Here is a 72,089-nt window from a genome sequence, read left to right on the forward strand (position 1 = left end):
GGAGAGAGAGAATAACTTCCATCTGCTAGTTCACTCCCCAGATTGTGACAATGGCTCTGGCTGGGCCAGGCTGAAGCCAGGAGTTTCCTCTCAATCTCCCATGTGGGTTCAGGGGCTCAAGCACTTGGGACATCTTCTACTGCTTTCCCAGGTCACTAGCAAGGAACTGGATCAGCAGTCGAGTAGCCCTAACATGAACAGGCTCCCATATGGAATGTTGGTTTGCATGTGGTAGCTTTACCTTCTATGCCACATGCTGGCCCCCAATCTTATATTCTTTGAAAAAGTGTTTTCTATAAAAAAATGGGTAGATAGTGGATAGTTCAGAAAAGGCGAGAGAGAATTAAATGAGAATTAGACAGACAACAATCCTAATGTTATATAACTGGTAATGATCACAAAAGCTTTTTAGGACCTTGAAAAAAAAATTTTAAAGGTTGTTTAAAAATATGAAAAGAAAAAAATCCCAGCCAATTGGAAAATTACATTACTATATAATTTTTATTTTCTCCATATCTCCTGAGTACATTACCTTAATGACAGAGTAGAGAGGCATTAAACTGCCCTTCACCTCAATTGGGACCATATTTGAATGAGTTGTTTTTGTGCCTTTCTGATACATTATAATTATGTGTAAAGGTTGTTTTCATACTTTTAAATATAGAGAAATAGTCTATGTTGTTGTCTAATTCATACTTCAACCTGTTTGTTGCTGTTGTTTGCCCTTTGGAGTATCTGGAAGCTTGTTGTTCCGTGAAGTCTCTATTTTAGGCTGTCAATTTCAGTGTGAGTCATCCCAATGGTTTTAGCTGCCATGAATCATTGTTTGCCAAACTTGCCTGTTACCACCACCCAACCATTAAAGAGCTACCATACCCACCTATGAACCCTCATGCTTGCAAATGCAATGTACTAAGTGATCGCCATGACTTCATAACATGACCCTCATGTTCAGGTCTACGAATAAGCAAAACATCAGAGGATGAGATCATCCTTTCTCAATTCTCTCAGCTTTTTCAGCTCCCTTTTCCTCCCTCTCATCTCAGAGGATTTGTTTCCATGGTTAAATATTTAATTTGTTCATATGATAAAATGCTTGCCTACTCACTCTAGGGTTTTACTCCATAAATAGTTTCATTTTCTCAATTGTATCTCCAATTGATTTTGCTTTTCTAGATATCTTCCTTCATCTGTAAACATATTCAAGCTGCCACATCCAAGGAAAAAAAAAACTTTATTTTCTACCAGTTACTATTATAAATTTTGACTATTCTAGTACAATAGCCTCCAATTTGATTTCTCTCCTTCCAGTCTTACACCCTACAGTATAGTCTCCACAAAACTGTCACAAGGATGCTTTCAAACTATAAATGAGATATTAGCTGCTAGGCCACAAGTCCTCCAGATAATCTTCTGTGATTTACTCTCATCCTGCAGGCTGGGTAAGGTACCCCAGTTTGTGCTTTTATAATACTCACATATATCTCTATTACAGCAATGATTTTACATGTCTCTCTCTCCACCGAACTCCTTGAATTCAATGCACTGTGCTGTGTTTCTGTACCTACAATATCTATCACAGATGCTTAATGCACATTTCCTGCATGAATGCATCAATGTATTCTGAATCTGTAAAACTCATGCTTCCCTCATTACACCTACAGTTTTTGTCCTTGGTATTCTCACTCCATGTTAACCTTTTAATTTTTTTTCACATTTCATGCTGTCATAAGCAACTGATAATCTCTGAAGATAATTGTCTAGGGGCCAGCATTGTGACATAGCAGGTTAAGCTGCTGCCTGCAATGCTGACACTTTCATCCTGTATCAGAGCACCAGTTCAAGTCCTGGCTGCCCTGCTTCTCATCCAGATTCCTGCTAATGCACTTGAGAAGGCAGAGGAAGATGGCCCAAGAACTTGGGCCCTGCCTCCCTTGTGGGAGGCCTAGATGTGGTTCCAGGTCACTGGCTTCTACCTGGCTCACCTGAGACTATTTTGGCCATTTGGGGAGTGAACAGCAGATAACAATCTCTCTCTCTCTTTCTCCCCCCCCCCCGGCACCTTTCAAATAAAATCAATCAATCTTTAAAAAATTAATTGTTGATGGGGGAAAAAAAAGAACTTGGGCTGAAAAAGTACACCTCTACCAAGCCTTCCATAATTTGCTTATTAAGTGCCTTTGGCCAAGATTTACTTTCTTCATTTTTGCCTTCATCTTTGAAAAGATTTATGAATTTGTAAAGAGAAAGCAAAGGGAAGCACTTTGCAAAGTGCCTTCTTTAACATGCAAATTTAGATATATATATAAAACCAACGTGGTAACAACTATGGCAGATACTGTCTTAAATAGCATCAACTACTTAAATTTATTTAATCCTCACAACAGCTTTAACTGATGATATCAATCAATATCCTAAGCATACAATGAGTAAATAAAGGCTCAGAAATATTAAATAAGTTGCAAAAAGAAGCAAAATAAATAAATAGAAGAGGCAAGGTTTGATCCCAGACAAGATGGCTCCAGATTTTGCATTCCCAATCTTTCCATTTTATGGCAACGATTTCAAGCTTCTCTGCCAGGTCTCCTGAGAAGGTCTTTCTGCTGCTGGCGTGGTAGAATTTCTCAGTAAACGTCCTGCTGTCTTTGTTGTATCTTTATATAAAGTAATTTGGACAAGTCAGATGAAAAAAAAAAAAAGAAAAAGAAAAAAAAAGTAGGTATCAAATCCAAAACTCAAAGCAAGAAAATAGACAAAATGTTCGAGAGAAAGAAAGACACTCGCACACTAAGACATAAATGTCATCTAACTCACTCTCCAGTAGGTATAGAATCATTGAAAAAAATTCCAAGGCAGAATATGGCAGATTTAGCTCCCTTTTCTCACACTTCACATTGTCTTCCTCCCCGTCAGCCCGGAAAAGGTCCCAGCTTCTTCCCCCTTGCAGTTCACAGAGATGTTGAAGCCAGAGGTGAAGGGTGGGGTTGAGCTCAACAGCTGCCCGCAGGGCCTACAGGGCAGGTGGCCAGAAGTGCCAACAGGCCCTGGGTGCAGCCCACTGAACTGTGGGCGCTGATTTAGAGGCAGAGCAAGAAAAGAAATGTATCAAAGCCGGGGACAGAATCATCTCAAAACTCGGAGACACTACCGTGCGGTGTTTTCCTGATGGTCACCCCTGTGATGACTTCGCTGAACAGGAGCACAGCCCTCTGGGAAGGTAAGAGCAAGGACATCTTCTGATTCAGCAACTTCTCAGACTTCAGAGGAAACTCTGCCCTCCTCTAGTGTTTTTCTGAAAGGATAAATGTTATTTAGATACAGCTTTTATTTACAAGTTTAGTAGCACATAAACTCAAGATTAAAGCCACGAACACATCAGAAAAGAGTTCTGTTTACTCTTTTGGATTAAAAGAATAATTTTTTTATGTTAGCATCAATATGACCTACAAAAGAAAAATGAATTCAATATGTGAGCAAATGTAACCCAATGCTTGATAAATCTCACCAAGAAATTACAAGTGGCCTTTATAGCAGTGAGGAGATGAGAACTAATGATGCAAGCCCCTAAAATGATATGTTGTAGTTTTTATTAGGCAACTTTATTCTAACTTTTCAAAAAGGTCCCATGGTCATTTTCAAGGATTGCATCAAGAAACACCATTAAAACTGCTCACTGGTTTTATTGTACTTTCTCTGTGGTCCCAAGGTAAATACAGGTCTTAAAAGTTCTCAGAGGAAAAAGAAAATGACAGTGCAAAAGGAATGATTCTTATTTCAATTTTAAATTGGAACAGAATTGAGTTAAAAGTGAAATTTAAATCATGTTAATTATGTCAGTACAAAACAAAAAATGTTAAATATATTAAAATGCATTTAGAGTGTCTTAAGAAAAATATTGTAATTATTTTAATAAAAGTTTCAGATATGTTAATTTTTTATCTTGTTCCTACATTTTGGAGAAAGTAATTAGTTGGCAAGACTATATTTCATTCTCTGATCCCAATGTACTTGGGGAAAAAATGAGCAGAGATTTCCCAATATTTCTCTTTTTTTAATATAGTTTTGAAATATATCCTGCTTCTTATGTTTTACTTCTAGGAGGATGTGTGCACACAATATAAAATGATTCTTCAAGAAAAATCTTATTTTTCAGCAGTTTGCGTGAAAAACAGCTCTAGTTCCCTCTCTATTGTCATATGGCCAAAGGTTTGGTTATATTCATATAAAAGATGCTCAGAAATTCTAATGCAGACTGTGAGAAATGCATTTAAAGGAGCAACAATAAGATAAAATAGTGTCCGAAGTTTGTTGTAGTTAACAAAATCCTAACTTCATGGGGATAATGAAAATTTTTCAAAAAAAAAAATAGTCATTAAATATCCCAATCTCATGATATCTTAAGACAATATAAAGTACATCATTATTATGAAGATTTCTATGTCCAAGGTACAAATCAACATCGACAACTGAACATGATCAGTATCAGTTTGAGTTTTGTCACAGTTAACAAGCCAAATTGATGCAGATCAAAACACCTTTTTCATGTCGGAAATAGAGCTTGGTTGTCAAAAAAGCACAGTGATGAGCGACCATGGGGAGACATCTCAGCAATAATCAATGGTCAATCAGTCATGGAAAGTGCTTATTCTGCTCTTAGAGGAGCCTCTTCATTACTGGCTGTGCACCGATCTCAGGAGAGAGAAGATAAAGGTTCCTTCCAATGAATAAAGCAATAGTTTCCACACAGAAGCAAATGGAGAGAAATGCAACTCAAAATGGGCTTAAAATGCCTTTGGTTTTCTGTATTATTTTTTGTTTGTATTTTGCCTTATGGGGGAAAACTGGGCTTTTAAAAGATGGCAATAGAAATAATTAAAATGGTCCTAAAATTTCCTTTCTTCTAAACTGGTAATTCAACATGTTTAAAAATAAATATCTTAAGTCAGAGATCTCAATGTGACCCGTAGGTGCTATTAATTGAAGTGAATATATTTCTTTCAATATGCACCTAGGGATGTTTCTCTGTGCGTATTAACAGTGAATGGAAGTACATGGCAGTCACATTCTACAAGAGCAGAAAAAAAGTGGCTTGAATTTGCAAGAGCTTTTTTTCTGATATATATAATTCTGTCCTTTTGGGATCTGTACACAATAACATTGAATCTCACCAGAAGGCGAAATTTTAAAAAGGCATTTCTTTCTCTTCTGCTGTTTATTTTTGAAGCACAGGCCTTCTCTTTTCCTTTAAGTGAATCCACAACCATTTTGGCACCTACTCTGCACCACTAAGCAGAGCTGACTGCTTGTGATAGGAAAACTGGTAAGGGAAATGATTTTGAACATATTTTCATAGTGGAAAACAGGTTTGCCAAAATAGTTTGACTTTATGAAAGGGGAGAACAGCTGTATTTGGTTTATAATAAATCTTTCACAAATCAGTAAAAGCAAATAGACAGCACAACTGCAACCCATAAAAGTGGAAAATATTAAACAACAGGCAGCGAAGTTGTTAAACTTTCCCACAGATACTGCAGGTTTGGGGTGGGGGTGGGGGCAGCATCTACCAAATCCACACATGCGACTCACATGAAAAAATGGACCAAATCCCGTTAGAAGAGGAAAAGGAATTGTTGCTGCTTGGAGGAAAAATTCTGTTAAGGTGACTGTTCTGGCCATCGGGAAGAAGGTGTCCCCAGCAGCTTCCTCTGCCTATCACTGTATGTTACTGCAGAATAATTACTTGCTTGCCAAAAATGACAGGACATTGACCCTGCAGACTTATTGAATTCTCATTGCTTGCCTCCAGGCCATGTCGGGGGTTATTCAATTTTGCCTGAGGAGGACAATCTATTATGAGAGATGAGTCAAGAAGGCATCCTCCCTGATTGCCCACCAAAACCATTACAGCAGCACAGAGCCCGCCTCGGCAGGGAGTAGACGGACAAGACAACACTGATCTCCATTACCCAGGGACAAGATACAATTTACATTACTTGAAACCACAGGACAGAGGGCAATCAGCCCTGGGAATAGGGCGGCAGCCTTAGAGTGAACAGGTTTTAACAGCAGAGTGCCTTCTGAGCTACTTGCTAATGCTAGACGTGACCTTTAGCCTTACAATGTGGTAACTGATTGGTTTGATCTGTAATTATGCAAATAATTTTACCTTGATGAACAAAATTGTCCTTTGGAATCCTAAAATATGAAAATCCTTGGGTGATACTTTATCATATCTATCATAGATTTTCTGTTCTAAGGCAATTTTGTAGCAATAGCGGTTCTTTTGATCCAGGGAACTTGTTGCAATGAGAATTGTTTAACAGAAGAAAAAAACAACAGCCACAATAGGACAACTGCATCCTCTTTTTTTCTTTTGTCTTACGATGCTGGATAATGAAGGAATGTATCCCCTAAGCATAACGCCCCAGTGTGTAATACACCGAGAGTAATGTAGTAAAATTTTGATTTCAGACTTTGCTCAATAAGCCAATTTTACGGGGCTAATGATAAAATATAAGGGAATCAAGTAATGTCTCTCTTTAGATTTGACTGTTAGATAAACCTTACTGGATCTCAATATCCTGTTAACTCTACTACTAAATTGGAAAATCGTACACGATTTTTGTTTCAGTCAATGAGAAATGCTTTATTACATGTATTAAAAATGATTTAATTGAGAAAAAGAAACACATTTTCCTCTGGATTATAAGGGTCAGGGACTAAGGTAAGGGTTTCTAAATATAATGACATGTTCAATTTAACATATTGGAATAATATTATGCTCAGAAGTCCCAGCAACGAGTAGAGTTTGGCAATCTTGCGAGTTCCTGTCTGCATGAGATACAATTCCAATAGAAACAATGGTCCACATTTGCTAGATAATTATATAAGAATCCATGGGAATCGGCTTCAAATATGAAGAATAGCCTACGTTATTTAAGAATTCTCCTGCTATGCTATTAGTCTATCTGGGGAAGCTGAAAAGCAAATAACCTCTCATTCCCCCATGAACACTGATTAATTAGGGCATGAAACCAGGATGATTTCTGAAAGAGCTTTGCAAAACAAAAGCTTTGTGTGATTTTACTCAGGAAGTTTTTTTCTTTTACAAAAATGATATCGAACTACCTATTTTAAAATTAAAATATGTGTTAAAAAGGCTTCAAAAATAATAGCTAGTTCCTCTTTTCAAGTGAGAATTTATTAATTAACCAAAATTCTTTGTTTGGGCTCAATCCCAGCATGTACACTGAGGACTGATACTCCTAAGTCCTGTATCTAAAGCACTCATGTCAATCAGTTCTGGTGCTAATGAAACTGATATTGAGGGGGAAAATATCTATTGAGTATCACACATAGTAGGTACCGAAATGCATGGACTGACTGGATACATGAAACAAATTTTGGTGAAAATACTTGAAAGATTGAAAATCAGAGAATATGAATGGGCCTTGTTATTGTACAGTTCAGAAAATGAGGCCTGGGGTCCAATGCTGTGGCACAGTAGGTTAATCCTCCACCTGTGGTGGCACTGGTTCTAGTCCCAGATGCTCCTCTGTGGATCCAGATCTCTGCTGTGGCCCGGGAAAGCAGTGGAGGATGGTCCAAGTGCCTGGGCCCCTGCACCTGCATGGGAGACCTGGAAGAAGATCCTGGCTCCTGATCAGCCCAGCTCTTGGCGTTGCAGCCGTTTGGGGAGTGAAGTAGCAGATGGAAGACCTTTCTCTCTGTCCCTCTCTCTGTAACTCTATGTTATAAATATAACGTTATATTTATTTATATATAAATATAATAAATAAATAAATAAAATCTTTTAAAAAAGATTAAAAAAAAAAAAAGAAAATGAGGCTTCTGGTGCTAAGCTTGCAGGAGACATCCAGTTTAAGAGTCTAGAACAATTCCTGAGAGGTAAAACTCTCTGGGCTAGAATCCTCCTGGGTAGCCTTGTGCAACTCACTTAACCTCTCTGTGCCTGTTTCCTCGAACATAAAAGAGGTCTAATAAGAGTATCAGCCTCATGGGGGTTCTGAAGGGATTGAGGTAATACACTTGTAAGGGTCATTTCCAAGGTAGTTGGTATAAATGCTGCTCTCAATAAGCATTAGCATTTATTGGTAAATGCAAAGTCCTATTTCATTCAGTTGGGTGATAGTAGGGCATGAATTGAACACAAGGCCGCACCTATTAAAACACATGATACCTTCTTAGGTGTGCTGTTTTGATTAATAGCATCAGTTTATGTTACAGAGTTAAAAATTGGTATACATTTATAAGTATTACTTCACTGAACCATACCACGTAAAGGATGGTATACTTTTCTATGTTATAAAAAAGGAAGAAATGGAGAGGAGGGGAATAGTAGAGATTCTTGGGGTACTAGTAATGTTTGTTTCAATTTGGGTGTTGGTTCTAGGTGTGATCAGAGGAAGAAAAGTTCGTTTATTTGTACACTTAAATACGTTTCTTGATACATATACTGTATTTCAAGAAAATGTTTTTTAATAAGTTAAAAAACCACAGCTGACCATGTGGTTACTTTGAAATCACAATTAAACCCAACACCAAGAAGGCAGCAAACATAGCAGCTTAGCACATGCTTGGCTGGTGTATTCTTTTGTTTAACTATTGTGCATATTCAGTGAAGCCCTGCCTTACACTATACATGGGATCTAAAGTATTCAATTATATGAAATGTGAATAGAGTTTATTGTGATATTAATGAAAAGACCAGGACAAAGTCTGTGGAGCCAGTTATCTGAACAAGAGGGCAGAGGGTCTGAAAGCCACCTGCCAAACACAAAAGTATTATGACACACACACATGTGTGCATATAAGTGTATTTCAAAAAGCTAGTGTAAAATGTGTTAGTAAGCAAGTTTTTGGTGCAAACAATTTTGAAATTCATGAATATGAGGAGTTTTCACTAAGTTCATCAAGTCAGCATTGGCTAGAACTTTAAGAGCAACATTAATAAAATCAATAATAATGGTAGTCTTTGTATTATGCCTGATCAAAACTGCCAGAAATCTTGAGAAAGGTCATCTGGCCAACATTCAAGAAATAAAGAGAATTCTCAGCCATGCTTCTCTTAGCACAGTGTTAGGGTGGCAATGTTGCCAGAAGAGACATTTGTTCATATGGTAACTATAGCTGACAAATGGGAAAGGCTTCCTACAGGTCTTGTACAGTCCTGACTAAACTAAGAAAGGTGGGCACACACAATTTGTGGTTGGAACCTTCTTATACAAGCAAAATTAAGCCATGGACTGATGACTTTTTATATCCCGGGCTGTGCTGTAATTCAGAGAACAAAACTATATAGATCACAGTCTGTCTAGAGAAGTCTCAAGATGAATAAAGGAAACATTTTAAAAACCAAGGGCCTAGAATACTCCTTGAATCTTTTGCTACTGCTTCTCAAGGAAGGCCAAAGGGACCAAGAAAAGTGTAACTGAATTGAGAGAAATTAAAAATCCTTACATATATACAGTTAAACGTTTCACTTATGTTTTTTTTTTTAAATTTTTTTTTTTGACAGGCAGAGTGGACAGTGAGAGAGAGAGACAGAGAGAAAGGTCTTTCTTTTGCCCTTGGTTCAGCCTCCAATGGCCGCTGCGGCAGGCGCGCTGCGGCCAGCACACTGCGCTGATCCAATGGCAGGAGCCAGGTACTTCTCCTGGTCTCCCATGGGGTGCAGGGCCCAAGTACTTGGGCCATCCTCCACTGCACTCCCTGGCCACAGCAGAAAGCTGGCCTGGAAGAGGGGCAACCGGGACAGAATCCGGCACCCCGACCGGGACTAGAACCCCGTGTGCCGGTGCTGCAAGGCGGAGGATTAGCCTAGTGAGCTGCGGCGCTGGCTTTCACTTATGGTTTTAAACACATGGAGAATATCAGATAGTGAGAGAAAAAATTAACTCAAGTGATGTATGCAAGAATCGCAGGGAAACAAGAAATTCATTCAGCCATGGGAAGACCTGGGATGCTAATACAAACACATTCAATTTTGGAAGGTAAACACAGAATCTACATTTCTTGGTGTGATAACAGGTGTCACATGCACATGGTCTCTAAAAGGGCTTTAAAATTCAAAGGTGAGATATGCTGAAGAGTTTTAGGAGTGAAATTTGGAAATGTTACACTAAGCCCCTTGAAGGAAACAGTTGGGAGAAGAAAATCTCTGCTTCCCGCCACAGATTCCCTGTTCCCTTCAACAAAAAGAATGCTGCGGCAAGAGGCACCTTTCATATGACAGCCTCACCATATCCTCTCATTGTCCCATGCCTTCTTAGAAGTTATTGCTTTATGTGAAATGAGAGAACAGATGCTATCCTATTTATCCCAATTTAAAGTGCAGAATTAGATTTGAATTCTCTACAGAAGGATAATAGAAAAGTATTCAAAATGAGCTATTAAAAACATCTATGAGTTAGTGAGCAATGAGAATAGACTTCTGGTTCTATGTACACTAATTCTGATTTATACATGCTTATAATTATTTAATTCATTCATCTGCTAATCGAATAGTCACCAATGGAGTTCTAGATGTATCAACACTACAGGCTTCTTCATATCAAATGCTTTTACATTCAGATACTACTGTGGAAGCATCTACATTCAAACAATGTCTAGTGATCACCAAAACTGAAGAGGATGGTAACTAAGATAATTAGCTCAAAAAGCACAAGAGACAGAATAACCAACAACACTTAGAAAGGCAGTAATTCCAAATGGTCTTTGAAGGAAAAAGATCAATCTTTGCATCTCAGTTATGACTAAATAGTTACATGATGTAGGGCACGGTCAGATCCCTTTATAAAGTACATCTTTGCAGACACCGAACTCACAGGATGTTGGGTGGACTACACAGCATACACTAAGTCCTTAGTGAAATCCCCATTGCATGATATAAATGAAAACTATTTTTATCAAAAGAGGCCATCCTCAATTTTCATTCATTCAATTTTTGTGACAATCTGAACTTTTGCATATTTTATTATGATAAACCCAAGTTGCCTTTTTTGAGTATTCAAATGAACAATTCACACCAAGATTACCAGTGGCACAGCAGGCCAATCAATCATTCCATTTGGGTATCCTTATCATCGTTTTCTGTTCAACAGAGTTTCAGAAATTATTTTATTAGTTAATTTTAAAGATCATCTTACTTTCTTTAAATATTAGTTCATAATGGTAAAAAATGTCGATAGGAAGTTTAGCTTTCAAAAAATTACTGTAAGACAATGATTATTAATGACAAAGGAGTTCATCTTAAATTTTAACTTGGAGTCTATTATCCAACTGTTAGATATTTTATAAATATCTCAAGAGTACATTATATACAGTAGGACAATATCTGTCATATTGTAAAGAGCCAGAGAAGGCTTCACATGAGAGATCATGTTTAATGATGGATATAGGCATGCTGTTTTGAAAAGACGAGGAGCAATCTATACAGGAAATGTGGGCAAATGTGTGAAGTCTGGACATGCATCATGTATCAATTGAATAATGAGAAATTCAGTGTAATTAAAACATAGTAGTTATGTATGGAAGGAAACAAGATCAGGTTAGACAATGGGAAGGTTTATGGAGGGACTTGTTTGTCAAGTTAGAATATAATTTGAAGACGTGTGAAGAAATAGTAAAATGGGACCTCTCCATGCCTAGGATTTTGCATGGGTATTTAATTGGTGGCTGCATAGTGGATATGAATGGGGTTATTAGAACAAATAGCAAGGAAAGGGAGAAGGATACAGGGAACAGAACCACATTTGGGAGAGTGATTCTTGAAGGTTCAAAAGAGGAGGCTATCTATAATTTAATCATGAAAGTCTTGAATTGTTTAGGATCATCATTATATGTCCAAAGGCAATCATGGTACCTGGCTCATCATAGGCACTCAGTAAATGTAGCTTTAACTTAACATATGTTTAACAAAATATAGCATAATATATATTTTAACATAACATATGCTTTAACACAAAAAGCATAGATGTCCAAAAACTTACGGAAAGAAATTTTTAAGTATTGTTTTAGGAAAACATATACTCATTCTGCAATTTATAGAGAATAACTTAACTTCCTTCAGTTTTAGTTAAGATAATTTCATTCCCAGAGATGGAGGAGGAAGAAGGGTGGGAGCATGGACAGGCAGGAGTGCAGAGTGGGAAGTATCACTGTGTTCCTGAATCTGGGAAATATAATGACAATTGTATACCTTAAACAAGATTTAAAAAAAAAATTTCCAGACTGACTTCATTAATTACTTAATAATGGCAAATATTGTAGCATGTGTGGATGTAAACTCATTTTATCTTTCTATTTCTAATTTCACATTTCCAGAAAAATTTTAACTTAATCATTTTTGTTAATTCTGATAGCAAACAATTTATTAGCCTTCATTTATTTAGTTCTTATTATGTACCAAGCATTGTATTAAAACTATAGAAGCACTGTTATCTTGTTTAATTATCTTATATAGAAAAAACCAGAATCAAGTAATTGTATTCCTGTGGTATAGGTGAGGAAAATGAATTTTACAGAGATTAGTAATATTTTTAAAGTTATACAATTGTAAATATAGATTTAAAAATTGCAAAAAGTTCATGGAAATGAAATTAAAATATACCATTTTGTAGCAAAAATTTTGAAATCCTCAACCATGAGGAGTATTCAAAATTTTTATGGAAAATATGTTCTGTGAAAATATTATGAATGGATTTCAGCACTTTTGGACTACAATAAACACTTTATTCCATTTTTCAATGAACTCATTGAAATATCCATGGTGAAATAGTTGTTATTCATATTTGATACATTTTACCAATCATAAACATTATTGAACCTGCTGCTTTTCACAAAATCTAGAAATTAAAGTGATGGTAATAAATTACTTTATTCCTTATAGTCAGATATCATGTTGGTAGCATCCGATCACCCATAAATCTCTTCACTGAATTTGTTAGGTGTCTGTAGATACGTCCCTGCAAAACATGCTTAGTAAATTAAAATAGGTCTTATTTAAGAAAATAAGGAAAGTCTTTATGGGTTCTAATAGTTCCAGATTTTAAAATGACTTCATTATTAACTGTACCACCTCAAACAATATTTAGTTTCTCTGTGCTATCAACTGACCTGCTTTTTGATTATCAAATGAAGCAACACACATGAACATTTCTTATTTGATATTTCAACATAGAGAGACCTCTCCATTTCAGGATCTGAAATAGTCCCTAGTCCAGGAATTTCAAGTACTGACTGAAGGACTCAAATTCGCACCATTCATGTTTAAACATATAGTTCTAAGACCCTTTTTTTTTTCATCTTTTGTAACTCTAATTAAAGACATTCCTTGCTATTAACATTATTAAATAATAAGGCATTTCTTTTCTGATGGTTTTGCATTGCATATACAGTGTTTCATCCTCCAGTTTAATTTCCTCTTAGTCTTCTCTACAGAGTGTAATACAACTGTCAACTTTTTGTATTCTAGGTAAGGAAATGTTATCTTTCTGTTTTTTTTTTTTTTTTTTTTTTTTTTTTTGTTCTCATTAGGTCGTATTCTCCATCATTTAGAAACATTTCCACTTAATCTTTTTAATTTCCCATTTACTCTGTAGTTACTTATAGACAATTAAGTCCAGGATGTTAATATTACTTATCACTTATCTTATATTTTATCTTTGCCTGTAGAACTCCCTCTTCTCTCCATTGTGCATGTTGAGATTATTTGGGCTAAGCAAAAGATCTTCCCTTAATACCCAATTTAAAGCCAGCTTAATGAGCCCTGCCAGTTCTGCACACAACAGGGAGTTTGGTATCCCATCTGGTTAAGTGGGGACTACAATAACTTGCATGATGAGGACATCTGTTTAGAAAAATCAGAGTTCCATCAATCCAAAACTCTCCTTCCCGTACCTCTACAACATCCATCGTAGGTGCTTTATTGCTGTTTTCTTCATTCATGATGGTGAGATCATCAAGGTGACTTCCTGTTTGCAACCCTTTCAGCTAACCTCCTTGAAAGATGTAAAGCATCACAAGTTGAAGTTGTGTGGCATCATGTCCAGTTTTATTCTGTTTTATCCCAATATTTTCATGAATTATGGTTAGAAAATAATAAAAGTATAGATTTGATGGCAGGAATAGCAATAATAATTATAATTATTTTTAAATTTTTCATGTTATCTGCTTATTTTGTATTTAAAAGGCAGAGAGACAGAGAGATCTTCCATCTTCTGGTTCATTCCAAAATGACCACAACAGCCAGGACTGGACCAAGTTGAGGCAAGGAGCCTAGAATTCAATCTGAGTCCCCCACATGAAGACCTGCCTACCATAGTGGGCATTAGCAGGAATCTAGAAATGGAAATGAAACTGGGACATGGGATATGGGCATCCTGGGTGGCATCTTAACTGATGTACCAAGTGCCCACCCAAATAATAATTAATATTTGTGCAGCATTCACTATATAAAAAGTGCCTAACCAGGCTCTATATTCATAATTCCCCTACTCCTCACATTGTTGTTCCAATATCGCTTCCATTCAGCTCTAGCTGTAGAGCAATGAAGAACAGGTGGTGGAATAAGGATACATTGTGAAAGATATATAACAATCTCTGATGTCATATTGGTTACGATCTCCAGTTCTCCTGAAGTACACCTACCCTACTTGTGGACTCAGACATATCAGCCAAGGAATTTCCTCATGGGATCTAATTAAATGTATATAGTTAATACAATGTTTACTTGAAAACAAAATAGGGTTTATGCTGTAATGATAGAGATGGGGGAGAAGAATGACTACCGTACCTAACTTTATGCAAAAATATAAATAAATAACCTTTTATGCATGAGAGTCAACTTAGCAAATCGTTTCAAGAACTTTCATGTGCCAAACTCTGTGCTACTCACAGGAAATACACAGTCAAGGGAGCACAGGCACTCCTTTTCTTTTCTTTCTTTTTTTTTTTTTTTTTTGACAGGCAGAGTGGACAGTGAGAGAGAGAGAGAGAGAGAAAGGTCTTCCTTTGCCGTTGGTTCACCCTCCAATGGCCACCGCGGCCGGCGCGCTGCGGCTGGCGCACCGCGCTGATCCGATGGCAGGAGCCAGGAGCCAGGTGCTTTTCCTGGTCTCCCATGGGGTGCAGGGCCCAAGCACCTGGGCCATCCTCCACTGCACTCCCTGGCCACAGCAGAGGGCTGGCCTGGAAGAGGGGCAACCGGGACAGAATCCGGCGCCCCGACCGGGACTAGAACCCGGTGTGCCGGCGTCGCTAGGCGGAGGATTAGCCTAGTGAGCCGCGGCGCCGGCCAGCACTCCTTTTCAAATACAACACAGTAATACCAAAAAGTAGCAAATGCCTCTAAAGGAGGTAAGCAAAAATGTTTATCTCATGAACCAACACACAAAAACATTCCTCATTAAACAAAACCAATCTCTTCTTCCCCCTGCTTTGTGTTACACACGGGCGTTTAGCATCTCAGTTGCCTGGGTTTGATTCCCAGTCCTGATTCATGATTCAAGTTTTATGCCAATGCAGAAGGGAGCAGTCATGGCCCAGGTGGTCGGTCCCTAACATGTACATAGGAGACCTAGATTGAGCACCCAGCTCCTGGCTCTGGCCTAGGGCTGAGTCCTAGCCATTGGGGCATTAGCAGGGTGAATCAGCAAATGGGAGCTCTGTTTGTCTTCTTGTCTCTCTGTCTCTATGCCTTTAGAATAAATAAATAATTCAAATAATCAGGTGTCAAAGAAAGTCTTTGCTTATATTCAAGTTGTCTTTTTTCATATTATTGAGTTTCAAGAGATCTTAATATTTTTTGTAAGTCTTTTATCAAACATGTCTTTGCAATATTTTATCCCAATCCAGATTTTGTCTTTTCACCTTTGGACAGTGTCTTTCTTCTTTTTTTTTTAAAGATTTTATTTATTTATTTGAGAGGTAGAATTACAGATAGTGATGGGAGACAGCAAGAAAGGTCTTCCTTCTGTTAGTTCACTCCCCAAATGGCTGCAACTGCAGGAGCTGTGCCAATCCGAAGCCAGGAGCCAGGTGCTTCTTCCTGGTCTCCTACATGGGTGCAGGGGCCCAAGCACTTGGGCCATCTTCCACTGCCTTCCCAGGCCTTAGCAGGGAGCTGGATTGGAAGAGGAGCAGCCAGGACTAGAACTGGCACCCACATTGGATGCTGGCGTTGCAGGCAGAGGATTAACCTACTGCACCACAGTGCCAGCCTCAACAGTGTCATTCGAAGAACAGAATTTTTAATTTCAATGAAATCCAACTTCCAATTATTCATTTCATTCTGTATCTTAGCTTTGATGTTGCAACTAAAAATTGATCTCCAAACCAAAAGTCACCTACATTTTTCCTTATTGTATTATTTGGAGGTTGTATAACTGTATTTTACATTTCAATCTGTAGTCCATTTTTATTTCATTTTTGTAAAATTAGTAAGGACTACATGTAGTTTCACTTTTTGTACATACATACCCAGTTGTTCCAGCACCATTTGTATTGTATTGTATATTGGATTGCTTACTGAGTTCTACTCATCTATTCATCTATTGTTTTGCTGATACCACATTGTCTTGAACTATTGTACCCTTTGGTACACATTGAAGTCAGCTCATATCAATCAATCCTAAAGCTTCTCCACTATGGTAGCTACTCTGGCACTGATTCTAAGTCTTAACTCCCATCCCATTCTGAACCCACTGCCCTCTGACTTCAAATAATCTTGTAAAAGTCATATGTAGCCTTCACATATTTCAGTCCTTATTGCATCTCAACTTTCAGAGCACTCAAATAGTTGACCATGTCCTCCTATTTTAAATATGCTATTCCATTCACTTTTGAGTCATAATCCTCACTTGTTTTTCCTTAAGCCTCAAGCCTCTTCATCATTAGGCACATCCTTCTTTGCCTTTGGCATTGTTAAAGTCCTTGAGCCTAGGACTTAAACCATCTTTTATTTTATTTTATTTAATGAACATAAATTTCCAAAGTACAGCTTATGGATTACAATAGCTCCCCCCCCCCCCGTAACTTCCCTCCCACCCACAACACTCCCCTCTCCCACTCCCTCTCCCCTTTCATTCACATCAAGATTAATTTTCAATTATATTTATATACAGAAGATCAATTTAGCATATATTAAGTAAAGATTTCAACAGTTTGCACCCACACAGAAACACAAAGTGTAAAATACTATTTGAGTACTAGTTATAGCATTAATTAAGCACCTAAGAGTAATTGTGTATTAATTACAGAGTTCAACCAATAGTTTTCAGTAGAACATAAAAAATACTAAAAGGGTAAAGTATTAAGTTCTTTTTTTTGTTTGTTGTGTAGTTATTTATTTATTTTTGTTCAATAAATGTGAATTTACAAAGTGCAACTTTTGTACTGTTGTGGCTCCCCCCACCAACCTCCCTCCCTCCCGTGGCCCTCCCCTCACTCACTCCCTCTCCCATCCCGCCTTTCATCGAGTTTCATTTTCAATTACCTTCATATACTGAAGATCAACTTAGTATATACTAAGCAAGGATTTCAACAGGCTGCACTCACACAACCGCACAAGGTATAGGGTATTGTTCGACTAGTAGTGTTGTTTTTAAGTTTCATAGTAAAACACATTAAGGACAGAGATCCTACGTGGGGAGCATGTACCCAGTGACTCCCGTTGTTGATTTAACAATTGGCACTCTTATTTATGATGTCAGCAATCACCCAAGACTCTTGCTATGAGCTGTCTAGGCTATGGAAGCCCCTTGAGTTCACCGACTCTGAACTTGTTTAGTCAAGGCCGTATCACAGTGGAGGTTCCTTCCTCCCTTCAGAGAAAGGTGCCTCTCTCCTTGATGGCCTGTTCCTTCTGCTGGGGTCTTGTTCACCAGGATCTTTCATTTAGATTGTTTTTTGCCACTGTGTCATGGCTTTCCATGCCTGTGAGACTCTCATGGACCTTTTAGCCAGATCCGAATGTCCCAAGGGTTGATTCTGAGGCAGGAGTGCTGCCATTCTATGAGTCTGCTGTGTGTCCTGTTTCCCCCGCAGGATCATTCTCTCCCTTTTAATTCTATCCTTCATTATTTGCTTACAGTGGTCTTATTTGTGAAATCTCATCGACACATACCCTATCTTTTTGATCGGTTGTGTATTTATACTTATCACTTTACCAAGTGTGCTGGCATTGGTACCTGCCTCCTTGATAAGACTGAGTTGAAATCCCCTGGCACATTTCTAGTTCCACCATTGGAGGTAAGTCCAAGTGAGCATGTGCCAACCTATATATCTCCTCCTTCTCTTATTCCCACTCCTATGTTTAGCAGAGATCACTTTTCTGTTAATTTTAGACGCCTAAGAATGATTGTGCATTGATTACAGAGTTCAACCAGTGGTCTTATGTAGAACAAACAGAGCAACAACAACAACAACGAAAAATACTAAAAGGAATAAAATAGTAAGTTGTTCCTCAACAGTCTAGACAAGGGCTGATCATGTCATTGTCTCTCATAGTGTCCATTTCACTTCAATGGGTATCATTTTAGATGCTCATTTAGTTGCCATCGATCAGGGAGAACATATGATATTTGTCCCTTTTGGACTGGCTTATTTTACTCAGCATGATGTTTTCCAGCTTCCTCATTTTGTTGTAAATGCCTGGATTTCATTGTTTTTTACTGCTGTATAGTGTTCCGTAGAGTATATATCCCATAGTTTCTTTATCCAGTCATCCGTTGATGGACATTTAGGTTGATTCCATGTCTTAGCTATTGTGAATTGAGCTGAAAGAAATATTGAGGTGCAAATGGCTCTTTTTTTCTCCTTAAACCATCTTTATCATCCATTTTATAACTCTTTTCCTTGTGATCTCATTCAGCCATACAACAACCAATCAATCAATAAATCGACTGACACATTTAAAATTCCTGTCTAGGCTCTTCCTCTGAGCTTCTAACTCATATTTTTCTGATTGTAACATATCTTCTCAGTTTTATCAAAAGCACCACAAATTCCATGAAATCAAGACTATACTCAAGATCTTCCTATTGTCTTTTTTTCCTGTAAGCAATGCCTGATCTTACAATCCATCTAATTATACCAAACAAAAAATAGGCTTATTTTCTGGCAATTCTCTCTCCTTCAACCTTTAAGATAATCTATCCATATAGTTTGCCAATTTCACTTACTAAATATTTCTTAAGTCCTTGCCCTATCACCACTTTAAGCCAAGCTTTCATCACCCCTTGCATGTTTTTAGATACCATTAACTTTTCTACTTCCATTTATTCCCATATGAGTCCCACCCATCCTCCATAAAAACAACCAGAGCAATCTATTTTAGACCAACCCTTAGCATTTTTTGCTTAAAATTCCTTAACAATTTATCCTTACTTATAAGTAGTCACACCCTTTGTAGTCTGTAAAGATTTGCATGATCTTGATTTACCATCCCTCTTGAGTCCTACCATGTGCCATTACCATTTTCTTCTTTTTCACACCAGGCTAATGAACTTTCACTCACTATTATGTTTATGCACCGTGGTTTGTTCTGTCACAGTGTTTTTGTCTATGTCATTTGGAACACTCTTTATTTCTTTCTTTAACAACTTAATTCTTATTTAATCTTCATATTTCAATTCATAGCACTTCCTAAGGGAAATATTTCTTGATTTCTTTGAAAAGATCAAAATCTCCTATGGTGTCACAACATTGATTGTTCACATATTTCCTCTTTGAATGTCACATTTGTTGATGTGAATTTTTGATTAATATTTGTATTCCCAGTAGCTTGTAAACATCCTAAGGGCAAATATTCCACTATTTTTAATTGCTGTGTTGTTCTACTGCCCAGTATATTGCGTAGAGAAGACTTTCCACTCAATAATAATGGCTGAATAAATAAATGAACAATGAGTTTAAATTTTTTGCCTAGTGTAAATGAGACAATAATTTTTCATGCTCATTAGATTCCAATTCTTCACACTTTTTTGCATTTCAGATAAACTATAGTGTACCTTAAATAAAAAATGAAACATCTTGATAAATAATGAATATATTAGATTATGTAATCTTGATGTTCACTTTTACTTTCAATCTCAATGTTATGAATTTATACTTCCAGAATTTCTTGTTCATGCAGTATCTTTCATGAAACAAATTATACTTTTGATGCCTAGATAGTACCTCTTAAGTGATTCACCTAAGCTTATACAACCAAATATTGGTGGATATGGGTCTAGTTTATTGGCATGCCATTCAGTTCTGGTTCCTCCTTGTGAGCAGGTGTGAATCATCTAATCTAATCATCTAATTAAAAGAGAACATAGGATAGGCATTTGATGCAATGGTTAAATCACATCTGGGGTGCCCTTATCTTATAATAGAGTACTTGATTGAATCCTAGCTCTTTCCTTTCAAATTCAATTTACTCCTAATATATACCCTGGGAAGTGACAGATAAATGCTCAAGAGTTGGGTTCCTGCCACCCAGATGGGAGACCCAGATTGAGTTCTAGATTCCTGACTTCAAACTGGCCCATACCTAGTTGCAAGCATTTGGGGAGAAAACAGATTGATGGAAGATCTCTATTTCTATCTGTCTGTATCTCTGCTTTTCAAATAAAAGTTGAATATCAATAAATTATTAAAAGAATATAGATTAGAAAATGTTCATATACTTAATATAAATTAATGTCTACAATAATTTATTCCTTTCATGATCTTCTCCTATTCACTTATGGGAAATGTGAAGAATACACTTATCTACTGGATTTCACTCAGGTACACCACACCTCCCAGAGATCTGGCAAGATACTCTTTATGGCCTCATGAGAAATATATCCAGTCTTCATGTTTGGTCCTATTCCTACTTTCTAGTGATACTCTGAGTACCTCTCTATTTTTCAACAACAGGAGAGAAATAGAAATTTTTGCCTTAGTGTATGACTTTTAAAGACTCATGATTCTTACTATATCAACCTCATTATTTGATTTACTAGGAAAAATATATCCATGAAAAGATGGTACAAAATGATTGATTCATAATTGGAGCATAGATATTTATAATTAAAATTTTAGTAATCTTTATAAAACTCTTCCTAAAATATAACATGTGCTTATGGATTTAATAAATTATACACTTCAAAGTAGAATAAAAGTTTAGTAACTATGATAAAGATCACATTGATCTCATATGATTTGCATGGCACTTTGCAGTTTTCAATATTCTTTTTAGCAATTGGGTTGCAATATGTTGTAGTTCAGTAATGCTCTAAGATTGTAATAGTATGTTCAGGATATTTATTCCTGGAGAATATACATCTGGATCATCATGGACTTTGAAACTGTTTTACAAATTCTATTTGTAGGCCAGTGCCGCGGCTCAATAGGCTAATCATCTGCCTGTGGCGCCGGCACTCCAGGTTCTAGCCCTGGTCGGGACGCCGGATACTGTCCTGGTCGCTCCTCTTCCTGTCCAGCTCTCTGCTGTGGCCCGGGAGGGCAGTGGAGGATGGCCCAGGTCCTTGGGCCCTGCACGTGCATGGGAGACCAGGAGAAGCACCTGGGTCCTGGCTTTGGATCAGCGCAATGCGCCGGCCGCAGCACGCCGGCCACGGCAGCCATTGGAGGGTGAACCAACGGCAAAGGAAGACCTTTCTCTCTGTCTCTCTCTCTCACTGTCCACTCTGCCTGTCAAAAAATTTAAAAAAAATTCTATTTGTAACCCACAACTCTTTAAAAATACCATCAGAAGTAATACATGCAGGAATTTCCAGCCTTCTCCCCTCCCTTTATTTCTTATTTCTTTTCTCAGTCGTTGCTCCTATTTCTTCTCTTCCTACATTTGCTTCTCTTCACTTCAGTTATAATCTGCCAACATCTGTTTTTTCCTCTTAGTCACTAAAGAACGAAACAAAGTTTTTAAGAGAAACAAAATAACCAAATTCTGTGCATTTTCTGTTATTAATAATTTTTGAAATGTCATTCTAGTTAGTGTTGAATTTCAGGCATATCTAAAATTCATTCCCCAATAATGCCAATCAAGTGAGGAATTACCATGTCATATTTAATCTACAACTATTTATTGGGTGATGCTTCATAAACATTTTTATTTATTACCCTTTGGTAGCATTAAACATTCTATATGGATTTTATCTTTTACTTGCTATAATAATGATTCATGTATTCTAAACAGAAACTTACCTCCACTGTCTCTATTCCCCTCCCCTAACCCCACTTTCTTGAAAATCACTGACCATCTATGAACAAGGCTTCTCTCTTTTGTAGCACCTTACAGGCTCTATTTGCTGAAACAGTGGGGCTGGACCTTTAAGAATGGACAGGAGTTCCAAGGTGGAAGGGAGACAGATGAATATTTGTCATAGCATGATCAAGGTCCAAAACTGCCCATATTTATCAAATGGCTTAACTAGGATGTAAGTTATAAAATGAAGCATTTTTTCATATGATTATATGATTAATCATTCTGTTGTCTAAGTTGTCTTTGTTTTTACTAACAACTTTATTGAGTTATAATTGACATATAATGAAATTCACCTGTATGAAGAAGGCAATTCAATTATTTCTAATGTATGAATATCAAGAATGAATATCTCAATATAATTTTAGTTCATTTTGAAGTTGTCTTTTGAACACTTTATTTAAAGGTAAAATAAAATTCCCCTGTTGCACTACTTTTTTTTCTGAATATAAAAATCTGTTTGCAATTTAGATCCAGGCTAAACTGATACACATTTTCTTGTAGTTAAGGAAATTGCTAAGGTGAGTAATTTGAATTGAAGGTATTTCAGAATTAAACATGAAAGTCAGTATGCTTACTAGTATCAAAATTATTATTTTATGACTAATAAACTCTAAAATTGATTTTCTTTAAATTTTAAGCTATTGGAGTAACAGCCAATCAGTCACTCATTCGAAGTTTAGAGCTTTATGTTTCATGAGAGTATGAGGGTATTTAGGGCATCAGGAGTTGAAAGGTTCCAGAAAAAAAAAAAAGCATTTAAAGGTCCAAATCCTTAAACAAACGAACAGGTTGGTTTTTTAATGTTAGACTTATCAGAAATATGGCAGTTGCAGGCATTTAGAGATTGAACCTAAAGATGAAGATCTCTCCTCTCCCTCCCTCCCTCTGCCTTTTAAATAACAGGGAGATAAATTTTTTGAAATCCTTTTGCAGAATGATATTCTGTCTTTCACAAAAAGATGGATATAATTGGAAACTATCATGCTTAATGAAATAAGCCATGCCCCAAAAGACAAATATAGTCAGTTTTCCCTGATTTGTGGTAGCTAATATACAGAATACAAAAAAAATTAGCAAAATTGATGTTATCCATATTCTTGAAGAACAATGGTTTTTCTACTACTTGTTGAGTTTTTTTTTTATTTAGTAGAGGGTTAAGCTGGTAATTATAAATAAAATTGAAAGTAAGTCATTGTAAAAACCAAAATAAAAATAATAAAAAATCTGGAGGGAGGATAAGAGAAAGGGAGGGTAGAGTGGGAAGTATCATTATGCTCTTCAAACTGTATATATGAAATTCATTAAATTTGTTCCCTTTTATAATTAAAAAATAAATTCTTTTGCACACCTAATCTCATTGATCATCCTAGTAAGTTCTGTGTCACCCCATATATTTTTTTAAACATATACCACCAACTCGATGACTTAGAGTAGAAATTTATTTTATCATAGTTCTGGAAACTAGAAGTCCAAGATCAAGGTGTTGGTAGGATTGATTCTTTTAGAAGTTCCTGCCCTTGGTTTGCAGGAGTAGACAGCTGTTTTTTCACTGTGTTTTCACTCTTTTTTTTTTTAAATAGTTTTAATTATTTTCTAACAAATTCAATGTAGTTTACAGATACAATTCTAAGAATATAACGATGTTTCCTCCCTCCTTGTATCTGTCTCCTTCTCTCCCTTCCACCATTCCTTTGTTAAGGTTCTAGTATTATTTTCACAGCATCTCCTATGACTGTATAAACCAATATAGGCATATGGATGTCTTACTCTTTGCAAGACTCATGCTTGAAGATGATCTCAATCATTGGCTCTCAGATTTGGTTGCATATTGAAATCATCTAGAGAGTTGCAGGCTGCAGGTATCTAGGTCTCACACCCCAGAGATTCTAATTAAATTGGCATGAAGACTTTTTAACGTCTTTTCTGGTGACCTTTTTTGAGTGTGTCTCTTCCACAATTCGGATGTTGAAACTTAATGACCAATGCAGTGGTAGTAAAAGGTGGAGGTTTTCACTGTTAGTAGGTCAAGTCTGGGATTAGGGTTATTATAAAAGTGGCTTCCGCTGGCATTGAATGAGTCTGGTCTTCTTTGGGCACATGAGGACAAAGTCTCCTTTCTCTTTAGTGGACGCACCAACAAGATGCACTGCTGGAGGCAGACAGCAGCCCTCACCAGACATCACAACCTGCCAGCACTTTGATCTTGGACTTAACAGCCTCTAGACTGTGAGGAAAATAGATTTCTGTTCTTTATAAATTACCCAGTCTCAAGTATTGTGTTACAGTAGCACAAGCATAAGAGTAGCACAATAGAGTAGGACAAGATACCTGGTGACTGCTATTAGCCTGAGATGCATTACTCTTAATTACTTTGAGGCATGGAGGTGGGGGAAAGTACCAAGAACTTGCTTTATTATTGGACCTGAGAAGCGATTCTGGTCTGAAGGCAACATTGAACCCATGGAGAATGTTTATTCTCCTGTGAAAATGAGATACAAGGGCTTCCTGAAGCAACCACAGTCTTTGCCAATCTGTAAGTCTTTGCCAGAGGGAACAATACACTTTCCATTTCAAAATGTTTCTTCCTTGACCTTTCACTGTTTGCCAGATGCTTCATTATTTCTTATTATGAGTTTTACAGAATCAGATGAGTGGTATTTGCATTGGCCTCCACCACTTCCTGGTGAGGGGCAGATTAAAATCCCTCTATTACCTTTAGAAGAATTTCTCTGTTGGCACCAGCTATATTCAGGAGACCTTTTAAAAGTAAACAACTCATACACTTCCTAATATAATCTATTTTGGAGGATGGGATTTGTTGTTGATTGCATTCACAGCATTACTTAAAATAAGTCCAAAAGAAGAAAAATGCTCAAAATCAAAATATTAAGATTAAAATATTGTAAAATGAAAATTTGAATTTCAGACTCATTTTGATCCATTAAACAGTTTCATTTAAAAAAATCACGTTAAAAATACTTTCAAAGCTGTTGAATTTTAAGTTTTTCTGGTGCAAGATTTTTTCTGACAACAGAATTCTCTGAGGCAAATTGAGTAAAATATTTTGCTGGAGGGGATACTTTACTTTTAAGAAGCATTCCTTTGCATCATAAAATATATCAAGGAAAGAAAAAAATCAAAGCAATGCTAAAATTTGGAAAGCAAAAAATATAACATTAATATTTCCATGAGGCCTCTTAACTGGTCTGTAGATTAAATCATGATTTAAAAATCTTTGTTAATTACTCTAATATTGAAGCATGCACCCAGGCAGTTTTTGCTTCTTTCCTTTAAATATCCCTGTTTTGCCTTTGATGGATGTCAAGGGAAGAGAGTGCCCTTTCCTGCTTATCTCAGACATCTGCTGCTGGGGAGCCTTGTTAATTATCCTGACATATCTAACCTGTGAGCTGTGTTTCGTTTCTTTCCTTTTCTTTTCTTTTTTTTTTTTTTTTTTGAAGATGAGCTAGAGACTAAGAAGTAGAAGGAAAGACATTTAAATCATTCCATGGTTGAATGATAGATCTGTTATTTTCCCATTACTGATACGGTTCATTTTTCAATTGTGTAAAGCCCTTTGCACAATTTAAGGTGTAACTATTCAGGAAACGCTTTACCAGCAATGGTGAAACAAGGAAGATGCAGCAAACGTGTGAATGTTCTTTATGTATCTGAGGCTTTCAGTCTCATAGAGGGTCTGTGTGTGTGTGTGTGTGTGTGTGTGTGTTGGGGGGTGAGGTGGGGGACATAGTATCCAAACCCTTAGCAGTGTCTCTCACCGTTATTGCTAAAGAGGCTTTGCCTGAAGGAAAAGGGAAGATTTATTCCTGTGAGATTTTCTGATATTGTGTGCACTGTGGATGGCACAGTTTTACATTTATTGAGATTGTCTTTCCCCTTGGGCCTTAAGAAAATGTGCCTAAAGCTATTATCGCATCTATCGACTCTGTGGGATTTCACGGACGTGGCGTTTCGTCCCAATTGGTGCAAAAATGACCTTTCTGAGCCAAAGTTCAAGCTGACTGAAGGTTCTGAGATGGAGATTAGAGACCTGTCAGTTGCCTGAAAGGATAAAAATGTAACATCATATATGACACTTGGTGTGGTCACATCAAACACTAAGCAATGTTCACTGAATGGACTTCTCCACCCCTCATAACACTTTCTCCTTAAGTATGCACATTAGCATGGACCCCAAATGCTGAGAGAGCTTGCAAAACAAAAGCTCTGAATCAGTACGCACCAATTATAACAGGCACGCGCCTGCACCTTAATTTCATCCAGCAATTATTTTCACTGTTCAAGTGAATTTCACTTATTGTTTAAACACTCCCCCCCTACAACACACACAATGCTTTTAATTAACTTTTCAAAGTTAAGAGAGAAAAATATGAGACATGGACCTTTGTTAAGTATGATGGGGAAAACAAAGGAAAATTAAATGTTTATAAGAGCATTTATGTGGAAATTTTGTACACCATGGTCCTTTGAAAGAATAAGTTTCCTTTCTTCACAGTTCTGTAACATCTGACTCAAAGTGGTAAAAAGAAGAACATAAGGGATAAATTCAGAGTAAGCAATTGTCAGCCTGTAATTTTTGGAGATCAGATACTACTCTGCAGTTGCATACACGCCTTCTGATCAAAAAGAATTAAACTGCAGTGAAAACCATCCACTCTTCCATCCTCCACCGTGCTGCCACAGTCTGCTAATTTGCCATATCTTGGTTGTACACTTTAATTCTCTGAACAGCTGGAAACATATCACATGCCTTACTCATGCATCATTTGGAAAAAATTAACATTTATCTTCTTGTTATAACTTCATGATGCAATATTGTATGCCTGCAGCTATATGAGACATACCCATTCTATTGAAACAACAAGAGTAAATTGAGTTAATGAACTATTTGGGACAGTAATTAAACTACTGAAAAGACAATGCTAAGAGGGAAAAATGCTAAACAAATCTTGACCCTGGACATCCTTTATTAAACAGCTGTAAATTTTTATTAGCTTCTCAAAATTATTTTACTGCATTGTACATTATATGTTCTGAGAGCCAAATATTTTAATGCATTGTTCTCTCCATGAATAAGCTGTCAGATCATAATTGGATTCAGTATTGCCTTTAAGCAAATGTGCTTCCTTTAGCATTTATCTTTAAACAGATTTCTACCTTATTATTAGTTCCTTTTTTTAATGCTTACACAGAGAACTTATTTCCCTAAGTTATAATTTAAATAACTCTTGGTCTTCACTAATTCCAAATTGTGTAACATCATAAAATAATCTAATTAAAAAAAGCAAAGGCCTCTACTTTACATAATGTATTCAACAACCAACAACTAAAAACTCCTGTGATTTTTTTTATCTGTAAGGGAATTATATAGACAAGTGCTTAATTAAAGTTGATCTCCTTCCATTTTATATCATTACAGATAGAGATGGGGATGAATAAGGCTTCAAATTTCTAAAACTAAAATATCCATCTCTACCTAACTCAAAATGGTTCTATTTTTATATCAAAGAAAGTCTGCTTAAAATTGTTGTTTTTATCAAAAACTAAATCACAAACACCACTTGAATCATATATAGAAAAGAATGCCTAAGTTTTATAAAATTTTTGCCTCTTCCAAACTATAAAATGTGACTCATGTTCTTCTCTTGCAAAATAGTCATGGTTGCAGATAAAACATGTAGTTAACAATGAAGAGAATTATCAATAAAATATTTTTGGAAAAAATATTTATTGGACTATTTCTGTAATATCAAACTACAAAGTCACAAGTTGAGGACATTTTTTATTTGACAGAGTTAGACAGTGAGAGAGAGAGACATTCAGAAATGTCTTCCTTCTGTTGGTTCACCCAACGGCCGGCACTGCGCTAATCCAAAGCCAGGAGCCAGGTGCTTCCTCCCGGTCTCCCATGTGGGTGCAGGGCCCAAGCACTTGGGCCATCCTCCACTGCCTTCCCGGGCCACAGCAGAGAGCTGGACTGGAAGAGGAGCAACCAGGACTAGAACCCGGCGCCAAGCGGAGGATTAACCTAGTAGGCCATGGCTCTGGCCCCAAGTTGAGGACATTTTATGACAAATTCTTGCAGTCTGAAAATCATATATAAATCTGATCCTAATTTCAATAAGAAGAAGGAAAAAGCAATCAGTTTGAAATCAGCCTCTCTATGGCCAACCACCCGGCAGGTGCCCTATGTCACCGGAAAATGCTCCAGACTTCCTGTTTTACTTAACGAAGTCCTCTCTCAAGAGAAACTCTATTACAGTGTCTGAACAGTTGCAGTTTCATCAGAGTCTAATTACCTGATGTATTAGGATTATACGTGCAAACAGTACACAAGCACACCCACGGAGACTGGGGGCAGAAAAGAGGGTTTATGGCAAAAAGCTCACATGATTATGGAGGCAAATAAATTCCTCTATGCAGTCTGAAGCTGGGGAACCTGGGAAGCCAGTGATAGAGTTAAGTTTGAATCCAAGGCATGACAATCAGGAAAGTAGATACACAACTCTTAGAAACTTATGGACCTTGGGATAGGTCCTGAAATCCAAAGACTGAAACATCTGGAGCTCTGATGACCTCAGGTAGGAGAGACTGGTGTCTCAGCAACAGCAGAGAGCAAGTTCATCCTTCCTCCACCTTCTCTCTGGGCATTCAACAAATTGGATGCCAGCCTATGATGAGAACAGTTATTCTTTTGCTTATTCTACTGTTTCAAATGCTAATCTCTTGTGAAACACCCACACAGGTTCACCTAGAAATGTCCTACCAACAATATGGGTATCCCTTAACCCAGTCAAGTTGACAAAATTAACCATCACAGCTGGGAAATAGAGAGACCCAACTCCAGCTGCCTCTAGACTTGAGACCTAAAGTGCCCAACTTAGGTATTAACTACAAAGAAAAAAGTTTTAATTAATAGACTATAAAATGCTTTCCCTCCCCCACTCCTTATCACCACATCAGTAGGACGCTTGTGTAATCATGGAAAATTAAACCTAATGATCTACATGCCTGATTAAGACTCCTAATTAAGGAGGCTATAGAAAAAGCCAGAAAAGCATACCTTATTTAGCCTGGGATACCTCAACTACAGTAAATCACAAACACAATCTCACTTCTTGCCATATAACTAAAAACCACATGCTAAAGGCCTATCTACCTCAGTTCCTTTTTCATGCTACACCATGTTCAACTTTTGACAAAAAAATGTGAGTCATGCTAAAAGACCAAAAACAGTCTGAAGAGAAAAGAAAGCATCAAGAGGAGATTCTGATATGGCAAAAATTTTGGAAGTATCACATTGAGATTTAAAATAACTGTGATCCAAATGCTAAAGGCTCCAGAAAGGGCAAGAATATGCGAAAATAGATGGGTGATACAAGCAGAGAAATGGAAACTCTAAGGAAGAATCAACATGAAATGCTGGATGTCAAAATCACTGTTAGAGAAATGAAGACTTCCTCTGATGGGACTCAACAGTGGACTGGAATGACTGATGAAAGAATCGGTAAGTTTGAAGATAGGTCAACAGAAATTTTAGAACTGAAAAAAAATAGGTGAAGTGAAAAAAAATACATAGAAACAGATAGAATATCTAAGAACGTTGGGACAATTTCTCATGGGAATACCAGAAAAAGAAAAAGAGAAACAATATGTAGAAATATATGAAATAATAATGCCTGAGATTTTTCTAAAATGAATGACAGACACTAAACCACAGATCCAGAAAGCTCATGACAAAAAGCAAAATACCAAAAAGAGTCTGTATGTAGGCATATCATATTCGAAAGCCATAACAAATTGGATGTGGATCTTTGGTGCAGTAAGATGACACTTGAGATGTCTCCATCCCATATGTGCAGTGCTCAGGTTCAAGTCTCAATTCTGCTTCCAATCCCAGCTTCTTGCTATTGTATACCCTGAGAGGCAGCAGATGAGAGCTCAAATACCTGAGTCCCTACCACACATGTGGGAGACTTGGATGGAATGCCCCACCCCTTCTCTCTCTCTCTTTCTCTCATGACTTTGCCTTTCAATTACATAAATCAATTAAGTAGCCTTTTTAAAAAGACAGAAAATCAAAGATAAACAAAAGGAAATACCAGAAAAATCCTGATGGGGAAAAATGTCTTCTCTTTAGAGGAAAAAGATGCCTTGAGAGTTAAAAAAAATTGGTGAGATATTACATTATTTCAAGAAAAGAACCACCAACCTAAAATTATATATTCAGTAAAACTATGTATAGCACATATCAAAAGTGAAAGAAAAATACTTTTAAAAACAAAAGTTAGTGATTTTGTCACCAATAGACCTGCATTACAAAAAAAAAAAGTTAAAACAAGCTCTTCAGAAAGGAGAAAGTTATATATATCAAAAATTCAGGTATACTTTAAATAGAATAAATGAGTTTAATATTAAAAATGGTCAAAAACTTAAACAAGTACATCAGAAAAGTTGCTTAACATTGTTAGTTAACAATATATGCAAATTAATTGAGATATTCCCCATCCACCCACTGACCAAAACTAAAAGAAACTGTCAAGCTGTGGTAAGGATATGGAGCTGTTGGAATTCTACACACTACCTCTGGGAATATAAACTAGATCATCCACTTTGAAAAACTTCTGGGCAGCATTTACAAAGTTTGAATACATCTATGATGCCCTGGAGAACTCTATTCCCCTAAGAATGAACCCACCAGAAATGCAATCGTAAAACTCATCACAGATACATCCAAGCATATTCATTATAGCACTGTTTCACTAACCAAAATCTAGACATTATCCAAATATCCATCACCAGCAAACTATATGTGGAATAGTCACATAATTGACTACTATAAAGCAATGGAAATGTCCCTTATATAACAGAATAATATGCAGGAATTGCAAATATAATGTAATGCAGAGCAAAAGACGCCAGATACAAGAGAGTATAGACTGAATAATTCTGCTATATGAAATTCAAAATCAGGCAGAACTAGCTACACTATTTAGAGTCAGGTTAGTGGTTATGTCTGAGTAAGAAGAGCAGCTGGGAAACGGTACAAGGGAGGCTTTTGGAACATTGGTCAAATTCCATTTCTTCTGGGTGTTAGCTAAACACTAAAATTTTATTCATTTGTGCACTTTTGATGTATATATGTTGCATGACAGGAAAAAGTTAAAGATACACTTAGATTCTAAAAATATGAATCTTTAAATAGGCAATGATTTTGATTTTTAAAAACTCCTCAAATAAAAAAGGATACCTAAGACATAAACTAAATGAAGCAGGGTTAACTCTGTATACAATCTGAGTTCAAGGACCTAAGCACCCACATACCTGCACCTTACATTTCTTCCCTCCATCCTACACTTTTCCAACCCTTGAGATTCCCAATAAGAGCTCCAAGGAGACACCTTCTAGCTTATGGAATAAAAGAAGAGAGCTCTGCAGATTAGTTTGGCCATTTGGACCCTTAAGGGAGCCTAATCCAAATTTGGACAGAACTTATCCAATTGGAATCTGGAGTGGCAGGAAGGCTTGGGTGTTTATATTTCTAATCAAACAATCTTGATCATTTTTATGCTTTGTCTGATCGAGGAAATGCTTAGGGCAGTGGTTTTCACAATTCCAGAGGCAGGCATACTATGGTGTTTCCTCAAAGAGCTCTAAATTTAGAGCCCCATCCAAGAAACTCTAATTTGCTATGTGTGGTGTAGACTCCAAGAATCTGCATTAACACTTCCTCACTTTGAGAAACATGTCTTAGTAGTTACATAGTTACAGCCAAGAAAGGTCAGATCCTAAAACATAAAGGAATCTCATCAGGTCATAAAGCTACAGTGGCACCAGGAATGAACTCCAGTCTCCTTAGTCATAGTTTGAGGCTCCTTTCACAATATCCCTCCCTGCCTGTGGCTACTAATTTCCAGTCTTCTTGGCAGAGCCTGTGCCCATGCCATGTGCTTTCCTAGTTTACCTCATCAGGAATCTGTTACAAAATCAAATTACATGGTGACGCTCCTCTAGACACATTTCACCGTATGGTGACACAGAACTGAAAACGGCAAAACCCTTTGAACAATTCAGAAAGTTATGACTTTCAGAGGCATTCTGTGAATTATCCATTGCCCTTTTCCTCCTGACACTGTTGCCATAGCAGACTGGCTTTCACCCTATCTTGCTTTCTGTGTTGTGAGGAAGGATTAAATAGATAAAGTTCATCAACTGCCTGGGACTCAGGTCAAAGTTGACTTGGCTCTTAGAGAGATCATTATTATGCGTATTATATGTTTCTTTTCAAAGAAAGGAAATCCAAAAAAGAAAATTCTCCATCAGTCCAATGGGGATTTTCAGGTCCACAAATTAGTTATGGAGTATACCTACTGAAAAAATGGACAGCAGTTTTCATTATGTTAGAATTTGCTACATACAATGATTATAACACTTTGCCTTACTATATTTTTTGTAATTGCTAAGATGCAAAGGGTAGTAACAGCAAAATATATTATGAAGACTAAAGTGCACCATGAAGGAATATAGCAATTGGTGAGCTATAGGGGAAATGGAGCCCTCATGCTTTGGAGATGGAGTCTACACTGGTACACATTACAAACCTGTGCAATTAGTTTGGGTCATATGCTTATCTTATGATGTACAAATTCTGTGTAGATGTACAAGCAATAGAAATGCATATATATTTTACCAAACATATGCATAAAATATTCATAGCAACACTATCCATAACTCCAAATAGGAAATTGTCATGAATAGTAAAATTGCTAAACACCTTATATTTAGTCACAATGAGAACAAGCTAACTGCAACCACCCACAAAACTTTAGGCTAAGATGCATGACACAAAAGAGGACATATTTTATCTTATTCTATTTATGTAAAATTCAAGAGCTGTCAAATCTAGTTTACAGTGTTTCAAATCAAGGTAGTGATTAGCATCATTATTACTTCATGAATGGAACAGTGAATGCAGAGAATATGAAGACTTCGGGCGCTGGGAATGTCATATTATGCCAACAGTGTGCTGGTTACAAAGGAGTATTGGCTTTGTGAACTTCAGTGTATCTCCATTAAGACACTATCACATTTCTTTTTTTTAAGATTTAATTATTTTATTTGAAAGGCAGAATTATTAGGCAGAGGCAGAGAGAGAGAGAGAGATCTTCAATCCACTGGTTCATTCCCCAATTGGCCACAACAGCCAGAGCTGTGCCAACCTGAAGCTGGGAGCCAGGGGCTTCTTTTTTGTCTCCCAGATGGGTGCAGGGACCAAAGCTCTTGGGAAATTTTCCACTGCTTTCCCAGGCCTTAGCAGAGAGTTAGGAAGGAAGTAGAGCAGCAGGAACATGAACCAGCACCCATGTGGGATGCCAGCACTGCAGGGGGCGGCTTTACCCTCTGTGCCACGGCACCACCCACTTTTCTTTTCTTTTAAATTATCCATTTCGCATACCTTGTTTCAATTTGTGACATACTCTTATAGTAGGCAATATTATTTTTCAAAGGTTTATTTATTTATTTGAAAGGTGGAGCTATATATAGAGAGAGGGAGAGACAGAGAGAGAGAGATCTTCCATCCACTGGTTCACTCCCCTAATTGTCACAATGGCCAGGGCTGAGCCAGGCCAAAGCCAGAAACCAACAGCTTCCTCCAGGTCTCTCATGTGAGTGCAAGGGCCCAGGCACTTGGGTCATCTTCTGCTGCTTTCCCAGGGAGCTGGATCAGAAGTGAAGCAATGTGACCAGCGCTGTGGTGCAACGGGTTAAAGCCCCAGTCTGTAGCGCCGGCATCCCAGATGGGCGCTGGTTCTAGTCCTGGCTGCTCTTCTTCCCATCCAGCTTTTTGCTATGGCCTAGGAAAGCAGTAGAAGATGGCCCAAGTGCTTGGGCCCCTGCACCCGCGTGGCAGACCCGGAAGAAGCTCCTGGCTTCAGATCAGCTCAGCTCTGGCCGTTGCAGTGATTTGGGGAGTGGACCAGCAGAATGGAAGATCTCTCTATTTGTCTGGTTCTACCTCTTCTCCCTGTAATTCTGTCTTTCAAATAAATAAAATAAGTCTTAAAAAAATAAGTGAAGCAACTGGGACTTGAACCAGCATCCACGTGAGCTGCCAGCGCCACAGGCAGTAGTTTAACCTGCTACACCACAGTGCTGGTGCTATCATATGTTTCTTTACACATTAAGTGTATTTCTCCTCAAATTATTATAAGAAAATATTTCTACAACTTGTAACTTTTTCAGAAAAACTGAAATTTCATAAGATATGTACCTAAAGGAAACTTTCAGAAGATTTTTTAACTTGGAATTCAACAACAGTTGGAAGGTTTGCTTTGGGCTTAATCTAGGCCAGGATAAGCCAAGCTAACCCTTTCATGACAGGTTTTCAGCTCTAATAAAATGACTTCTTCCTCACTCAGAAGTCTCATTGCTTACATGGAGTCCTTTTCTGTTTATACTGAGATGGAAGCGATTAATTTTACCTGGGTACTGTCACCTCTATGAAACCTTTAGGTTTACTCACTCTAATTTTTATAAAGGCATGAAATATTCCAAGATGTCGTACCAATAGCTTATTTCCTTTTGGTACCATGAATTTGGAAAGGTTGTCTTTAAGATTCAAGTTTTATGTGTGGAAAACTTATGACAATGGTGCTCTGTTGTGTTGTGTGTTATCGTATTAATATCTCATCTTAACAAATGTATTTGCTAATATTCTTAGATATTGGTGAGGGTTTTGCTTTATTTTTTAAACAGAAGTTTGTGCCGCTCCTTTATGTGGCCTTTGCCTTATCATTCATTATGCATTAAAGTATAGATATTTGTCTACAGACATTTCTTTGGGTGATTGCTGAGACAAATGGCTAGCACTGATAACCTGAAAGTCCTGTGTTGTTAGCTTTCTTCTGACATTTAGGAGCCAACAACTAAAAAACTTTGTAAAATATGGGTTAGCAGGGCACCCTCTTGAAGCAGTAGGAACTCTGATTTGATGTGTAGGTGGTAATTGGGTTTTCAGAAGACAGGGCTGGCTGGGGACTCACTTGTGCATGTTAGCGAATGCAGTTGAAAATTCAGCTTTCCTTGACGTAATCGTACAGGAAGGCACTACTTAAAGAGGCAAAATAAGACAGAGAAGGGATTCTAAGAAAGAGATAAGAGCCAAAGTTCAACATGCAGTGACGAGGCAAGATTGTGCGAGCTGAGCCAGGAGCAGCAGCTTACAGCAACTCTTAGTAGGATGACGCTTGCTGCAGAGGACGTGAGGTCTTCAGAGCCCACATCCAATCAGAACAAACCACCCTCATTTCTGTGAGAAACACTGTCATGGCCCATTAACTAGGGCCACGAATTCTTCACATTTCCTTTCAGTGGACAGCGATTATTTCCCAGCCTCTTAAATCTCTGATGGCCACTTGAACCTGTTCCCAATAAACTGCAGCAGAGATGAAATAGTATGTGTCCCAGAACCTCAGCCCCAAGATGTCTGGGTGTCTCTACCTGCTTTTTTCTTGGAAATTGCCCAGAGATTGCTGTGGGAAGAAGTTGGTGCAGCCTACTGCAGGATCTAAGGTCATGTGGAGAACTGGAGCCTCCCATGTGATGGCTCAATTGCCAAGCATGGGTGAGTCCATCTTAAGCCTTCAAGGTAGTCACATGAATGCTGGAGAAACACTCAGCAGCCCATGAAAATGTGAGAAATAATAAAGCATTGCTTAAGCTGCTAGGTTGATACATTTTGTTGTGCAGAAATGGGTAATGGATATAGGGGTTTGTTCTGAGAGTCGGGAGCTGCCTTAGAGAGCCTCATGTGGCACTGGCTTTGGGACTGGACAGCAGGTGGGAGTTGGAGAAGTAGAAAGGAACCTGTTTTCAAGGGTGAGAAACTGGAAAGGGGGATTTTAATGGTTGGAGAAAGTGTGACCTGTATTGAATACCACACAATTGAAAAAGTGCCAGAAAGAAAAAAAATAAACCTATTAAATTTTGTTGTTCATTGTTCATTTCATAGTTAGGCCATCTGTACACAGAATGTGGGAAGGACCAGCTTGCTTTATCTTTGATGAATATGATCAGGTACAAGATGAAAGATAAGAGCTGAAAAAGGAGTTATTTAGTGTGCAGCAAGAATTTAGTGGAAAAAAAAAAAAGGCCCAAGACTTGCTGCAGTAGAAAACAAAAGAGTCTTAGTCCCAATCTCTCCAACTTGCAAAAATTTTCAAAGTAAAATAATTTCTTGGACCAAATATTAAAGTAAGCATTTGTAAAGAGCTACAGAGGGTCAGAGCAGAGACATTTAAGACAAGAAGTCAAAATGCAAGCAGCCAAGCTTTGGATCAACCACAGAGATGGTATAAATGAGAGACTACATAAGCAGCAGAATGTGCTGGCTCTGCCAGGATTCCATTTTATCTCAGGAATTGTGGAAGGAGCCCCTAGGAAAAGGCTCTTCCCAAATGATAAAATGGAAGCAGGAGTGAAACAGGACAGAGTGAGGGCAGAGAAACTTGCTCTCAAAGTTCTGCCCTCCCCGAAAAAAGAGGTCATGAGAAAGACTTTAGCCAAACTTGCAAATGAAGAGGTCTCCAGAAAGAAACGTTTGAGCTAGAATATGGATAAGTTAAGGGAACAGGCAACCAGCGCTGGGACACTGAAAGCAGCTCCCTCTTGAGATTGAAGTGCCCTGGTTGAGCCTCAAGCCCAATTAGGAGGGCGGCTTTCTCCCCTAAAGCCTGCCAGGGCAAATTTTGCAATGGCCTTGGATTGGAAGGGAGAGGAAACTGAAAGATCATACATAGATTTGTGGTATGAAGGTTGCTGGATGTAGTTATAGGATTATTTATTAAATTCTGACTCATTTTATGTCTTGCCTATAGACCCTTTCAGTGATAAGAATCTTTTCTATTTTTTTATTATTTATTTGAAAGAATGACTGAAAGAAAGAGAGAGGGAGAGAGAGAGAGAGATTAAGAGAGAGAAAGAGATCTTCCATCTGCTGGTTCACTTCTCAAATGATTACAAGAGCCTGAGGCTGGGCCAGACTGAAGTCTGGAGCCAAGAGCTTCTTTCAGGTCTCCCACACCACGTTGGTACAGGGGCCCAAGCACTTGGGCAATCCTCTGCTGCTTTCCCAGGCCATAGCAGAGAGCTAGATCAGAAACAGAGCAGCCAGGGCTCGAGCTGGCGCCCAGATGGGATGCTGGCATTGCAGACAGATAGTAGCTTCACCTGTTTTGCCTCAATGCTATCCCCAATAAGAATCTTAAAAATATTTTCCCGGGGCGGAGCCAAGATGACGGAATAGTGAGGGTGCGCACCGATAGTCCGAGAAAAGATAGTTTAATAAAAGTGGAGTTACGGTAGCCTCAGGAAAAGGATCAGGAAAAAATTGCAGAGGAAACTCTTCCGCATCTAGTGGATGTGACTCGGAGGACCTATGGGGAGAGCAAGGTCGCCCACCCCTTGGAAGCAGAGCCGTGGGAGCCGCGGGAGCCGAGCCACAGAGTTTGGGCACCAGCGCTGGGAGGGGAGGTGAGACAAAAACTTCTCAGTAACCTGGGACATTGGCGGGGAAAGGCAGAAAGAGACTACAGAGAACGAGGCCTGAAACCCCACTAGGGAAAGTTCACCAGGATGGCGGGAGGAGAGAAAAAATCGAATAAGGGGAACTGGCACGGACATTAGCCTCTCTCTCCACTCACCTTACAAAGCCAAGCAAGACAAAGGGCAGGCACCATTTTACATAAGTAAAGCAGCATGCAAAATTTTGAATATGTAAAGCATGTGCCCCTCGTTAGCCAAGTAGAAAAACCTAACTCTGGTGGGGAGAAATCACAGGAGGTTAACACCTAATGTAAGTGTGGAGCTAACCAACTGAGACTGGGAAAAACTGGGGGGGGGGGGGGGGCGAGAGAACTCACAAACTCCATAACCTGGGCAACCTGGTGAGAGACTGTGGTGAAATCTGAGACCACACTGAGGGCTGCATAAACTCTTTGTGTGGTCCCAGCAAACGAATACACACAGGGGCCAGATTTCATACATCAACTACTCTCAATTCCACTCAGCTGTGTGGAATTACTTCCCAACTGAGTCAAAAAAAAAAAAAAAAGTGATCGAGAGAGTGAGTGAGAGTGAGCAAGAGAACAATCAGGGTGAATCACCTTTTGTACACCCTTAACACTGAATAAACAAACAGAGCTCTCTGGACACACCCAGCACAGCCTCTAAGGATCCATCAAAAGCAGACAGTCCACTTAATCTAGAGTCACAGTATAATGAGAAAAAACACCACAGTGAAGAAACCAATGAATATCTCCAATATGCCAAACAACAAATGCAGAAAACGAGCTGACAAGAACAAGGAAGACACTATGATGCCCCCAAATGAAATGGACACCCCAATTCAAGATTATGAAGATGATGAGATAGAAGAAATGCAAGAAGCAGATCTCAAAAAATTGATAAGAACATTAAGAAGTTCTCAAAAACAAATTCTTGAACTACAGAAATCCTTAATGGACTAGATAGAAAATCTCTCACATGAAAATGAAATATTAAGGAGGAATCAAAATGAAATGAAACAACTAGTAGAACATGAAACTGTGATAGTGACGAGAAATCATAATGAAATGAAGAATTCAATAGATCAAATGACAAACACATTAGAGAGCCTTAAAAACAGAATGGGTGAAGCAGAAGAGAGAATATCAGACTTAGAAGACAAAGAACAGGAAAATATACAATCAAACCAAAGAAAAGAAGAGGAAATTAGAAATCTAAAAATATTGTCAGGAATCTTCAGGATACTATTAAAAAAACCAACATTCGGGTTCTAGGAGTTCCTGAAGGCATGGAGAGGGAGAAAGGATTGGAAGAACTTTTTAGTGAGATATTAGCAGAAAATTTCCCAGGTTTGGAGAAGGACAGAGACATCCTAGTACAGGAAGCTCATAGAACCCCTAATAAACATGACCAAAAGAAATCCTCACCACAACACGTTGTAATTAAACTCACCACAGTGAAACATAAAGAAAAGATCCTAAAATGTGCAAGAGAGAAATGTCAGATTACTCTCAGAAGATCTCCAATCAGACTCACAGCTGACTTCTCATCAGAAACCCTACAAGCTAGGAGGGAATGGCGAGATATAGCCTAGATACTAAGAGAGAAAAACTGCCATCCCAGAATATTATATCCTGCAAAGCTCTCATTTGTGAATGAATGTGAAATAAAGACCTTTCATAGCAAACAGAAATTGAAAGAATTTGTCGCCACTCTTCCAGCCCTGCACAAGATGCTTAAAGATGTGTTACACACAGAAACACAGAAACACAGTCATCAATATGAAAGAAAGTAAATGAAGGAAACCTCACAGCAAAAGATCACTGGAAGTTCAAAACATATATTAGAAAATATCTTTGGCAAATGGCAGGGCAAAGTTACTACTTATCAGTAGTCACATTGAACATAAACGGCCTGAACTGTCCAGTTAAGAGACACTGATTGGCTGATTGGGTAAAGGAACAAAACCCATCTATTTACTGCTTACAAGAAACACATCTTTCCAATAAAGATGCATACAGACTGAAAGTGAAAGGCTGGAAAAAGATATACCATGACAACAGAAATGAAAAAAGAGCAGGCGTAGCCATCTCAATATCGGACAACATAAACTTTACCACAAAAACTGTTAGGAGAGACAGAGAGGGGCACTATATAATGATTAAGGGATCAATTCAACAGGAAGATATAATGATTATCAATGTCTATGCACCTAATTACAGGGCACAGGTTTATTTAAAAGATTTGTTAAGGGACTTAAAGGGAGACTTAGACCCCAATACAATAGTACTGGGGGATTTCAATACTCCACTCTCAGAAAGAGACAGATCAACAGGACAGAAGATCAACAAGGAGACAGTAGAATTAAATGACACTATAGCCCAAATGGATCTGACAGATATATACAGAACTTTTCATCCTACACAGAAAGTATTTACATTCTTCTCAGCAGTACATGGAACCTTCTCTAGGATTGACCACATACTAGGCCATAAAGCAAGTCTCAGCAAATTCAAAAGAAATAGAATCATACGATGCAGCTTCTCAGACCATACAGAAATGAAGTTGGAAATTAGCAACTCAGGAATCCCTAGAGCATATGCAAACGCATGGAGATTGAACAAAATGCTCCTGAATAAACAACGGGTCACAGAAGAAATTAAAAGAGAAATCAAAAATTTTCTGGAAGTAAATGAGGATAACAGCACAACATACCAAAACTTATGGGATACAGCAAAAGCAGTGTTAAGAGGAGAGTTTATATCAATAGGTTCCTACATCAAGAAATTGGAAAGGCAACAATTAGATGAGCTTTCAATTCATCTCAAAGATCTAGAAAATCTGCAGCAAACCAGACCCAAATCTAGTAGGAGAAGAGAAATAATTAAAATCAGAGAAGAAATCAACAGGATTTAATCCAAAAATCATTACAAAAAAATCAGCCAAACGACGAGCTGGTTTTTTGAAAAAATAAATAAAATTGACACCCCATTGGCCAAACTAACTAAAAAAAGAAGAGAAAAGACCCAAATCAATAAAATCAGAGATGAAAAAGGAAATGTAACAACAGACACCACAGAAGTAAAAAGAATCATCAGAAATTACTACAAGAACCTGTATACCAGAAAACAGGGAAACCTATCAGAAATGGAGAGATTCCTGAACACATGCAACCTACCTAAATTGAACCAGGAAGACATCGAAAACCTAAACAGACCCATAACTGAGACAGAAATTGAAACAATATTAAAGGCCCTCCCAACAAAGAAAATCCCAGGACCACATGGACTCACTGCTGAATTCTACCAGACATTTAAAGAAGAACTAACTCCAATTCTTCTGAAACTATTCAGAAAAATCATAAAAGAGGGAATCCTCCCAAATTCTTTCTATGAAGCCAGCATCACCTTAATTCCTAAGCCAGAAAAAGATGCAGCATTGAAAGAGAATTACAGACCAATATCCCTGATGAACATAGATGCAAAAATCCTCAATACAATTCTCGCCAATAGAATGCAACAACCATCAGAAAGATCATCCACCCAGACCAAGTGGGATTTATCCCTGGTATGCAGGGATGGTTCAATGTGCGCAAAACAATCAACGTGATACACCACATTAACAGACTGCAGAAGAAAATCCCTATGATTATATCATTAGAGGCAGAGAAAGCATTTGATAAAATACAACACCCGTTCATGATGAAAACTCTAAGCAAACTGGGTATGGAAGGAACATTCCTCAATACAATCAAAGCAATTAATGAAAAAACCATGGCCAACATCCTATTGAATGGGGAAAAGTTGGAAGCATTTCCACTGAGATCTGGTACCAGACAGGGATGCCCACTCTCACCACTGCTATTCAATATATTTCTGGAAGTTCAAGCCAGAGCCATTAGGCAAGAAAAAGAAATTAAAGGGATAAAAATTGGGAAGGAAGAACTCAAACTATCCCTCTTTGTAGATGATATGATTCTTTACTTAGAGGACCCAAAGAACTCTACTAAGAGACTATTGGAACTCATAGAAGATTTTGGCAAAGTAGCAGGGTATAAAATCAATGCACAAAAATCAACAGCCTTTGTATACACAGGCAGTGCCACAGCTGAGGAAGAACTTCTAAGATCAATCCCATTCACAATAGCTACAAAAACAATCACATACCTTGGAATAAACTTAACCAAGGATGTTAAAGATCTCTATGATGAAAATTACAAAACCTTAAAGAAAGAAATAGAAGAGGATACCAAGAAATGGAAAAATATTCCATGCTCATGGATTGGAAGAATCAATATCATCAAAATGTCCATTCTCCCAAAAGCAATTTATACATTCAATGCAATACCAATCAGATACCAAAGACCTTCTTTTCAGATCAGGAAAAATGATGCTGAAATTCATATGGAGACACAGGAGACTCGAATAGCTAAAGCAATCTTGTACAACAAAAACAAAGGCAGAAGCATCACAATATCAGATTTCAGGACATATTACAGGGCAGTTGTAATCAAAACAGCATGGTACTGGTACAGAAACAGATGGATAGACCAATGGAACAGAATAGAAACACCAGAAATCAATCCAAACATCTACAGCCAACTTATATTTGATCAAAGATCCAAAACCAATCCCTGTAGTAAGGACAGTCTATTCAATAAATGGTGCTAGGAAAATTGGATTTCCACATGCAGAATCATGAAGCAAGACCCCTACCTTTCACCTTACACAAAAATTCAATCAACATGGATTAAAGACTTAAATCTATGACACAACACCATCAAATTACTAGAGAGCTTTGGAAAAACCCTGCAAGATATAGGTACTGGCAAAGACTTCTTGGAAAAGACCCCAGAAGCACAGGCAGTCAAAACCAAAATTTACATTTGGGATTGCATCAAATTGAGAACTTTCTATACTTCAAAAGAAGCAGTCAGGAAAGTGAAGAGGCAACCGAAGAATGGGAAAAAATATTTGCAAACTGTGCAACAGATAAAGGGTTGATAACCAGAATCTACAAAGAAATCAAGAAACTCCACAAGATCAAAACAAACAACCAACTTAAGAGATGGGCCAAGGAACTCAATAGACATTTTTCAAAAGAGGAAATCCAAATGGCCAACAGGCACATGAAAAAATGTTCAGGATCACTAGCCATCAGGGAAATGCAAATCAAAATCACTATGAGGTTTCACCTCACCCCAGTTAGAATGGCTCACATTCAGAAATCTACCAACAATAGATGCTGGAGAGGATGTGGGGAAAAATGGACACGGACCCTGTGTTGGTGGGAATGCAAACTGGTTAAGCCACTATGGAAGTCAGTTTGAAGATTCCTCAGAAACCTGAATATAACCCTACCATTCAACCCAGCCATCCCACTCCTTGGAATTTACCCAAAGGAAATTAAATTGGCAAACAAACAAGCTGTCTGCACATTAATGTTTATTGCAGCTCAATTCACAATAGCTAAGACCTGGAACCAACCCAAATGCCCATCAACAGTAGACTGGATAAAGAAATTTTGGGACATGTACTCTATAGAATACTATACAGCAGTCAAAAACAACGAAATCCGGTTATTTGCAATAAGATGGAGGAATTTGGAAAACATCATGCTGAGTGAATTAAGCCAGTCCCAAAGGGACAAATATCATATGTTCTTCCTGATCGGGGACAACTAACTGAGCACCAAAGGGGAAACTTGTTGAAGTGAAATTGACACTATGAGAAACAGTGACTTGATCAGCTCTTGTCCTGACTGTTGATCTACAATGTAATACTTTATCCATTTTAGTATTTTTTTGTTTTGTTCTAGTACTATTGGTTTAACTCTGTAATTAACACACAATTATTCTTAGGTGTTTAAATTTTAATTGAAAAGTGATCCCTGTTAGGAATTTGGAAAACATTATGCTGAGTGAATTAAGCCAGTCCCAAAGGGACAAATATCATATGTTCTCCCTGATCGGTGACAACTAACTGAGCACCAAAAAGGAAACCTGTTAAAGTGAAATGAATACTATGAGAAACGGTGACTTGATCATCCCTTGCCCTGACTGTTGATGAGCAAGTTATTACATTATTCCTCTTAGTATTTGGTTTGTTTGTTCTACTTAATACTTTTGGTTGAATACTGTAATCAATACACAATTCTTCTTAAGTGCTGAAACTTAACTGAAAAGTGATCGCTTTTAAATATAAGAGTGGGAATAAGAGAGGGAAGAGATTGTCAATTCGGGACATGCTCAAGCTGACTTACCTCAAATGGTAGAGTTAGAAACATACCAGGGGATTCCAATTCAATCCCATCAAGGTGGCATGTACCAATGCCATCTCACCAGTCCAAGTGATCAATTTCTGTTCACAATTGATCATAATGATAGGACTAAGAGCCAAAGGGATCACATAAACAAGACTAGTGTCTGCAAATACTAGCTGACAGAATAAAAAAGGGAGAGAACGATCCAACATGGGAAGCGAGATACACAGCAGACCCACAGAATGGCAGATGTCCTAAACAGCACTCTGGCCTCAGAATCAGCCCTTAAGGCATGTGGATCCAGCTGAAAAGCCCATGAGAGTATTTCAGGCATGGAAAGCCAAGACACTCTGGTAAAGAAAAAAAAAAAAAAAAACCCTAAATGAAAGATCTCCGTGAGTGAGATCCCAGTGGAAAGAACAGGTCATCAAAGAAGGAGGTACCTTTCTCTGAAGGGAGGAGAGAACTCCCACTTTGACTACGACCTTGTCTTAATATGATCACAGTCAGTGAACTCAAAAGGCTTCCATAGCCTTGGCAACTCATGACTAGAGCCTAGGGAGAGTACTGATGCCATAAACAGGAGTGTCAACTTGTAAAGTCAACAACAGGAGTCACTGTGCACTTACTTCTCATGTAGGATCTCTGTTAATGTGCTGTACATTGTGATTTAATGCTATAACTAGTACTGAAACAGTATTTTTCACTTTGTGTTTCTATGTGGGTGCAAACTGTTGAAATCTTTACTTAATATATGCTAAACTGATCTTCTGTATATAAAGAGAATTGAAAATGAATCTTGATGTGAATGGAAGGGGAGATGGAGAGGGAAAGGGAAGGGTTGCGGGTGTGAGGTAAGTCATGGGTGGGAGGAAGCCATTGTAATCCATAAGCTGTACTTTGGAAATTTATATTCATTAAATAAAACTTAAAAAAATATTTTCCCATAGTAACCTTATGCATAGCACAATTAAGCCCTTTTCAAAAAGAATCATGGATGCAGCTTTTGGAACATGGTTCCACTCAATGCATAGGCAAACTTTTAACAGAGTATCATTGAAGAAGTACTGAGTTTGAACTAAATAGGATGGAATTTAAAATAATAAGAAACTTTTGGGCCTCCCATCTGTCTATGGTGAGCTATTCAGCTGCTAACACAAAATGTTCTGCTCTAAGAGGAAAGACCCATCAGAGCAGGGAGGCAGCATCTCCTCCAAGGAGTAGCAGGCTTTCACAAGGACTGCCCTGCTGGTGAGAAGGGGAGCAGATGTTGAGTGAGTCCCAGAGCCAAACACTGAAGAGACCTTGTAGCTCCAACATTGCTGCCCTGCACTGCTGTGCTGAGACTCTCTTTTCAATTGACAAGTATTTTTCTCATCTTTACAGTCACCTTGCTAAGTAGGCGTTATTATCTTTATTCCTCATATGGTAAAACTGAGAAATAAAGATGCTTCATGATTATGTGGGTAGTAATGGTGAAGCTAAGATTTAGACACAGCTCTTACTGGCTCAAATAGATAAGTCCTTTACTTGCTTTTTCTCCATTTGTTATGACCTGTTTTTTTCTATAAATGGACTGTCATGGAACAAACATGTTAATAAGTGAAGTTTTTGTACTTGATGCCTTTCTGTCACTCAATTCTTGTAATGACAGGCATCTCAGGAATTTATACCATGTACTGTCAGTTTATTATAAATTGCTTGATGCAAAGTCTTCAGAGTTCTACTATACTATTTACAAGATTTATTAATTGATTGATTCATTCATTCATTCATAAATTCAAAAGGCAGAGCAACAGAGAAGTGGAGAGGCAGAGGTGTGGGAAGACAGAAAGAGACAGAGATCTTTCATCCACTGGTTCACTTCCCAAATAGCTACAACAGCCGGGGTTGGGTGAGGCCAAAGCCAGGAGCCAGGAATTCCATCCTGGACTCCCACATGGGTGTCATTAGCTCAATGACTTAGATCATCATCTGCTGCCTTTCTATGTGCATAACCAGGAAGTTGGATCAGAAATGGAGCAGCCAAGACTCAAACTGGCAATTTGATATAGGATGCTGACCCCACAAGCAGTGGCTTAACTTGCTGCACAGCGATATTGGCCTTATTACTGAGTTTTGATGAACCTGTATTTATGATGGTCACCTCAAAGCACTCTGCAACTTTTAAGTCATTTTGTCTTTACATCAGACCTTTCAGAGGGAAATGGCTTTCTCTTCTTTTACAGATAAAATCAAGCAGACTAGGTAAAGAATTCTCCAAGATCACATAGCAAGAAAGTGATAAAGAACCTATAAATCATTTCCTGTTGTATGTTTCCTCCAAAATATCACTTCAGCAATTTTCCTTCTGAATTTTTAAAGCATTTTTATTTATTTGTTTTTTCTTTTATTTGCTGAGAAGCAGAGAGAGAGAGAGAGAGAGAGAGAGACAGAGAGAGAGAGCTCTAATCTGCCAGTTCAGACCCCAAAGTACCTGCAACAGCCAGGGTTGGGCCAGGCTGCAGACAGGAGCCAAGAACATTATCCAGGGCTCCCATCTGGGTTTCAGGCTGCCGAACATTTGAGCCACCATTTCTGCCTCCCAGCATGTGTGTCAGTAGAAGGTTGCTGACGAACCCCAATATGGGATATGGGCGTCCCCAATGGTACCTTAATCACTTTGCCAAGTGCCTGCTCAAGAACATTATTTTCCCTTTATGAAAAATAAGTCACCCTGAAAATAGGACAAGAATTTTAAGAAAAAGAAACTATTTTAAAAAGGACAACTTATGTAAAGGATAAGAAGTGTTTTCAAAGAGGGCTAGGAGATTTCTAGCAGCACCAGCTGTTCATGAAGGAGTTAGAAGTGTGTTGATTCATGGCCATTGCTAGGTTCTGAGCATTTCTAGCTCACCAAAAGTCCTTTGTTGAAACTTATTGTTAAAGTTAGTTATACAGACCCATTAAATTCCAAGTTTCCAATTCTGTAAATGCTTGATCAAAATTGTATCTACCTTAAAAATACCATCAGTGGTCTATTTGTTGTCCAATTTAAGTTTTGCTAGGTGTCCTATTTATAGGATGATGGAATGAAATGTGTTAAAAGGTCAGATCTTTCAGAGACAATTAGTGCCCCTTTAAAAGAGTTTTGAAGGAGCCCATTTGCCTAATCTCCTTCCAGATGGGAATGCATGGAAGGTATTATCTATAAGGGTCAGGTTCTTACCAGACACAGAATAGGCTAGTGCACTGGGCCTCCCAGCCTCCATAACTGGAAGTAGTTCATTTCTGCTGTCTATGCACGATCCAGCCTAAGGTATTTTGTAATAGCAGCACAAATCCACTAAGATTGAAAACAAATAGTTTCACCTCAATTTTCACTCTGTTTTTAAATTTATTGTTAACTTTTTAAAACTGTTTTTGAAACAAAGCACAGTATAAACAAATAATATATGAGTAAGCATACACATACACACACACACACACACACACACACACACGCATTATCACCTGGCTGTAGAAGTGATTTGTCGAATTAAAAGGAAAAGTAAAATAAAAGGATAGCTTGAATTAAAGGTAGAGGAAATGAAGTGTAGAAAATAGCAATAAGGTCATAAAATGGGTCCGGAATGAGAATCATACAACACTTTGTACCATAGCAATCTGCTACTGGGGGCTGCAAATCTAGCCATAGCTTTTCAACAGTCAGTGAGAAAACAGCAACCTGGTCAGTTACACATTTTACAAAATATATAAGATAAAATCAGACCAGTTGTTAGATGAGAAGCAAAATTATTGCTGTTACTAATATCCGACAGAAATTTCTCCCAATGGCCCTCGTAAAACCAGCAGCATGTAATAGTCTGGCTTAAATCTTCAACCACATTTTTGGAGTAGACACAATGATAAGTTCCATAGTGTTGTTGGCATTGCTCTAACAAGATTTCACTAAAGACAGTTTTTAGGGGTCAATACGATATCATCCAGGTATGCATCTGTCTTCATATTTGACTGAATCCAGGGGTCATGGATGGAGTTCATTTCTTAAGCAATTCTTCCTACATATTGTTACTTCCTGTATATTTTTGTGGTTATTGAGAAGCAAGTAGTTTGAAATTGTCCTCTTTGGCAAGCACTCAAGAAGGCAAATTATCTATACTCTAATTAACTATTAATCTAGTCACTTTAATTGACAATTTTTCTGGTGGGAGAGTTCCCACCTCTGACAAAAAAATTAGTGATGAGTCAGAGAAGGATCTATGCCTAAATAAAAGGCCACTTCTTTTGTACTCAAAAATTAACTATTGAGGACCCCATGGCTTGGCCCATAATTTTTTGGAAAGTCTGTTTAATACAACTAAGGTCATAAACACCCAGGCTGGAAATAGATTTTAGCTTGGGTAATGATGCTTAATTTCTAGGTAAAACAATCTCAATAAAGAACTCAGGGAATCATCCAGTTGAGGCTCTTCTAAATAATTTTTGTTTTAAATTTTTGGTCAATCCAAACTCCATTAAGAAAAATAGGCTTGGTACAGTGTTTGAGATATTGTTTGGGACACCAGCATCCCATATCACAGTGTTAGCTCTGCTTCCAATTCCAACTTCCTGCTAATGCACACCAAGAGACTCAACAGGTGATGAAGAGTTGGGTCCCTGCCACCCATGTGGGACTCTCAGATTGAGTTCCCTGCCACTAGTTTCAACCTGGCCCAATCATGACTGCTGTGGGCACTTTGGGGAGTGAATTAGTGGATAGATGGAAAAAAAGTTTTAGTTCTGGAAGGAAATTTAAAGACCACTTAACACAATATGACATTTAATCGATAGTGAACTTGCAAACAAAAAGCATAAAAGCACTTTCATGATTGTGTACCTAAAGAGTAACAAAGCTAAATGGAAGTCCCAGGTCTTCCTATGACACCATTCACTCAGGGCTCCTGAGTTTATGGGCAAATAGTTGAGAGGTCTCAAGGATCCTAACAAAACATTATGCTCAGTTCCTCCCAGTCTCATCTTCCCATCCCCATGAAAATTGGACTTCAAAGATAAAACTATTATGTTAATGCATATTTTTCTTTTTTTGTTTTCAAAAAAAGGTTGGTGTCCTATCATGTTAAAGTTCATGTGATGTTCATGGGTTACCCTCTCATTACCCGAAGCAAATAGATCATTGTAACCCTCAGATTGAAAGGAAGAAATATAATTATTTCTTCTTAATGCCAAATGAAGTGGTATGGTTAGACAGGAGTGTCAGTTTGTAAAGTCAACAACAGGAGTCACTGTGCACTTACTCCTCATGTAGGATCTCTGTCCTTAGTGTGCTGTACATTGAGATTTAATGCTATAACGAATACTCAAACAGTATATTTCACTTTGCGTTTCTATGGGGGTGAAAACTGTTGAAATCTTTACTTAATGTATACTAAACTGATCTTCTGTAAAAAAAAAAAAAAAAGAAAGAAAAGAAATTATCAATTCCCAACTTGACTCTCACTGGGATTAAACATGACAATAGGTCTGATCTGATTTCATCATCATTTAAAAAATCATCTATCATTTTTCACTTTATGTTTCTGTGTGGGAGCAAACTGTTGAAATCTTTACTTAATGTATACTAAGCTGATCTTCTGTATATTAAGATAATCGAAAATGAATCTTAATGTGAATGGAAGGGGAGAAGGAGTGGGAAAGGGGAGGGTTGCGGGTGGGAGGGACGATATGGGGGGGAAGCCATTGTAATCCATAAGTCGTACTTTGGAAATTTATATTCATTAAATAAAAGTTAAAAAAAAAAGAAGTGGTATGGTTAACGAGGGATGGAGGTGCGAAGCCTGACCCTCCAGTGAGGAACATACTATTACAATGACATATCAAGTCATGATGTGCAAGACTAGAAATTATTCCATTAGCCTCTGTACCATGAGTACTTACACCTATGAGTTGCCAAGTTCAAGCCACTGTGGCTTGTGCCATGTTTGCAGTCCTCAGGGCCACTTGGTAACAGGAGCTGCCGTTTTGCCTGTCACTGTCACTTCACATGTTCAGTCTCCAAAGCTCTGTTTGTTTCATTTGGCTCTATGTCTCCCCTAGGAGCAGCTTCATTTTCATATAAATAGAGCCTTTCATCAGACAGTGGCAAAGAATCATACAGAACGTATGACTTTCAATGTTACTGGGCACAATGGATACAGACATATTTGAACAAAGAAAGCAAAAAGAAAAATTAATGAAAGGTAACATTTATCTAAATATAATGCAGACTGTATGCCTGTCACAGCCGTGACTAAAAACTGAAGGGAAGGCTATATTATTGTGTTTGTGGTTATTGTCAGGATAAAAGGAACAGTTCTTTAAGAGATCCTCTAACTCCTATTTATGTTTTTAGAATCAGCTTACCTTTATAGCCGACTTGGAGTGAGGTGTCTGATGTGGAGGAATTATTGAATGCACCAGTGTCTTCTGATTTAGGACAGTCAAAAATATTTTCTCTGAGATGTTCTAAAGACATAACAAAAAGGTTAATACTGGTTTGCCTCACACGAATTGACCTAGGAGGTGAGGGTAGGGGCAATCATAAATTAAGGTAAACAGGGCAATGTGTTTTTTTTTTTTTTTTTTTCTTAGACTTGGCCTACAAAAGACTTTTTCGGCTTCTCATCGGCCTTCCAGTAATGTCTGGCAGTCTCTTTGGCCAGTGTCTTTCCCATTGTTATTCCCACTCTGTCTCCTCGTGGTCTGGACTGCCCCACTCTCAGGATCTACCACTCAGTGCAATGATCCCATCTTTTACTATCCTGAATGAATGCCCTATTTCTGCCCTGGCCTTTTCCACTGTCACTGCTCCTCTATCCCACCATTCTGAGAGAGGTTGTTCCTCTTGACATTGATTGAAATATTTTTTGGAATTCTGCAACATAAACCCATTGCTTTATTTTTATTTATAGGATGATACACGTACCTTACTCTTCTTACAAAAAATAAAATAATAGGGATTCTCTTGGAATAAAAATAGAGGCCAATTAAAAAAATAAAATAAAGTCTAGCAGAAGATAAAAGTTAAAATATAGAAAGACCATTATATTTAAAACCCTATCTTGGTAACAATTATGAATCAGCACCTCAGAAGAGAACCCAGACAACCAGACAAGTGCCTTAACTGTCTTACACATTACATACACTTTCACATCCACCTGATGTCCTCCTCCTTCCATTATCCAAACAGTGGGCAACCCAAATTTAATTTTGATTTTCGCTTAGTAAACATCAAATTGGCTTTGCCCACCCCCTGCCCATGTCTCCCTCTATTACTGAGCCCTAGGCTGGTGGTGGTTATCACAACCAACAGGTCTAAAGTGCAGTGTGTCTCTGGGCATTGTCTGGAGGCTGTGACAAACAGTAGTCATCTTTTAATAGAACAACAGGGCTTCTTGCTTACTTTGTTTTACTATTTAACATCTCTATAATTCAAAGCATTTTATAATCCAGTTGTTTGGCTACCATCCCTAACACACAGATAAAACATACTAAAAAATCATTTGAGTCATGGATTTTTAATGGATACTTTTCTGTTCACTTAGAAAATTAAACAAACATTTTTCTCTATTCTTTCTAACCATTATCATATTTTAAATCAAAAGAACAAAATAAAGTGCATCATCTTTATTTATATTGTACTTCAAGTCAGTCCATGGAAAAGGGAAGGAAGAAGGTAAGACAGACTCTGAAGCTTTGTTTTTCCTTTGCTTTTCTACATAGAAATTAACAAAGACCAAAAAGGTAGGCTAAAAGATAAGAGAGATGAGTATCACTTATGGAATGTATAAAAGAATGTTACAAAATTATTTCATTTATTTCTTAAATGAATCTTTCTGAAACTGGGGTTGTGTTATGCCAGCCCTGGGACACATAACAAGGAATTGATGTAACCAGAATTCAAACCCAGATTTGATAATTCTATAAATTACACTTCTTCATTTATGCTGTACTTACTCCCCCCAAAAGGAAATGCATTACAACTCTCCTTAAAAATAGAATTACCTAAGAGATAAGCCTTACACAGAATATCATAAATTACTAATTCCACATTACATATTTTATAAGATATCACTTTTTTCTTATCAGAATACATGTCTTTATTGCAATTACCCTCAGGCTTCTTTAAAACAGATATTTATTTTCTAACCTATGTTACAACATTTTTGATAAGAATTTTATTAGAAATAATTTGTGATATGGAAAATATATTTACAGTATATCCCAGTTCCTTTCATCAATAGCATCTATTTCCTCGGTTTTTCCAATCTGTCTGGACTTTTACCAATAAACTACAGCAGAATTGAGAATGCGAGGGTTGTGGTCTCAGCAGTCTTGACTAGCAAAACTACATAGAGAAACAGACCTAACAGTCAGCATCAAAGCTCCAGATATGTAGTCAAGTGACGTTAGGCCCTTTAGTCCCACTCTGAGCTACTAAATGATTGATGCCATTTGACTAGACTAGACCAAAAGAATTGTCCAGCTGAGCCCAGCCAGCAGAACCGTGGGAAATCCTAAATCATTATTTTATGTCACCAGGTTTGTCTTCCGTTTTATTTATTTGAAAAGGCATGGAGGGAGTGGGGGCGGGAAAGAGAGAGAGAGAGAGTAGGAAAGCAAGAGAGTGAGAGCGAGAGAGATCTTCAAATTGCCGATTTCCTGGTTCACTCTCCAAATGACTGCAGCAGTCAGGGTGGGCTTGGCTGAAGCCTGGAGCCAGCAACACCATCTGGGTCTTCCACATGAGCAGCAGAGGGGTATTTGAGCCATCTTCTACTGCATTGCTAGGCGCATTAGCAGAGAGCTGATTCAGAAACTGAGCAGCCGGAACTCAAACCGGCACTTGTATGGGATGCCAGCATTACAGGCAGCGGTTTGACCCAATATGTCACACACTGTCCCCAAATCACCACTCTTTATGGTGGTTTTTCACATAGCAAAAGTCAGTGATTAAACATTATAAGAGCAGGACTTTAGTTTACAGTCCTCTCTTGGTACGTGATTGTTTTGGCATTTGTTCATTCTATTGCTGTATAAAAATGGTAATTACTTATTGATAAACAACTTCAATATTTCTCAGCATATAGAATTTCAACAGGATTCAGTAAATAAAGCTGGCATCTGAATAAAGGGTTGTAACAATAAGTCATTATAATGTAAATATAATTTGATAATGTGAACATGTGCAAAAGACACAATTTATGGCTAGCTTGTCAAAAAGTATAGAATATAACATTTTGCTTGATGAGAAAAAATAATGGAACAAAAGAGTGGAATTAAAGCAACTGTCTTTCACAAACTCAGAGTTCTCACATGGAAATACATGTCTGGGTAAATAAGAAAATTCAAGAAATGGTACCTGTTACAACGAAAAGTGAACAAGTAAATGTTTAATTTTTGAAATGTAAAAATATATGCATTTTGTTTCCTGCAAACCAAATGAAGGAAGAGGGTTTGGTATGTGGCACAATGGATTAAGCCACAGCCTTTGACGCTGGCATCCCATAGTAGAGTGCTGGTTTGTGTCCAGGTTGCATGGCTTCCAATCCAGGTCCCTGCTGACATGCCTGGAAAAGCAGTGGAAGATGGCCCAAGTGCTTGGGCCCTGGCATCCACATGGGCAACCCCAATGGGGTTCCAGGCACCTGGCTTCAGCCTAGCTCAGCCCCAGCTCTTGTGGCCATTTGGGGAGTAAACCGGCAGATGGGAGATCTCTGTGACTCTCCTTCTCTTTCTGTCACTCTGCCTTTCAAATGAATAAATAAATAAATCTTTAAAAAATATAAGGGAAGTAAGTGAGAAGGATGGAGGAAGTGATAGATAATGGGAGGGAGGGAAAAAGAGCAAAGGAGTTTCAGTTCTATAGTCTCAAATGATTAGAGACTTCTGGGTTTGTTTATTTTTTTATTTATTTGTTTGAAAGTCAGTTAGAGATAAAGAGTATAATCCTTCATCCTCTAGTTTATATCCCAAGTGGCTGCAATGACTGGAGCTGGGGCAGGCTGAAGCCAGGGGCCTGGAACCTTCCGGGTGCCCCACACTGGTAGCAGAAACCTAAATACTTTGGCCATCTTCTGTGGCTTTCCCAGGAGCACTAACAGAGCTGGACTGGAATCAAACTGGCACTCACATGGGATGCCAACATTGCAGGTGATAGTTTAACTTGTTGCAACAGAATGCCAACCCCAAAGTTCTGTGTTTTATATCTATCCTCTTAGAAATTCATAAGTTGGCATTGTGGCCTAACAGGTAAAGCTACCGCCTATGATGCCAGAATCCCATATGGGCACTCTGGTTCAAGTCCTAGTTGCTCTACTTCTCATCTAACTCTCTGCTAATGGCCTGGGAGAGGCAGCAGAAGATGGCTCAAGTACATGGGCCCCTGCCACCCATGTGGGAGACTGGAAGAAGCTCCTGGCTTTGGCCCGTCCCAGTGCTGTCGCTGTAGCCATCTGGGTGGTGAATCTGCAGATGGAAGTTCTCTCTCTCTCTCTCTCTCTCTTCCTTTCTTTCTCTCTCTCTTTTTCTGTAAATCTGAATTTCAAAAATAAATAAATAAATCTTTTTCAAAAGCAATTGATGAGTATTAGACATGAGAACTTTATTAAAGCTAATATTTGCCAAATTTAGTTTAGCATAGAACTTCTTTTTAACATCATCTAAAATAGGCCGGCGCCGCGGCTCAATAGGCTAATCCTCCGCCTTGCAGCGCCAGCACACTGGGTTCTAGTCCCGGTTGGGGTGCCGGATTCTGTCCCGGTTCCCCCTCTTCCAGGCCAGCTCTCTGCTGTGGCCAGGGAGTGCAGTGGAGGATGGCCTAAGTGCTTGGGCCCTGCACCCCATGGGAGACCAGCTCCTGCCATCGGATCAGCATGGAGCACTGGCTGCGGCGGCCATTGGAGGGTGAACCAAGGGCAAAAGGAAGACCTTTCTGTCTCTCTCTCTCTCACTGTCCACTCTGCCTGTAAAAAAAAAAAAAATCATCTAAGATAGTCGTTATGACACGATTTTTTCACACTGTAGATCAGAGGTCATTAGTGGTTTGTGAAATCAATTTACTAGTATGTGACTGTTATGTACATAAATAAAACTAGTTGAAATGGAAGACAATGAAGCAAATCAGAGTATAACACACACAAAGGCACATTTCATTCCACAGATGCTTTCTTTCTACTGTGTGTGTGTATTTGTATGTGAGAAATGGGCTGAGATTTAAAATCTGGATTATTAATCTTAAAAATGTTTAACCTTTCTGATTTTTAAATGAATAAAACTTTAAAAACTCATCAGGTGATGCCATGAACAAAATTTTTTTCAAGGAAATAATGTTCCTGTAATGTTTATTAACACTTTGGAAAATGTATAGGTCATATGAGTAATTAACAGAACCATTTTTTCAGTAATGAATTGCTAGCTGGTAATTTTGACCAAGTTCTCAGTGTCATACTACAACTTATTTTTTAATTATAATCTTTGAGTTAACATTCAGGTTGAATGTTTAAAATGTAACAAGCATCTGAATCTCACCATTTCACAAATTTTGAACTTTGCTCAAAGTTATTTACTTTGTTTATCATCTTTACTGGTAAATTTAATGTTACTAATCATCTATAGTCTGTAATTTCGTCACTACCAGTACTGTTTATGATCTACTACTTAGCATTTACTTAGGAAAGGGCATGCTTTATACTAAGCAACTTACATGCATTATTTGATTTAAACTCAATGGCATTTTGTGGTTAAGACTATTACAGTCCCATTTTCCTACCTGTGGAAATTGAAGCAAAAGTTCACTAATTGAATGTGGTGAAGCTGAAATTTCAAACTAGGTATTTACCATGCAACAATAATCTCGATACCAAAATCTGTGAATCTATGACTATCATATTTCCGAGAGTTCATTATAAATAAGTAAAACTAGGCATTTAAACTGTTGTGCATGCGATTCATTCAGACATCTCTAGCTTTTGGGACTGATCCTATCATTCAAACAGATACTTTAAATTGAATATTTTTTGAGGCATCCCCTGAGACTGCTATATTAGCATTTGGACTTATAAATATCTTTTTCATCAAGCTAGAAATGTTCAAGAACAGCCCCCACCACAACATGCTCACCCCTAACCATACCTGCACTCTCTTGCCTAGACCCATAGCACCTCAAGGCCTGGGTAGATGAGATAATTGAGGTTGAGCAGAAGAGAGCAAGTATTATGAGTGAAGGCTTAAGGTCCCCAAGGACATCTTGCCAGCATGGAGAAGTTGAGCCCAAATTTAACCCTAAATCTGGTTTTTTAGAAGTGAATGTTTCAAATGGAGATTAGAATTTGTAATTAGACAACTTCAAAAGGGTACTGTCAAAATGTGACGTAAGATAGAGAAAGACAAAGAAAAATTATATTATAAAAAAGGACCAATAATTCTTAAACATATAAAAGGGAATTTAACTTCACAGATAACAAAAGAAATTCAGATTAAAGACATTATACCTAGATGCTATTTTCACCTCAGATTCTTGGTGAAATTGTCACATATTGCTCAGACATTTCTAGTGGGATGTGAAATAGAAAAAAAATACCTCCATGGAGATCAATTAGAAAATATTTACCAAGATAGCAATTGCATATACTCTATGATTCAACTATTCTTTTCACTTCCAGAAATATATTGACATATATACTAGCACATGCAAAAAGATAAATTATTCATTAAAGTTTTACATTCTATGGCTAAAAATTTAAAACAACTTAAATGACATATCAATATAGGAAACTTTTTGATAAACAATTATGTATTTATACAATGGAACACTTTCCCCCTATTTAAAACAAAATGAGCCACTCTTGCACATTGTTAAAGATGCAAAGATCAGTAGCACATATTGTCTAAAAACTACTTCAAAGTTGAAGAACTAATACATTCAAATGGAAATCACTGTATTCTACCAAGTATAGCAGCTTATTGTTTTTCACAAACTATATTTTCTCCAGAAATGAAAATAGAAGATCATGAATTGATTAAACAACATGATTTGTATATATCATGTATTGTGCTAATTGTGAGCAAATAATATGCACGTTCTAAATCCTTGATAATTACAGTTATCTAATTATGGGTACATGTGCTTTAAGTATTTAATAAAATTTTTAGCTAAATCTGTATGTTATTAATAACATACTTACAGGTTCTTTCTGTTATTGATGTGGAACGGATTAAACTAACAGATGACAATATCTTCTTATATGCTCTTGTCATCAGCATTCTTTCCATACACATTACCAGGACAGTCTACATGCTAATAATAATTTGAAAATGAATGCATTTCAACTATACTAAAAGTAAAATGAGTTAGCCCTTTTTTAATTTAAAAATTTAGTAATACCAAAGACTATTTGACATTCTATTAGATTATTGTTATTATTATTGATACATATATTTTTCAAAATTGTTTCAACTGTTCTCAGAGCTTCATCAGTTCTAGAAATAACACAATAATTTTCATACCAAATTCAGAATAAAGGATTATAGTTATAAACAAAGATGACAGTTTGATATGTTGCTTTAGATTTTCAACTTTCTATCCAACAGATATCTATTAACCTAATGACAATAGATTGGAGACAAATAGCAAAATGTCAGTCCACTATGCTTTACTGTTTGAATAATGGTGAGTGTGTATTTGGATTTATAAAATACTTCTCTTTTAATTATTCTTCCTTATCGTGCTTTACCTTAAAAACTAAAATTAATATATATTCATGTGAGCTGGAATTTTATTTTGCTGATAATCACCCTGTTAGTTCATGATGATTGTTCATGTCAGTGTTGACAGGGAATGACATCATAGGCTGAATTCAGCGATCATGGCACTTTCTCAATGTCCTCCACGGAGAGTACAATTGTACCTAGAATTTAAAAATTTGAGTTCAAAAATTATATTTTAAATTTTTGCTTATGTATTTATACTTATGTAGTTGAAAGGCAAAGATCCAAAAACAAAGATCTCCCGTCCATTGGTACACACTGATGCCCCAAATTCCCACAACAACCTGAACCGGGCCAAGCCAAGGCAAAGAGCAAAGAATTCAATCTGGGTCTGTCACATGGCTGGCAAGAATGCAATTACCTGACCCATCTCTGGTGTTTCCTGGAGTGTCCATTCACAAAAATCAAGAACTGGAAGTGGAGCTGGGACATGAACCCAAGGACTTCCATTTGGGATGCAGGAATCCCAATCAGGATCTTAACTTCTGAACCACATTCCTACCCCTATAGTAATATATTGAATGTGCAATCTCGGTTAGGAATTTACAAAAGTCAATTGTGAATACTTATGAATACTATTATTACCAGAGTATTTTCTAGGTGTCTTCTTAAGGTTTCCTTATGTACAGACACAATGTGAGTACTCCCTTACACGTTTAAAATTAGTAATGGACATGGGGACAAAAGATGCCTGAAAACACAAGTGGATTAGTATATTCTTCTTGTCTTCTTTTGTACCATCTACAGTAAATCCTTTCTGTCAGATTCTCAGTAGAGGGAATTTAATAGCTGTAATAAAGCTTATGGTAATCATGAAACTTCTTGTATTCAACAGGTGTTACCTGGTGAAATAATGAGAATTTATAATTTTTCAGATTTAGTCAAATTTATATCAACATTTCTTTCATCAGCCTTACTAGACTGTATCTGATCTTATTTTGTTTATAGTTAGATGAATATTCATTTTATTTAGAGTAGTGACTGAATCATATTAAGTAATCCAAAATGTTAATTAATACTAAAATGGATAGGTACAAATAGAAGATTTGAGTTCATTAGCCAATGCAATGATGGGACTGCTCAGGAGGGTCTGAAGCTAAGAAGCTGTGAATTGGGTGAACTATGAGGAGTGAAAGTCAATAATAGAGGCTATGGTAATTAGTGATAGATAGAAATGACCAGGGAGTCCTAGAGTGGTAGCAACTGTTACAGTAGCATGTAGGAGAAAAAGCAGCAGATAATCTAGGAGTAAAAAATTTGTAGAAATTAATTTCTATTTGACCCATTCAATAAGCATTATCTAAGCAGCTAAAAAACATTGTTCATGAACTGCACCTGATTTGGAGGCTGAAATTGCTGCTGAAAAACCAGATGAGTAAACCCACAATGATGATGCTACACAAGCTGTCCATAGAGCAGGTTGTTAAAAATTGAGAGCCAAGGGAATGTGCATTGCCATTGTTGCCACACATGGATTCAGAAACACTATCCTAGTCACAGAGAGGAACTGTGAAATCAAGAAACTATATGCCATAGGATCCATGGGATCAGTCAGGTTCAAGGCTCAGGACAGACCCTAAACCACAGAAGAAGAAAATAGAGACCAAAGTGCAATACATGGGTTAAAGTGGGATACAGCCATAGGAATGAAGCAGAAACCCAGTTGTTAGACTAAAGAATCAGAATGGATCAGTAACATAGTCAATTCTTTGCTGCTCTTTCTCAGAAGATGAAATGGGGCAATATAAAATCCCTCCCATTAGAGACAACTAGGACTCATCTTTTATGGTGTGTTTTTTTTTAAAAGGGGAAACAATGTGGCTGGCTTAAGGGAAGAATAACTGACAGGATAATGGTAGCAAAAAAAATGATGACAAATAAGTAGATCCAAAAGTTAAATATGATTTGTGTCAGTGTTTTCTAACACAGAGTCATTTAGCATTATGGGTATTTAGAAAATGGCAATAATATGAATATATGTTCAAATTTGCCAAAGCAAAGAAATAGAAAAATATTTGTAAGACAGCATCAAATCTGAAAAGAAGCTCAGCAGCAAAGTTCATGCAATTAATCTAGCAGTGAAAGGAAGAATATATTATATATGTAGATAACATTTTATATACTCATATCTATAAGCTTAGCAGTTATTGTGTGTCATGACACATAAGAAATACTTGGTTGATTAACTTTACTAACCAACAAATATTAACCAACCATATAATAATGCAATTTGCTCCTTGACAATTATGACATATTGGTAGTGGTTGATAACAGAAGACACAGTCCTAGACTGGGACAATGCAAGATCTGGGGTCCAAAATACAAAAAGAGAGATTAGCCTGGGTGAAAGGAATAGAAATTTCTATTGGTAAAGGAGGTAAGAAGGAGAAGGAGATAATCCAATCATTATATAAAAATAAGAGATGAATATGACATCCTAATAACCAAGGGTGGAACAGGAAAGCACTAGAGTCAAACCCACCAGGGCTCCAATCCTGGTCCTCCCAACTCACTATTAAAATGTGAATATGGGAGCAGGTGTTTGGTACAGAGGTTAAGACACTGCTTGGGATGGCAGCCCCTGTTCCATACTGGAGTACATAGCTCAGTCCCACTCTGCCTCTTATTCTACCTTCCCACTAATGCACATCCTGTGAGAACAGGTGATGATTCTAGTACTTGGGTCCCTACCACCAATGTAGAAGAACTGGATTGAATTCTGGGCTTTTGGCTTTGGCTTGGCCCAGCTCCTATTGTGGTGGGTATACGGGAATTGAACCAGCAGACAAAAGATTCTCTCTCTCTCTCTCTCTCTCTCTCCCCCCCCTTCTCCTTCTCTCTGCCTTTAAAATACAATGAAAATAAATTTTCAAGTGTGTTTTGGGAATATGAATGTAGTAAGTTAAGGGCAAATTTTGAATTAAGTTATAGTCTGAAGTTTGGCAAAGATTGCATAATATTCTTGGGTAACTTCTTTTCCAAAGATGGAAAACTCTTAAAAACTAAACATACAATATTAAATGCATACAGATGTAGCAAAGAACTCATTGTCAAAGAAACCATCTACCATCGGTGACAGTTTCTAATTTGCTACAAATAGGATCTACCTTCCCAGGAGTTTTATTCTTATCCTTGTTGAGCTATTTGTAATACCAAACGGATGTGCGAAATCCTAGAGGAGAGACAAGTTCTCAGCAGTGACCTGTACCCCTGTAACAAATGCTTCTAAACTGGATACATACAAAAAACAAATGGCAAGAGGCTCCTATCCCTAGGAAGACAGATAATCAGATACATTTTTGAAACCAAATTGAAAGAGTAATCTCAAAAGTAGTTATCTATATGACTCAGTGGAAAGTTCACAAAATGGACTGACAAAAATATCTTGCTTCTCCTTACTACCCTTAATTAGCTATGTGTTCTCAAACAAATCACCCAATCCAATATGTAGAACAGTTTCCTGACACATGATAGGTAGTCAATAAACATAGATCAGGGCTGGCATTGTAGCAGTGGGTTAAGCCTCTGCCTACACCAGCACCCCAAATAAGTGCTGGTTCCAGTCCCAGCTGCTCCACTTCTGATGTAACTCCCTGCTAATCTCCTGGGAAAGCAGCAGAGGATGGCCCAAGTACGTGGACCTCTGCCCCCCACCGGAGAAACCTGGAGGGAGTTCCAGGTTCCTGGCTTTGGCCTGGCCCAGACCTAGAAGTTGTGGTCATTTGGGGAGTTAGCCAGTAGATGGAAGATTTAGTCTCATTGTTTCTTTCTTTCTCTCTGTCCTCTTTATCTCTTTTTCTTTTTCTCTGTGTCTCTCTCCTTTACTCTTTAACTTCTCCTGTCAAATAAATTAATTTCTAAAAAATAAATGTAGATTAATCAAATAATGGATAATCCTAACTTCTAAGGCAGTAATCTCAAATTTAAAGTGAGTTTGTGGGTTGGCACTGTGGCACAGTAGGTTAATCTTCCACCTGCAGCACTAGCATCTCATACGGGCACCAGTTCTTGTACTGGCTGCTCCTCTTTCGATCCAGCTCTCTGCTATGGCCTGGGAAACCAGTGGAATATGGCCCAAGTCTTTGGGCCCCTGCACCTGTGTGGGAGACCTGGAAGAAGCTCCTTGCTCTTGGCTTCAGATCAGCTCAGCTCTGATCATCGTGGCCATTTGGAGATTGAACCATAGGTTGGCAAACCTTTCTCTCTGCCTCTCTCTCTCTCACTGTCTGTAACTCTACCTCTCAAATAAATAAATAAAATCTGTTTTTAAAAAATGATGTGAATTTGTTGGATATGATGACAATCAATGAAATCTTTAGCCCAAACTGGCTTTTGAATTCTGTAAAGCTATAGGCTGCTCAGATATCCCAAGACTCAGACACCATTAGTTTAGGACACTAAAGCCAGGTGGTTTGTGTTAGGTGAAGAGAACACAGTGAAAAACAGTCACAGGTTCAGCACCTGCCACCCTTGCATGTTTGTGTTACCACAAAGCATTGAAGACTACTTATTACTTATCATTCTCAGGCATACAGATTTGCAGAAGGCCAGCCAAAATGCCTCAAGTGCATAATTTTGAAACATAGAGAATATGACCATACTTCCAGTAAAATAGAGCACACTTGTAAGTGTTCTTTTTTTTAATTTTTCTTCACTTTATTTGGTTAGTTAGGATAGCAACCTGGCTTTCATTCCTTCTCCTTTGAAGCTATGATATTTATTTTTGTTGAAATAATTTCTGCTTGGTATAAAAATACACTTTAGTAAGCATTAATTCAAGTTAGGGGTTCAGTTTTAATGAAATCTTAAGACAAAAAAAATCTTAAATCCAGCATGATTCACTTCAAAAGCATAGGTCAAATATCACACTCCTTAGGGAAATATTTTTTTCCGTCACCCCTTCCTTTACTCCTTGAACATTTTGACCTTCCATTAAAACTGTGATATTAGGTATTACCTAAAAATTAGCTTTTTTTCCCTAGCATCTATTTATTCCTCCTTGTATTGCTTGTTTCTCTCACCACCGTCCCACCCCATCCTCATCTTCACCATCCTATCTCCATCATCTCTCCCTTTCATTCTTCCTCTTGGATTTGACCATTGTAGAATTCTCAAGCTCAACTGCCTGGTGTCAAACCCTAAACCCAGCATTTAATGGACATGTGACCTTAAGCTAGTTAAACTATCTAAGCTCCACTTCCATACTTTTAAGTTGGTGACCATATTTAATAATAGTACTTACCTCAATATTGCTTTGAAGAATTAATGAGTTAATATTATGTGTATAACACTTAAAATGATGCTTAAACCATGATCAGTGTCTAATATTATTGTCCTTATTTCACAAACATCTACCTGGCTTTCCTAAGCACCTTGTTCTACTCAAGACACCCTATCTCAAACACTTCTGTGTGTTCTTGGCTTACCTATTACCTCAGGTCTCAGGTCATATTCATACGCATACAGAGATTAAAAAAAAATCCATGTAGTACTCCCATCCAACCACTCACTGAGCACACCCTGCCCTGGGGATTGGCTTTTGAGGAGAGGGAGCATTTTCTACATCTGTCCTCAATGATAAACCTTCAGGGAAACAGCTATAACTCACAGCCATGTATCTATTTGTGGTTCTGATTCTTTATATCACCTGTGTTAAAAATATCACAATATTTCAGCTGTTAATTGAAGCACTCTGGCGTCTCAAGTTATTTTTATAGTCAACTTGAGATGACATGTGATAGTTCAGATTAATGGAAGCTTTGAGTCAGAAATCCTGTCTTCAGTTATGGTTATAACTTTTAACATGTGCTAACATGTGATATCTGTAATCACGTGATCTGTGGTTATTTCTAAAATGGCCATTTGAAACACAGAACTTTTGTCATGGTAGTAACACTTCACGCTAAATGAAAGCAACACTTTAGTCTCTCATAATGTTTTTCTCCTGGTACCACATGTCTTAATAAAAAGCAGTCCTTCTAATGTTTTTCAGATGTCTCTGGAAAACTCAAGGATATTTAAATAGAATAAGGCAATGCTAGGTGAAATAGGTTTATCAAACTGCACAAGATTATTTGTAAAAATGGTGATTTGGAGGAAGAAAACTGATTTGTGGGAAGGAAAACAAATCTGCTTATTAAATTCCTCCGCTTTGTAGGGAATATATTCCTTCTAAGTCTAAGAAACATTTGCAAAGCCAAGGCAGAGAGAGAATGACCTCTCTGAGAAGGCAGCCTGGGGATCCTTTTAAGTGATGTGAGCAGTGAAGCTCTTAACGTGGGGCTAATTAGCTGTTGGATGTACTTGACAGAGAAAGATGTCTGCAAGCAGAGAGAAAAGACTGCAAACACAGATATCCCTGATTGCATTATTGTCCAAAACTTTAATTAATTTCTTGAGGACTATCTTTTCCATAATTTAAAATGGTTTAAAAGATGTACAACTAACAGGTTCACAGTGTTTCTTTAGCTAATCACTTTCACTGCAGGAGGCTGCAAATTATAGAGCACATTTTACACACTCCTCAAGCAGCCCAAGAATTAGTTGTACAGGTTCCGGCTTTCATTCTGCCTTGTTTGCGTAATGGCATTGAGAAATGTGTGACTTGACTTCACTAATACGTTGTTCCAATCCCAAACAGTCCTGACAGGGCCTTTCAAGACACAGAAGGCTCTAACTGTCTTTGGTGTGAGAATATTCTGGTTCATGTGGGTCTCACCCATTTTTAGGCATCATATCTGTGTTATGAGATAAAATCTAACACTGGTTATGGGCCCATTAAGAAATAAGCTTTTCTAAGTTTAAAATAAAAACAATTACCTCAGCTAGGAGTGAGCATTTCTGTAAAATGCATTTCATAAGGAAAAAAAAAATGTTGAATACCAACTGGGGACAATTTTCTGACTAAAATGTATCATGACAGCTTTTACACACAGTAGCACCTAAAACCTAAATATGCAAATGGATATCTAATCATTTCCATTTATTTTAGTTATCTGAACACAAATTATAAATTGCCCCTACTTCTCCTACTTTCTCTTAGCCAGAACTTTTCTTCTACTTTCTGCAGTTTTATAAGATGTCATTACTTCAAGACCCTTCTTCTAGTATATTCAGGATAATGGCACATCTAATGGTCATTAGTAAAAACAAAACACATAAATAAAAATAATTATAAAACTTTAAGAAACAGTCAATTGAAATGTTTGAAGATAATAACCTGAATGTTTTATTTTCATAGAAGCTTTAGTGTCATCTTTGAGATGTCCAAATGTACTAAGTATAGTTACTAGTCAAGAAATTCCATTACAGGGGACTTTTATTAGCAATATCTAGGATTTTTGCCAAAATCACCAATGACACAACTTCTTTGAACCTGTCAATCTCCATATTGTTTTAATGTACCAGCACTTGTGGGAATATTCGCCCATTCTTGTGAACAAATGTTAACAGAGGTTGAACTAAGTATACCAATTACTGGGGATACAGCAAAAAATCAAACAGACAAAACTTCCCTCAAGGAGCTCACCTGCTAGTTGGGGTGGAAGGACTAACTAAACAATTTAAATAAGTCACTTAAATGTCATGCTAAAAGGTAATATGTTCAGTACAGAAAGAGGCCAGAGCATATCATGTGGGAGCGTGTTGCTTACCTGGAAGAAAGGGGAGGCTTTGATCCAAAGAGTAGCATCAAATGATTGGCACTGCAAGGTTCACTCTGGCTGCTGGTTGTGATTATTCTAAAGAGGAGCAAAGGCGGGGTTAAGGGGAGCACTTGGGAATTATTAAAGTGATCCCAGCAAGAGACGATTGTAGCCTGGGCCACCACACTTTTGGAGTGGGGAGAGCTACAAAGGAGCAAATGATTACAATCCACAGGGACTGTAAGGGCAGGCAAACAATGTTGTCCTTCTGCACTTTTGATCTTACCCTTTATCATCCTCTTCTGGACTAGACTCCATTTATTATCTTAGCCTATCACTCTCTCGCCTCTACTATTTTCTTTCCCAAACAAGGATCAAGGCACTCTCATTAAAAATAATAATAATAATAACAACAATAACAATAATAGGGGCCAGTGATGTGGCATAGTAGGCTAAGCCTCCACCTGTGTACCAGCATCTCAAATGGGCACAGGTTCATGTCCTGGCTGCTCCTCTTCTGATCCAGCTCTCTGCTCATGGTCTGGAAAAGCAGTAGAAGATGGCTCAAGTGCTTGGGCCACTGCACCCACCTGGGAGACATAAAAGAAGCTCCTGGCTTCAGATCAGATCAGCTCCAGCCATTGTGATCATTTGGGGAGCGAACCAGCAGATCAAAGACCTTTCTCTCTCTGACTCTCCCTCTCTCTGTCTGTAACTCTACCTCTCAAATAAATAAATAAAATCTTTAAAAAATAATAATTTTTTTCCTTTAGCCTTTGTAAATGTCAGAGAAAATGTTGATATTTGAGTTGAGGCTTAGAGAATTAGTAAAAGTCTAACAGGCAGATAAAGAAAAAGAACCCCTGTCCAGGCAGCATGTGGTCTGCAGCAGCCTTGTCACCAGGGCTCGGGGGGACACGGATACTCAGTGGACTGTAAGGAGACTGAGTTGGGCATTGCTGCAGTGTCTTGGGGATGAGGAGGGGAAGTGGGTGGTTTAAGACCAGGTCACCTCATGCCATCAGACTGTACAGCATTCCAGAGTCTCGTGTTTATGCTGGCACCTTTGATATGGGTGCCAGTGAGACAGGACAGAAATAGAACCCCCTACCCCCAGATGACATGCAGATCCATCTCCAGCTCCTAACCAGTCAGGAGCAGAGCATGTCCAGTCACTAACCACTAAAGACCCCGGGCTGTCTTGATGGGGTCTTCTCAACCTGCAAGGCCAGAATAGCCTGATGTGACAGATAGACGAGCTTCCAGGGCTGGCAGTAGTGAGCACCCTGCCATTTTGAGGATGTCATGAGCCAAAGAAGGAGTGGTGCCCGTGCAGATGCAAACTGAAGGGCTGTGTGCTGAGGGGCAGCATCACACCTCCACACCCAGGAAGAGCCCTTTCCAACTCCCCTCGTTGAGCCAGACTGTGGAACTTCTTCCAACCATGCTAGAGTCTGCTCACAAACCCCCTAGAAACCCTATCTGCATTGCACATTGGCCTCTTGGCAATTTCTAATTGCAAGTGAGTCAAGAAAATCTGTGATTGGTAACACCAGGGAAGAGCTCACATTGATGGAGAAAGAAGGAGGTATTGTTTTAAGAACTCCTGTCTTCGTCAGATCAGAGTCCAGGATGAGAATGTTAGCGGCCTCTTCTTCTTAGGAGGCACTGTGTACAGTGGAAATCTTACAAGGAGAAAAGTCCGTTCAATGAGAGGCCTAACTTGTGTTTCAAGGGTTGGTCTTCTCTGAGTACATCAGGGGAAGTGAACCCCTTCACAAAAATAAGCCACTACCCTTTGAAACACATGACTGCAGGCCAATTACTTTGATATTTCCAACATAGCTTTGCTGCCGAAACCGCTTCCATAAGTTTATAAACCAGAGGCAGTTGACTACTTCTAGGGTCCTATCTAATGACCAGAAGAAGCAATGCTCTCCAATAAATAGATATCTACTTAGGCTCTCCCAGCATCTCACATAAGGGGATTTTCAAGGGGCCTCATGGACTTGGAGGGACAATAGGAAATTACAAAAAGAGAAATAATAGGAGTAGAACTGCATTTTAGAAAGGCTCTTTTGGAAGAAACGTATTGGTTGGATTAGGTAGTGAGAAGCTAGTTATGTTACAGAGACCTGTAAGGGGGCTATTGCAATACTTCATACAAAAGTGATGTGGGCTTAAAAATGCATCGGGTCAGTGCATGCACATACATCAGTATTATATTAATGTGTTGGCCCTGAGCAGGACGACATTCAGAAATAAATTTTGGAGAAGAAAATATCACAATGGGAAATCTTGCTAGCAACTGGACCTCCTTAATAGTGAGATGTTGAGTATGGTCAAATAGCAATTTATTTGATGAGCAATTGATATCTGGCAGGGGAGTGACAGCCTTGTTGCCAAGAGAGCCTGGTTACAGTCTCAGCCTGCGACTTTAAAAACTTCACTGGGGGAAAAATTACAGTCGGGCAAGCAGCAGCAGGGCATGGCCTACGGCACAATATGCCGATAACTAAGTCCCAGGGAAAACTGATTTGTGGCTTCTGATCGCATGCGCTGAGAGCCCCTGCTATTGACTAGATGTGGTTCATCGGGATGTAGATCTATCTTGGCTAACAAGAAAGCACAAGAGGTCTTCATTTAGCCACTGAGCCTGTCTCCAGGGACTGTGTGCAGCTGTCTTTACCTTCCTACCAATCAACACATCAAAAGCTGCAGAATATATTTTCACTTTCAAAAAATGCAAACTGCAAGCGAGATAAAGTTGCCAAACTAGACTTGCAAAGGGGTGAATGATTATAGCACGGCTCCACATATAAAGAATAAATCAAGTGTGCCCAGCCAGAATTTTCTTGTATGTGTCAACAAGAAAGATACCTGAGTCTGTATCCGCATGACATTCACATCATATTAATTTGACTAAAAAGGATTAAAACCATTTACATTGGATTTCTTACTTGAATAATTCTACAGAGTTTTCTCAGGATTTCTCACTGAAGATAACCAGTTATAATAAAATTATTGAAATATTCATCCTGGTAACCCTAATAATTACTTTACTTTGCATAGGTTTCTCAATCAATCCATATAGACCAAGTCAAAGCTACAATTCATTTCTCATTTAATTTTGACAAGTTCTTCCTTTCCTGGGAGTTTGGGACTCTACTGGAAATAAACTCTGAATCTTGAAATGTTTTTTCGAATTATCAATTCTTTTGCCATTGATTCTAATATCATCAAGGTCTTTCTTCCCATATGTTTTCCAGGAAGACTTAATTCACAAAAGGTCAGTGCAGACTGCCTGCTTTCAAGGATCATTTAGTTTCAGCACTCTTGATTTGGGATGTGTGCAGGTGCATGAAAAAGAGAGAAGGTTCCCCTTTGCTAAGCTCTATTTAATTCTCTAAAATGAGTGAAAGGTCACGCTGAGGAGGTAGGCTCTGTATGCATTTTAAGTAAAAGCCAGTGCTTTAGCTCTGAATTCCAGGTGGCCCAGTACGGATTGGAATGTATGGTTAGGACTGCTTCCCTTTCAGGTACCTCTTCAAGGAGATGCCACTTTGATTTACTGGACTAACTGAAACCGGCTCCTCTGGGCTGTTGGCAGGGCAGGTGCTGGATTGTCATGTCAGTGTCTGTGTTTCTAGCCAGTCAGTCTTCCTGGGAGTTCCAGTGGGAGGGGGTCTGCCCTGGCCCCACAGTTCCTGGTGTTAGAAGTGTCTCCTAGTATAATTTTTCCCCAGCTCCCTTTAAAGACTTCTATTATCTTGCGATTTCATATATCACTGAGTTGTTAGCACAAGATGGTTGCTGATACCATAATGGGCCCCAAATGCTTTTTCATAGTCTCTCTCCCACATTATAAAAGTGAAAAAATTGTGTCCAACATTATTGTGTGATGAAGAAACAATAAAAATGACAGTAGAATAAAAGCCACATGCAGATTCAAAATATGCATTTCTTTAACCTTAATTCTAAGCTTCTTAATTTCCTTGTACATATTTTCATATTCCAACGTGAACTCTGGGTCTCATTTCAACACTTTTATTAAGAAAGTCAACATCAGTAGCTTTCCAAGACCATTAAGTCTACAAAAAGTTCCAAGCAGCTTTAAAGGATGTCTATTTCCACCTGAAGAACCAGACAACACATAAACTAACCTTGCAAGACATGCCACTTTGCATACCTCTGTAACATCAGGATTAGACTGTGACAGTACCTGCCTCCTGGGGCAATTCCACAGACCACCCAGGAAACTCAGCGCCATACAGCCAGCCACAGCCTGTTGACTTAAGCGTGGAGAACATTGCAATGGCATCTACACTATTACAGCAAGCATTTATTCGGACCACAATTAAAAAGTTGAAATGCAAAAATTAAATATTTTGCTTCTCTGGAAGGTAGCCCCTTGGGAGGAACAGTTTTCACATCTTCCCCTCTGAGGCCAATATGTTGCTTATAAAGCAGAGCTTGGCTCACTTTGTGTACATCTATATATGCAACTCCAGAGCTTTGACAAGGATCTCATTTAATGTAAGGCAATGCCCAAATAAAATAAAATCCTCCCAGTTAAGCATAACCATAATTGTCTAAATTGACACACCGACTTTTATAGATACAAGTAAATAGAGTTTTTAAAGCTTATGAAGACTTATGATAGGGTTTCTGACACCATGTGGCTGTTTAATGTGTACTCTAGCTAAGGTCAAAGGTCAGAGGGTTTGAATAGAAAGAAAACATTTACATAAATTCCTTTAGTAAATAGATGGTCTACAAGTTTTGGTTCTTCTCTCTAACATATAGCTTCCTCTGTAAGGGAATCATCAGAAACTTGACTCTGGATGACAAAACAAGGAGTTTGTCCCTTTTAATTTGTTATTTTATCAATCCAAGATGGTCTTACTGCAGCTACATGTTTACTAAAGATCCCAGTGCTGTGTCTATAAGGGATGCACCCTTGCTATCTGTCCTTATATGTCAGCTTTCAATATGCATGTGCAACTATAGTACCAGCGCTGACAACAAGGCAACACATGTCAGCATTTCTCATCTAGATAAAGACAGACCTAGATAAAACATGAATATACAAGTTGAGGCTTCACCTTATTTTATTCACATGGTAGACAAATATATCCTTCCTTTTACTAAAGTGAATCAGCTTTATTATAAACATGCAGTATGATGATCTGAGATACTTTTTTCAAAAAATGTTTCTTTTTATGTGAGAGATTGAGAGAGACACAGACAGATAGCATTTCCCATCCACGTATTTTTCCCAAATGCCCTCAGCAGCCAGGCTCAGGGCAAAACTCAGTCTAAATCTCCCACATGAGTGGCAGTGACATAACAGCAACTACTGCTGCCTCCAAGGATGCACATTAGCCAGAAGCTAGAGCTATAAGTGCAGCTGGAACTTGAACCCTGGCACTGCGATGTGGCATGCAGACATCCCAGACACTGGAACAAACACCCTTCCTGTCTAAGATACTTCTAACATACAGTATGCCAAATGTTTTAGAGTCGGAAGTTGTGTTTTGAGGGTGTTAAGAATTTTCTGTGCAGTACTGGGAGAGGGATTTGTCTGAGGTTAAGTAAGAGACAAGTGAGAAAATAAGTCTCTGACTCATGGACCATTGAGTAAAGCATTTCTTTTCTCTTGGATAAACAGTTGAAGACAAGATAATATACTGTGCTTCCACTGATGACACTGTCTCGTTATTGCTCTATTTTCACCAGGTAGCTCTCCATGACTAGAGTAAAATTGTTCAAATAGTCGGTTGGGCTGGGCTTTTGGCACAACAGCTAAACTGCCTCTTTTGATGCTCACATCCCATCCTGATGCCCATCCCAGCTACTTCACTTCCAATTTAGCTTCTTACTGATGCAGTCCTTGAGAGGCAACAGATGATGGCTCCTGTAACTGGATCCTGCCACCCACTGGGAGATCTGGATTGAGGTCCAGGGTCCTGGCGTTGGTCTGCACAGCCCTGGATGTTGCAGGCATTTGGGGAATTTACCAGTGGATGAAAGATTTTTTTCCATCTCGCTGTCTCTCTCCCCTCACCTGCCTTTCAAATAAGATTAAAAAAATAAAAACTTTTAAAAAACAGTCCACAATACTATTTTGGAATTCATGAAAGTAATTATATAAGGGACTTCAAAATTATTAATATATGGAAATATTGATGCAGAAAACAAAGTACACCTTTTTGTTGCCATGTAGAGATGTGGCAACATCATGTAACATAATCAGTTAATATTCCTTTGAGTTGTGCAATGCTGTGATGCTCTCGCCATCGGGTGGCCACATAATATCACACAAACCAGAACCTTTGGGGAATGAGTAGGAATCAGTGAGTTCTTGAACCAGTTAAAACCGTCCTAACACAGGAAAACATAGGAGGGTGCTTCAAAAAGTTCAAGGAAAAACAGAATTAACAGAATTAAGTTTATTTTGCTGTCAAAGAATGTGCTGTGTATGCACAGTTTTTTAATAATATGCATTTCCCACAAATTCTTTGAAGTACCCTCAT

Source organism: Oryctolagus cuniculus, chromosome 8 (assembly GCF_964237555.1).
Source record: "Oryctolagus cuniculus chromosome 8, mOryCun1.1, whole genome shotgun sequence".
NCBI classification, from domain to species: domain Eukaryota; kingdom Metazoa; phylum Chordata; class Mammalia; order Lagomorpha; family Leporidae; genus Oryctolagus; species Oryctolagus cuniculus.